Source organism: Pinus tabuliformis, chromosome J (genome assembly GCF_031772625.1).
Source record: "Pinus tabuliformis cultivar Carrire ecotype Pingquan chromosome J, CPIR1, whole genome shotgun sequence".
NCBI lineage: Eukaryota > Viridiplantae > Streptophyta > Pinopsida > Pinales > Pinaceae > Pinus > Pinus tabuliformis.
Window position 1 is genome coordinate 571,785,468 of NC_142295.1, and position 72,089 is coordinate 571,857,556.

Here is a 72,089-nt window from a genome sequence, read left to right on the forward strand (position 1 = left end):
GGATTCCCAATTCCAACAGTGAACCGGCAGATTTGGGAGACGAACCCATACTGGAACAGCCTTGGGGACATCTACTGCTGGGTCGAAATCCGGTGTCCATTTGTTCAAGTAGAGACCCTGAGGACCCATGAAGTACGGTCCATTTCTAAAGATCAGGTCCTTGTCTTCTCTGGAGGTGAATTCGAAAAGGAAGAAACCTCTCCCTAGGAAGTAAGAGGTAACGCTTTGGCTGATCAATGGTGCCCAGTTCCGGTTTACCCATTGTTCTGTAGATTTCGGGGATGGCCACAGTCCTGTGAATTGGCCAATGAGACCCCGCTCCGCCAGTGATATAGCGACCTGCATGGGGGTCTCCGGGGGCAAAGAGATCTTTGTGATCTCATCTATTTTCTTGACGAATCTGGAGGCTTAGGTTCTTTTCTTCGGAGGCAAACCTGCCAGAAGATGGTTAAAAGCCTCAGCTGCAGGTCCTGGGGGAGGATCATGGTCCAGAGACTCCATCAAACCTAAAGCCGGCCGCCTCAAGGGCAGCGCAGCAAGGAACGCCCTCTAGCCAGAGGGACGGCTGACAGTCAAGATCCGATCTGAATCGATCTGACAGGAGCCGATCCGATCTAGGGCCGAGAAGCCAACAGAGAATTCGCAGGGGAAATGGCCCGCAGGGGGCAGATCCAGAAGCCAGGATCGAAGCGGGGGGCAAAGCACGCTCTCCTCAGCGCAGAGAAGGGCCGCTCAGAAGAGGACCGATCCGACTTGAGGTCGAGGAGCCAAGAGGAAGGGAGGATCGCAGGGGGCAGGGCCCGCAGGGGCAGGTCAAGGAGCCGAGGCTCGAAGCAGGAGCCTGGGCGCTCTCTCAGAGCAGATCCATTATCATTCACAATCCAGATTATTTATATATATTACTGTATAGATATTATATTAATATTATAATAATTATATGAACTCCTAATATATATTAATTAATAATAAGAATAGCTCATAATAATATTAGAGAGGAATAGAAGAATACAGAGGAATGAGATGGATCATTGAATCCATTTGAAGAACCAAGTAATGTGATGAAAAGAGATTTTGGGGGTTAGTCAAAATCCCCTTTCTTTAGAAATATTCGATCCTTGACCTGTGGGTTATGGGCCCACAAGTCTATCGGAAGCTTTTAAATATGTGGTTAAGCCTTTACATCGGAACCACTTAACTATCGGGAGCATTAATCTTTCGCTTTTCCTTTAGAAAAACCCCGGGACAATAAAATATCGAAATACATAGGAATCAACGGGAAAACCCCGCCGGAACACATAGCCAGATCTCAAAAACATTATACCCGCGACTATAATTATCGTCGGGTCCGGCTCTCCCTTCAAAGCCTTATCGTTGCGCTCCTCCAATCTCTGCCCTCTCCAATCTCCGATCGGCTTCATCGGTGGTCGGCGTATCAGCCATCGCAACATCACAGTATTGCTATTTCGGCCCATGATTGGTTCTGATAATACCAAGGCTTCCTGTTGATGCAATAAAGCGATGCAATCACAATCGCAAGTCCTTAAAGCCCGAGACTCGCCCCTTTGTAAAACAATCCGCCGATGCGATATTGCCTTACGAACCCGATAAGGGTATAGGTTCCCGTCGATAAAGTTTCAAGTCCGGATTTCGGATCCGACTGTGTTTTGCGCTAAATCTTAGTGTAACTTGGATTTACGCTCGCGGAACCAAACTATGCAAACAAACTTCGCCGATGCGATATTTCGCTTTGCTCCTTAGTGACATCATCTAGACCGTTGATCCATGTGATCAAACGGCTCCTGCGCATTCTCGTCCGGTTCTCCCTTAACTTAATATCGCTTGGTTTTTGATGGATTTCTGTGTTAAACACAGTTCTCTGCCACACCTGCGTTCACACTATTATCATCCCATACACAGTTAACTCGATTATCTTTGGATCGCCATCGACCCCACAGTGATCGATGGTCGATCAACATACTTACAAACGGGATTCAAGACATCAATACATATATTCACAGTATAACTGGAAAAGGCGTAAAATACATAGATACATACAACTCGCATATTTCTATTAAGTATTGAAGATTTAACTCCTTAGAGAGTTAAAAAATTCCTGGGGATAATAGAATTTGTGCATGATCTGTGTACACTGTGTGTATTCGCCTGTTTCCTGCGTCAAATAACTATATAAATATTATCAAACACATTTAAGATTATTAATAACTATATAAATAACTATATAGGATTATTAATAACTATATAAACCTAAATGAATAATAAAACTAAGGGAGTAATACTAAAACCCCAAGGGAATATGAACCCAAGGGAACAATATTAAGCCCAAGGGACTAATATTATAAACCCAATATTCGTAAACCCAAATATAAATATTACAAACACTAAAATAAACATGTTTTATTTTCATGGTGAGATAATCTTTGTCAAAATGTGACATTCAAGCATGGGACTAATATTATAAACCCAACATTGGTAAACCCAAATATAAATACTACAAACACTAAAATAAACATGGTTTATTTTGATGGTGAGACAATTCTTGTCACAATGTGACATTCAACCATGATTGACCATGTTTGGCTATGATTGACAATGGTTTACAATGATTGATATTATAAACCAAAGGGAATAATAAACCCAAGGGATTGATATTATAAACCCAAATGAACAATAAACCCAAGGGATTAATACTAAAACCCCAATGAACAATAAACCTAAGGGATTAATACTAAAACCCTAAGGGATTATGAACCCAATGGAATAATATTAAACCCAAGGGCCTAATACTATAGACCCAACAATCATAAACCCAAGTGTAAATATTACAAAGACCAAAATAAACATAACTTATTTTCATGGTGAGACAATATTTGTCAAAATGGGACATTTAACAATAGATCTATAATTTTTCATTTGGTGACCTAGCCGCCGACTCAACACTGCGATCCTGGTCGCAGGCCAGCCTCGGCCCTCTACGCTGTATCGGAGGACTTCTCAGGCGACGGTGCTCCGAGGAATTTGTCAAAAGATCTGCCAGCTTGAGAGAGCGGAGAGTTTGGGCTTCCGGGTGCATGCCTGCGCGGCCCCGCGGATGTAGAGTTTCACTAGCAGAGACTCTCCCATGGAATCCAGTGGGGGCTCTGCCCCTCCACTCAACCCGCCTCCGAGGATTTCTGCATTCAAAGCATTGATTGCCGCAAGTTCGAAGCGCCTTCCCATGGCTAGTCAGCAGAAGTTTGTCAAGAAACTAGATTCGATCCCTACGGTTGCCCTTCCTGAAGAAGAAACATGCAAAGCTGCTCTGAATCTCGCTAAGAGAGGGTTAATAGGCCAGTTTACGGGCCTCTGGCCATCCCCAAAGTCGGTAGAGGACTGGACTCAAAGAAACTGGTCTCCCTTGATTAAAGAGGGGGTCAAGAGCTATTTTGTGGGCAAAGGATTCTTCATATTCGTCTTCGAAAACCCGGATGATAGAAGCCTCATCTTTAGAAATGGCCCTTATTTCATGGGACCACAAGGCCTGTACCTAAACAAATGGTCTCCCGACTTTGATCCCTCCCAGGACGTCCCCTCCGCTGTCCCGGTATGGGTGCGACTTCCCCATTTGCCCCTCCACTGCTGGAACCAAAAAACCTTCCAGATCATTGGTAACGCTCTCGGAAAATACATAGATCAAGCAGCAAGAAAAGATCAGTACTCATGTGCCCGAATCTGTGTAGAAGTTGACCTAGAAGAGGGTTTCCTGAAGCAATTAAGCTCACTGTTGCTGGGTGGACACACGTCCAGGAACTGGATTACAAACATTGCCCTTTCATATGCAGACACTGCCACGGTCATGGTCATTTTGCAAAGCACTGCAAGAAAAAGGCAGAGGAGCAAGCAGACAAAATAAACGAGGAACAATGGACAGTAGTCCAAAAAACTGCCCATCAAAAAAAGGGAAATGGCAAAGGGCACACCTCTGGAGCTCCAGGCAGTTCCAAGAACAATCAAGAAAAGGATGCAACCCCGAATGACTCAGAAAAAACTCAGATCAACCCAGTAGGCACGATTCAGGAAAATAAGGAACATATAGAAGTCCCTCCATCCAACAAAGAAGGGGAAGAAGCTATACAGGTTGAGGCCTCACAAGGTAGCCCCTCCAACCCATCTTATGCTGAAGTAACAAGGAAAAAACCAGTAGATAGTTCAGGTTCTTCAGAGGATGAAGCCTTCGAGCGTCCCTCCAGAAGAGCAGGTAGGAAATCCCACAAAGAATTAAGGGAAGAGGAGGCTGAGAGACTCAAAGTCCAAGGAAGCCAGTCCACCATAGAAATGTCCATTGGAAGAAACACCAGACCAAGGCCTTCAAAGGGAGGCCCTATTCCCCCCCTCAAGTAAATTATGAAGCTCGCCTCTTGGAACTGCAGAGGATTGGGGAACGCCTCCAAAGCTGAAGCAGTCATGGATCTCCTGAAAATAGAACCCTCAAACATCCTCATGCTCCAAGAGACGAAGATAGAAGGCCGAGCGCTTCTAGACATCAGCAAGTCAAAGTGGAAGAAAAGCGCAGGCAAAGTAGTAAGTTCAAGGGGCTCTTCTGGAGGGCTGGCAACTCTTTGGACAGAAGATTTATTTTTGCTAAAAAAATCTCATGAAACCCAGCACTGGATCTTCACGGAGCTGACACATTGTGCAAGTAAGCTGACTATCTCTCTATTTAATCTTTATGTCCCTGTCACTTACTCTGAAAAACGAGAATGCTGGACCTCCCTCTCAGCATTTTTAGAACAGCATAATCCAAGTAATATTATCATAGCAGGTGATCTTAATATAGTCCTGAAATCAAAAGAGAAAAGGGGCGGCTCCAACAGCAGAGATCCTATGCTGGCCTTTGTGGAAGAACTCTCTCAGCAATGGGATCTATTAGACTTCATTCCCATACGCGGCCTTTACACTTGGTCCAATAACAGATCTGGGTCAGATCATATCTCTGCACGCCTGGATCGATTTCTGGTCCAAGGCTCCCTTATGATGGATAAAAAGATAATCAAAACCAAAATTCTACCTAAGCTGACCTCTGACCACAAGCCGATCCAGCTTCTCCTTGAAGACAAAGAAGATCTAGGCCCTCTACCATTCCGCTTCAGCCCCTTATGGATTGAGAGAGAAGGCTTTATCGACACTGTAAAAGAAGCCTGGGCCAAATCATTCTCAGGGTCCTCAAGTTTTGTGTGGGAGAAAAAATTGAAGGCCACAAAACAAGCTCTGAAGGAGTGGATAAGGAAACCAGCCCCTACTCCAACCAGCATAAGGAAAGAAGCAGTGTATACTTTGGAGACCCTACAAACTGAAATGGAAAGCAAAGAGATTACAGCAGATCTTTTGGAACAAGAAATAAAGGCCCAATGCTCTACATATCGATCCTTCCGAAAAGAAGAAGAATATTGGAGAATCAAATCCAGGAGTCTGTGGCTAAAAGCAGGGGATCGGAACACCTCCTTCTTCCACAGACAATATAGAGCTCGGCTGTCCAGGAACCACATCTCAGAAATAAAGACAACAGAGGGCCATGTCAGCAAAGGCTTCACCCAAGTCAAAGCTGCTACAGACAGCCACTTCAGAAATCTTTTTAGTGAGGGAACTCAGGCCTCCGAGGGGGAAATAGCAGAATTCCTCTCGAACATTCCTCATCTAATCAGACCTGAAGACAATGCTGCTCTCACCAGCGAGGTAACAGAGGAGGAAATCATCAAAGTTATCTGGTCCATGGAATCAGATAAGGCTCCGGGCCCAGACGGATTCACGATTCATTTCTATAAAGTCTGCTGGAACATCATCAAAATAGATCTCCAAAAAATGATAAAGGGGTTCATGAGAAAAGCTAAGATCGGTGGAGGAACCAACTCCACTTACCTAGCATTAATCCCCAAAGATTCCAATCTAGAAACATTTGCCAGATTCAGACCCATATCACTTTGTAATGCATCTTATAAAATACTGGCCAAACTGTTAGCAAACAGGATCAAGCCTCTGCTCAAGAGGCTGATCTCCAGTCCCCAAGGTGGCTTCGTGGAAGGCAGGCACAAACTCGACAATGTCATTCAAGTCCAGGAGACAATCCACTCCAGCAAAAAGCGAAAAGAGAAAGGTATGTTGATTAAATTAGACATGGCGAACGCGTTTGATAGAGTTAATCGTTCTTTTCTCATCAAGGTTCTCCTCTCCTTCGGCTTCTCTCCCCATTTTGTCCAGCTTATAAATGCCTGCATCGATAACCCTTAGATTGCCCCCTTGTCAATGGCCGTCCCTCTAATTTTTTCCAAGCTCGGAGAGGCATCAGGCAGGGATGCCCTCTCTCTCCTTTCCTATATATCTTAATGGCAGATACCCTCAGTAGAAAACTCACAGCTGAAAGAATTGCTGGCTCTCTCCCTGGTCTCAAATCCTCCCCAGATGTCGTTCCTCTGAATCATGCACTCTTTGCAGATGACTCACTTCTCCTCGGAGGTGCGTCCCCCAGAAATGCCAAAGTCTTTGATTCAGTCCTAAAAAGCTATTGCAGAGTTTGAGGTGCTCTTATCAATGAGAGAAAGAGTGAAATTTACAGCTGGAACACAGGTCAACAAGAGCTCATTAACATCTCGAACATTCTGGGGTTCAGAGGTCATGCTAGTTGGGAGCGGATTAAATATCTCGGCCTCCCTATCACAAATGGAGTCAATAGAAGGTCGCTCTAGTCAGATATCATTTGTAAAATCAAAACAAAAATAGCAGCATTGGGTGGCTACTGGTTAACCAAAGGAGGAAAAGTCATTTTAATCAAGTCTCAGTTGTTCGCGCTCCCAATCTACCAAGCCGCATTCTTATTGGCCCCCAGAAACGTCATGGAGCAGATATCTAAACTATTAAGGGACTTTTTATGGCAAGGAGGGAAAGGTAATGAAAGCAAGTTGCATTTAGCAAATTGGGACCTGGTTAGACGGCCGATCGCAGAGGGGGGTCTCCAAATTCGAGATCCCTCCCTTGTTAATCTGGCGTTGGGAGGAAAACTCCTCTAGAAAATGGCTCACGAGCCCAACCACCCGACCAACAACACATTGCTGTCTAAATACGCCCGCAATTCGTCCTACAGAAACCTGCAATTTGATTCCTCTGTCAACAGTACGCATGTCTGGAAACTTTGTTGCAAAAGCAGCATTTTTTTTAATAAATCCCTGTACAGAGTGCCGGGCAATGGCAAGCGTATTAATTTGTGGCAGGACAGAATAATGGGGAGCGATCCATTGGAGGGGAACAAGGATATTGCCGACATCAGAGAATGGCTGATACGCGCAGGCAAAAACAGTCTATACGACCTCTCGATTTGGGACTGCTGGGGAGAATGGGCCGGTTGGGATTTCAATGGCGTCCCAGATTGGTTAACGCCCCAAAAAAATCTTCTTGTCGAACTGTTGGAAGGCTCCACTCCTGAAAACCGCCATATGAGAGACAGCTGGGCTTGGGGACTGTCAGGCACCTATACCGCAGCAGCAGGATACAAAGCTCTTCAGGACCCAAAGAACAACAGTCACTCTCCTGCCTTCTGGAAGCTAGTCTGGGACAATCTAGCTCTCCCTAAAGTGAATTTCTTTTTCTGGACACTGGTGCATAACAAACTTCTTACAGGAGACAATCTAGAGAAAAGGAATATTGCAGGGCCCCATAGGTGCGAGCTATGCAGAAGCAACCTTGAAACAGCCCAACACTTATTTCTGGAGTGCAATTTCGCTAAGGAAGTATGGGGGCTCACTCTTTTGGACCTGCAGATTCCAACCTTCCCTCATAGCACTGTCACTGAACTGTTCGCCTCTTGGAGCAATATCTATCCTCATAGCATCCCCACCAAATCCTTCTGGCGTAAAATTTGGACAACAATCCCCAAATTTGTTTGCTGGCAGCTATGGTTGGCTCGTAATGACCAAATCTTTAATGGAAATAGACACTCCCCTCTTTAGGTTGTAGTTAAAGCTAAAGCATTCCTCTTGGAAGTAGCCCAACAGTAGTTCTTCAAAGAAGATCCACTGCTCCTTCCTGAAGAAAGGAGATGGCTTTGCCCCCTTGAGCCTTCTCCTCGTAAGCTCCTCCTCACTCCTCAAACAACAAATCCGGAATGGAGAATAAGAGATCCCGAGGAATTTTTCATAAACTGGTGGAGATCCAAAAAACTCACCACAATCTTCTTTGACGGGGCCTCCAAAGGAAATCCCGGGAACGCTGGTGCTGGAGGGGTCATTTACTCTTCGGATGGGATTTCAAGAGACTGCTTCTACTGGGGTCTAGGCCAGAAAACCAACAACCAGGCAGAGATTTTTGGTCTCCTCAAAGCTTGTCTAATAGCAAGAGAAAAGGGGGTTAAAGACCTCCAAGTCTTTGGAGATTCAGAGATACTAATAAAAAAATTAAACACGGAGGACCTCTTCAACAATGCTAGTCTCAATAAAATTCTAGGCAGATTGAAAAGAGTCCTTCAAGATTTCACCTCCTACAAGTTCTATCACATTCTTAGAAATCTGAATGGCGAAGCGGACCAGATGGCGAACAAAGGATGCTCACTCATGAAAGGGCAGCTAATTATCAACGACGATAACTTCTTTCAAATTCCTTGAAAATGCTTTAACTCAAAAGCTGAATTTGCTGGCTATTTTCTTTGTAATTGGGGCTGCCTCGGCAAAGACCCCCCCTATCTTTTTCAAATAAATAAAATTCATAAATGTTACAGTTAAAAAAAAAATGGGACATTTAACCACAGGACTAATGTGGTAAACCCAAATATAAATATTACAAACACTAAAATAAACATGGTTTATTTTCATGGTCAGACAATCTATGTCAAAATGCGACATTCAACCATTATAAACCCAAATTTGGTAAACCCAAATATAAATACTACAAACACTAAAATAAACATGATTTATTGACGGTGACACAATCCTTGTCACAATGCGAGAATCAACCATGGTTGACCATGATTGATATTATAAACCTAAGGGAATAATAAACCCAAGGGATTGATATTATAAACCCAAAGGAATAATAAAACTAAGGGATTAATACTAAAACCCCAAGGGATTATCAATCGAAGGGAATAATATTAAACCCATGGGACTAATATTATAAACCCAATATTGATAAACCCAAATATAAAGACTACGAACACTAAAATAAACATGGTTTATTTTGATGGTGACACAATCCTTGTCATAATGCAACATTCAAACATGGTTGACCATGGCTGGCTATGATTGACAATGGTTGACCATGATTGATATTATAAACCTAAGGGAATAGTAAACCCAACTTATTTACATTATAAACCCAAATGAATAATAAACCCAAGGGATTAATACTAAAACCCCAAGGGATTATGAACCCAAGGGAATAATATTAAGCCCAAGGGATTAATACTAAAACCCCAAGGGATTATGAACCCAAGGGATTAATATTAAGCCCAAGGGACTAATATTATAAACCCAACATTTGTAAACACAAATATAAATATTACAAAGACTAAAATAAACATGATTTATTCATGGTGAGACAATCCTTGTGACAATGTGACATTCAACCATGGTTGACCATGATTGATATTATAAACATGAGGTAATAATAAACCCAAGGGATTGATATTATAAACCCAAATGAATAATAAACCCAAGGGATTAATACTAAAACCCCAAGGGATTATGTATCAAAGGGAATAATATTAAACCTAAGGGACTAATATTATAAACCCATCATTCGTAAACCCAAATATAAATATTACAAACACTAAAATAAACATCATTTATTTTCATGGTTAGAAAATCCTTGTGACAATGTGACATTCAAGCATGGTTGACCATGGTTGGCTATGATTGACAATGGTTTACCATGATCGATATTATAAACCTAAGGAAATAATAAACCCAAGGGATTAATATGAGAAACCAAAAGGAATAATAAAACGAAGGGATTAGTACTAAAACCCCAAGGGGTTATGAACCCAAGGGAATAATATTATAAACCCAACGTATATAAACCCCAAGACAAATATTATAAACATTAAAATAAACATGATCAACCATCATTGATTTTCATATTATAAACCTAAGGGAATAGTAAACCCAACTTATTTACATTAATACTAAAACCCCAAGGGATTATGAACCCAAGGGAATAATATTAAGCCCAAGGGATTAATACTAAAACCCCAAGGGATTATGAACCCAAGGGAATAATATTAAGCCCAAGGGACTAATATTATAAACCCAATATTGATAAACCCAAATATAAATACTACAAACACAAAAATAAACATGGTTTATTTTGATCGTGAGACAATCCTTGTCACAATGCAACATTCAAACATGGTTGACCATGGTTGGCTATGATTGACAATGGTTGACCATGATTGATATTATAAACCTAAGGGAATAGTAAACCCAAGGGATTAATACTAAAACCCCAAGGGATTATGAACCCAAGGGAATAATATTAAACCCAAGGGACTAATATTATAAACCCAACGTATATAAACCCTAAGACAAATATTATAAACATTGAAATAAACATGATCGACCATCATTGATGTTCATATTGAGACAATCCTTATCACAATTCCATGTTGGACCATGGTCAACATCATAATAAGCCATGTTTAACTCAAGAATAATAAACCCAAGAGATTGCTATTATAAACCCAAGGGATTAATACTAAAACCCCAAGGGATTATGAACCAAAGGGAATACTATTAAACAAAAGGGACTAATAATATAAACCCAAGGGATTGATATAATAAACCCAAAGGAACAATAAACCCAAGGGATTATTATTTATTTTCATGGTGAGACAATCCTTGTCACAATGTGACATTCAAGCATGGTTGGCTATGATTGACAATGGTTTACCATGATCGATATTATAAACCTAAGGGAATAATAAACCCAAGGGATTAATATGAGAAACCAAAAGGAATAATAAAACGAAGGGATTAATACTAAGACCCCAAGGGATTATGAACCCAAGGGAATAATATTAAATCCAAGGGACTAATATTATAAACCCAATGTATATAAACCCTAAGAAAAATATTATAAACATTAAAATAAACATGATCGACCATCATTGATTTACATATTGAGACAATTCCTATCACAATTCCATGTTGGACCATGGTCGACATTATAATAAACCATGTTTGACTCGGGAATAATAAACCCAAGCAATTGATATTATAAACCCAAGGGATTAATACTAAAACCCCAAGGGATTATGAACCTAAGGCAATATTATTAAACAAAAGGGACTAATAATATAAACCCAAGGGAATAATGAACCCAAGGGATTGATATAATAAACCCAAAGGAATAATAAACCCAAGGGATTATGAACCCAAGGAATTATTAATATTAAAAAGTTGAAGAACGAAGAAAACCAATAATTTGATATTATAAACCATTGGGAATTAATAAACCCAAGGGAAAAATATTAGAAACCAAAGGGATAAAAAATGGCAAGGGATTAATAGGAATTAATTTTTTAAACCCAACGGATTGATCAACCCACGTGACTATGAATATTATAAACCTAATGGATCAATAAACCCTAGGGATTGTTAATATTATGATTTTCATATTGACACAATCTTTGTCAATGCGATGTTGGACCATGATTGAACATGATTGATTTTCATATTGAGAAAATATTTGTCGCAACGTGATGTTGGACCATGGATGACCATGGTTGATTTTCATATTGAGACAATCTTTGTCCCAATGTGACGTTGTACCATGTTTGACCATGGTTTTTTTTTTTTTTTTTAACAAAGTCGTCTACTTGTGTATTATAAAACAGCAGTTCAGAAATCTAGTACAAAGAAGGGAAGGTTTCGAGAGCTGAGGTTCAAAATTGGGTGCGCAGACCCATAGTCCTCAAAGCTTCTCTTGATTAAACATAAAACTAAAAGCCAACGGCTATATTGCCTGACGAACGAGCCTCCTAGCCAACTAAATTTGCAATGCATAGGTGTTATGGAGAGTGCCGTGTGACCGAGTCATCCGGGAGGTGTTCCTTCCTGCTTACTCTAGTTGAGGCTTCAGCCTGCTGGCTTTCGGTGAGGGAACGAAGATGGTCTATGGCAGCTTCCATATGAATGCAGCGATCCTTTAAATCTTCGATCTCTTTCTTCCTTTTCTCCAGCTTTTTGCGTTTGGAGTTTCTGTCGGCGTGGTAATCCTCAGTCAGCTCCTTCACTTGCTTGTTCAGGGCATTGATCATGACAACATGTGCTTTGCACATGTGACACTCCCTGTTGTTGAAGATATTGCTCATGGGGTTTCTAGGCTGGGGCTGATTGTGCTGCTCAGCCATCTTGTTTGGAACAGATTCGACAGTGCCTCGAGAAGTATCAGGATTTATGGAAGGCGAAAGGCTGTTGCTGCCGGGCTGCTTGATTGGATCAATATGAGACTGAAGGCTCCGATGCTGTGTGTGGGCGCAGCTGAGGACATAAACCAGATTATTAGAAGTAGTAATATCACAGAAATAAGGAGAGTTGGTTACCCTGAACAGAAGAATGTCGACTGAATCCCAGAACAGATAGGGCGTCTTCGAACGATGCTTGATGTTAGAGAGAGCAGTGCCGACCCAGAGGAGCTCGGTGGATCCTTTAACCCCGATACTGGTTTTGCAGTCTTGAAAGAGGCCTTTTAACCGCTGACCCCGCCTCCAGAGAGCTTTTCGCCTCTGTCTCAGGTTGCAATGTTTTGTGGAAGCGCTGAGAGGCTTGCTGTGATTTATAGGAGCGAAGCGGGCTTGCTCACGTTTGTAATGGGGGGTGGTGAATCTGATCTTGGCTATCATGAGATCCTTTGGGTTGATTTTTGCCCGTCCTTGAGGTCTGAAGCCAGCATGGGCGTGATCACGTCCTCTGATTTTATCTGAGTTGTACAATGATGTCTTCCTGCCTTTTCCTACATTCCTCGATTCCGGAGGCCGATACATTGTCCTATTTCCCCTAATTCGGCAGTCGAGAAGGATATGTATTGTAGAGGATCGAGTTTGAGCAGGCCAGCAGTATTGAAGCGGATGCCTGAGGTGACTAGTAATCTGGTGCAAGAGGATAGCATGTTGACTAAGGAATGTCTTTGTCATAGAACTCATTGTTTTCTTTAACCTTACCCGTGGGTCTTCCCGTGGCCTTGTTGGCCAGCCCGTCCGCTGCCGAATTGAAGCTTCTTAGGACGTGTTTGTAGGTCACTTTGCTAATGCCCCTGGTTTGATCCATTATTCTTTCTTTGATTCTGTTTAATGCAATTTGGTTGAAGTCTTTCCCAGTATTCATGGCTGCTATGAGAATTGCAGAGTCCCCTAACACTAAGAGATCATGAATGCTCAGCTTCAGGGCAATGGAGGTCCCCAATAGAAGGCTGTATGCTTCAGCCTTATTGTTCGACATGGTACCCAAACTCCACTCATAGGTGACGATTGTTTTCCCCTGAGGATCTCTTATTATTCCCCCTGCTCCAGCTTTGCCTGGGTTGTTTTTTGAGGCCCCGTCAAAGTGGAGCATGAACCTCTTTTGCTTTTGAATCCAACTATTGACTTCCTCCTTTGTCCCTCTGAGTTTCCAATCCTTCTGCCCAGTTCCTTTTATTGGTTTGCTTTTCGTTTTTAGCTTGTAGTTGAATCTTCGGACCCATTCCTTCGCCCTCTCATCTGTGTAGTCCAGGTCAGCATGATGGATCCCATTAGATTCAATGGTCTCTGTTATGAGCGCAGTTGTTTTAGCCAGAATGCTTGTGACACTAGGTTTTTTGTCTTTGAAAATACTTTCGTTCCTGGCTAACCATAATTGCCAGCAGAGGTTTGAAGGGATGCTGGTCCATAATCTCTTGGCGAGGGTCATGTTCTTGCTTGCATAAGGGAAGAGTTTCCCCCATCCTTTCTGAAGTAGTGAGACCTGATTGGGTAGATCTCCTATATCTAGAGGGCTAGTTATGAGTTTCCAGCAGGACGATGCTACTGAACACTCAATGAAGAGATGATTGATGTTTTCTTCCGCCTTCCTGCACATAAAACAAATTGAAGGACCCTGAATACCCTTTTTCCTAAGATTTTCTACTGTTAGGATTTTGCCATGTAGCAAGGTCCAATTAAAAAGTTTGATCTTCGGAAGACTTTCAATTTTCTAGGCTGCCTTGTAGGATTGCCAATTGTTGGGTGCTGTTAGGTTTTGTAGCGCCTTGTAACCTTCCTTGACTGTGTAATTGCCTCCAGTTGGATCCCAAGCATAACTGTCATCTCTCATTCTGCTTGAAGGGGCTGCCCCTGCAAGAGATAGCTTAAGATCGGTCCATAGGTCGTCTAATTCTTCAGGAAGGTGCATATTTTTCCAACCTTTCCAGCTGTTATGATCCCAAATTGAGATGTCGAAGAGGGTTTTAAGGTTGGCTTCAAACATCCACAGCTGCAGCGGCCTCAGATTAATGGACTTTTCCTTGGCTTCCGAACCCATTATTCTATCCCTCCATATACTGATATGTTTCCCATTACCTGGGACTTTAGAGATATGGGACTTGAGGAGAGGCAAGGTTTTTTTGATCAATTTCCAAACAGGGGTACATTGCCTTTCTGTGATTACATCAGAGAGGATGTTGCTATTGCTCCCACTCAGATATTTCTTTTTGAGAACCTCTGCCCACCAGGATCCCTTCTCTTTTAAGATTCTCCAGGTTAGTTTAAAGCCCATTGCCAAATTTGCCAGCCTGGGAACTCTAATTCCTAGTCCACCATTTTCTATGGGGAGGATGACCTTTTCCCATTTTACTAAACTGAATTTTTTCGTATCTTGCTTTCCTCCCTTCCAGAGGAAGCTTCTTAGGATCAGCTCCATATGCTTGTGAATGCTTGATGGGGCGAGGGTAATGGCAAATTGGTAGATAGGGAGGGCTGAAAGGATTGCTTTGATAAGGATTGTTCTGCCCGCCAGATTAAGCCAATGCATCCCCCAACCCTGAAGTTTCCCTCTCAGCTTCTCAATTAGCTTGACCCAAACTTCGCTTTTGATTGTCTCTTTGGCCAGAGGCAGTCCTAAATACATAAAGTGGGACCAGCTTGATTGAGCTGGGATTTCCATAATTATAGAGATCCTTTGGGTTATGTATCTAGGAACATTCCAGGTATATATCATGCATTTGTTGTTGTTTAATTTGCCCCCCGAGGCTTGGAGGAAGAGGTCCAGAATGGCTTTGAATCTCCTGGCCATGAGGCTTGAAGCACCGCCTATTAGAAGGGTGTCATCTGCAAATAAGGAGTGATTGATCCCTTTGGCTCCTCGAATGATGTCCACTCCTGTTATTTCTTTTAACCTTCGCTTGTTTTCCAAGTGCAAACTTAATGTCTCTGCCATGATGATATAGAGGAAAGGGGAAAGAGGACAGCCTTGCCTCAAGCCTCTTGTGCTCTTGAAGGCTCTGCATGGCCTACCATTGATTAAAGGAGCTGTCCAATTTTGGGAAACACATTCCATAACCCTGCTGATGAAATGCTCTGATACCCCGAAGTTTGAAAGCACAGTCCTCAGAAATGTGTGGTTTACCCTGTCAAAGGCGTTCGCCATATCCAGCTTAATTATCATACCCTTCTCATTTCTAGCAACACTGCTGTGTATCGCCTCCTGAACCAGAATTACATTATCTGTTATGTGTCTCTTGGGGAGAAATCCTCCTTGGTTGTCCGAGATGAGTGAGGGAAGGATTTTTTTCAGCCTATGTGCCAGAATCTTTGAGATGATTTTGTATGAGACATTGCATAATGAAATAGGTCTGAACCTGTCAAAGGATTGAGGGTTGGGCTCTTTTGGAATTAGAGCAAGATGCGAAGATTTGATACTGCTGCCCATTTTACTTTTTGAGTGGAAATTTCTCACCATTCTAATGAAGTCTTTCTTGATGATATCCCAGTGTGTTTTGTAGAAGCTCACCGTGAAGCCATTCGGCCCGGGTGCTTTATCAAGAGGCATGCTATTGATTGACCACTCAAACTCCTCTATTGAGATTTCTTTGTCCAGTTCACAGTTTTGGGCTTCTGTGACCTTCCTCTCAATGATGTTGGCGAAATCTGTGTTTTCCTGATAGAGGGGATCAGCTGTGAGCAAAGATTGAAAGTGATTTGAGGCAGCTTCCTTGATTTCCTCTTTATCCGTTAGCTCTTTCCCTTCAAACATTATCCTTTCAATGTTATTTCCAGCTCTCCTTACTTTGAGACAATTATGGAAGAACGAGGTGTTTTTATCCCCAGAATTGAGCCAGAGACATCTTGACTTTTGTCTTAGCTCTTCCTCTTCTTTACGATGTTGATTGTACAGTGCTTTATACATCTCCCCTTCTTTCCTTTGGTCTTCTTCCGTTTCTTGGACTGCCTCTTTTTCCTGATTCCATTTCTCCAGTTTCATTTGCAGTTCGTTTTTTGCCTTCCTTTCCTCCTTCACATGATTCTTCGCCCAATTTTTTATGGCTACCCTTAGCAATTTGATCTTCGTTTCCCAAACGAAGTGCGGGGAGCCTGTTATCTCTGTCCTCCAGATTTCTTTTATCATGGCTTTGAAGTCCTCGCTGGCGTCCCAGGCTTTGTTGTATTTGAATGGCAGCGGACCCAAATCTTCGTCTTTGTCTAGATACAGCGCCACGGGTTTGTGATCAGAAATAAGTCCCTGGATGATTGTGCTGCGAATCCTCGGAAAGTTGGCAGCTGCTCGCTCCTGAACGAGGATTCTATCAAGTCTTTCTTTGATATTGTTCCTGCCTGTCCTTTTATTTGACCATGTATAACGGCCATTTTGGGGAGGAATGTCTATGAACTTGTGAGTTTGTATGATATCCTCCAGTTTTTCTCTATATGGGTCAATGTAAAACTTCCCTCCTAGCTTCTCCTCTGCATTCCTTATTAAATTCAGGTCTCCTCCTAGGAAGATATTCCTCCCTTGGGTAGTCTCAATATCTGCTGTCAAAGATTCCCAACAGGTAGCTTTGTCTCTGAAGTGTGGTGGAGCATACACGTTATAGATTGTGTATTCCTCCTTCAGATCTGTGCTCTGCATATCAATTCTAATCCACCATCTGTTTTGTTTGTTGTTTATGAGGTTCCAGTTACTTTTATTCCATATTACTCCTATACCTCCTGAGGCTCCTATTGCGCTCGTGGCTATTCCTTCATACTTTCTATTTCTTATCAAGCTGTTTTGGAATTCTTGGTCACTGATTTTGGTCTCCTGGAGTAGGAGGAAGTCTGGTTGTTCTGCTTTAATAAGGTCTCGGACTGCATTTGCTTTCAGGGAGGAGCCCATCCCCCTACAGTTCCAAGAGACCAAAATCATCATTTACCTGGTTTATTGTGGATCCCACTTTTCTCCTTCATCTTCTCGCCACTTCCCTTGTTCCTGTCCAGGTATGTGTCTATTGGTTGCTGAGTCCCTGTAGTCATTTCTTTAGCTGCATTCTCATCTCTTATTTCCTTATTTGATTTTCTTCCTACTTTTCTTGGTGGATCCGTGGCTGTTATGATTTCCTTTGTTTTATTTCTCGTTAGGATCCTTTCAACTGTTTGAGGTGGGGAGGCCTGGAGGGGAGAAGAGGGGGAGGTTCTGGGGCCCTTGGGGGATGGAGGGGGGGATGTGGGTTCCTCTGGAGCTAGGGATTCAAAGGGATTGGAGGATGTGGGGATAGGGTGGCCCGGGCTTGAAGGATGAGTGGAGAGGGTTGGAGTTTCAGAGGAGGGCACTGCTGATTCAGGGGGAGGGTTTGACTTCTTCTTTTTCCTGACTATTTCCCATGCTTCCTCAGGGGTTTCATTATTGCTATTATCATTTGATCTAGATTTAGTGCACCTATTAGCAAAATGACCGTACTCGTGACATACCTTACATTTGAAGGGGAGCTGCTCATAGTCCACCTGCTGAATGTGCATCCACTGATCCACTTTGAGTTTGATTGCCTCTGGTAAGCCTTTGCCCAAGTCTACTTCTACACAAATCCTTGCGCATGCATGCATATTCTCCTTTGGCTCCGATCTGTCCACGTATTTCCCTATTGCGTTTCCGATGGCCCGGACGGATTCATCAGCCCAACAGTGAAGCGGAAGATGCGGGAGGCGAACCCAGACAGGGACTGCATTTGGAACGTCCATTTCTGGGTCGAAGTCAGGGGTCCAGCGGTTGAGATAAAGGCCTCTGGTGTCCATGAAATATGGTCCATTCCTGAAGATGAGGTTACGATCCTCCACCGTTTCAAAAAGGAAGGTAAAGAAGCCCCTTCCACAAAACCTTATTGCAATTTTCCCCTGTACCATAGCATTCCAGTTTCTTTCAACCTAGCGCTGAACCGTTCGAGGGGAAGGCCATAACCCCGTGAACTGGCCAACCAGGCCGCGTTCCGCCAGGGCCACAGCAGATCTCCTTGGAAGAGCTGGGGGAAGAGGGACTTCCGGGATTTCATCAAGCTTCTTGACAAACTTTGAGGCTGAAGGCCGAATCCTTTCCGAGTTATTCTCTGGGATAAGAGATGCAAAAGCTTTCTCCAGTTCAGCCTGTTCTAGAGAGGGAGGATCCATCGAGCCACACAGGGGCACTCGACGACAGGCGAGAAAAAAGGAGGAGGAGAGGGCAGGAGGCCCTGAGAAAAGGTAAGCAGCAGGAGGCTGCCAACAGCTGCAGAGCTGCCAAGCGCGATCGGGAGGACAGGGCAGGAGGCCCGAAAGGGAGGGGGGCAGGAGGGCTCAGGCGGAGGGGGCCCGCAGCAGGCTGCTGCAGCCCGGTAGCAGAGCTGCCAAGCTCGGGCAAGGGAGGGAGTCAGGGCCGCGTCCTGGAGCGGGAGATCGCCATCGATCGCCTCGTTATTGAGTGAAGCTGAACTCCTTGACCATGATAATGTGACATTGGACCAAGATACCATCTTCGGCACAATGTGACCATGATTAAGAATGGTTTATTTTCAGATTGAGACATCTTTGTGACAATGGGACGTTGGACCATGGTTGATTTTCATATTGAAATGGTTGACCACGATTGATTTTCATTTGAGACAATATTTGTCACAATGCGACATTTGACCATGGTAGACCATGATTAAAGATGGTTGACATGGTTGATTTTCATATTGAGACAATAATTCTTATAATGTGATGTTGGACCATGTTTGACCATGAATGGCCATGGTTGACGATGATTGACCATTGTTGATTATCATATTGAGACAATCTTTATCACAATGTGACGTTGGACAAAGAGACAATCTTCGTCACAATGTGAACATGATTATTGACCATGGTTGACCATAGTTGACAATGGTTGATTTTCACATTGAGACAATCTTCGTCAAAATGCGACGTTGAAACATGGTTGACCATGGTCGACAATGGTTGACCATGGTTGATTTTCATGTTGAGACAGTTCTTTCACAATGTGATGTTGGACCATGGCTGACCATGATTGACAATGGTTGATTTTCATATTGACCATGGTTGAGCGTAATTTTAATATTGTTAATTAAATGTTATGAATATTAATAATTAGTAATTATAAATATTAATAATATTAAAAGTAATATTAATGTTGGTATTCATATTAATCAATATTAATATTAATATATAAGTGTGTTGTTAAGCATCGATGGTGAATTATGAGTGAGTAGTGTATTCTGCATATCATAGATGCAGGCGGAGTGCGCAGTAATTAGCCGAAGGACCAGAACCTGAAGAAACCCCAAAACCACAGATACGCTGAAGAAATAGCGTAAAACATAAGTAAACAGAGTAGCGGAGGAGTAAAGTATCGTTGAACAACAACCGTTAGATCTCACAGATCAACGACCGGAATCAAATCGCAGAAAGTGGAACATCGGGATCGCATCACAATCTTTGAAAAAGGAGGAAGCGATTGCGACATGCGATATGTAGCGGAACCGAAAACTTATCAAATGAACCCTAGAACCCCATCGGGTCCGTAATACATGTTAGAGTGGTTTTTAAACAGTGTAAGCGGATTATCGGGCGGAGGAAGAATGGTAAGTGGTATCGGAGGGCGAGCACCTGATTCCACTTAGTGTTTGACACGTAGCAGCGAGCGGAGTGGGGAAACCACTTTATTGGACGATTAAACCCCATGCGTGTTGGCAACCCGAAACCAATGTAAAGCGTTGGATCTGCGGGAGGAGATCAACAACAGAGGATAATGCAAAGGCCAATGAGTGGACCCGACTATATTTATAATTGCGAATGTATAAATTTTGAGATCCGCTTATATGGTTCGAAGCGGAAATTTAATGTATTTCCTTTGTATTTCTATAAAGTGTTGTGCCAAGGGATTTTATGCAAAAGTGTTATTCAAACGTTCCGATAGTTGCATATCGTTGTCGGAGGGTGATAAAGGTATGTATGTGGTATGACCACGGTAACTGGCGATGAGCAACTACGATAAAGGTGATTCTCGGGAATTGTGTAAAGACTGAGGATTGATAGAAAAAGGTATGATGTATGTGGTTTTATGTGTTATCAATTATAAAGGGTTTATAATGGATTGAAGCACGATAGAAGGGTTTTAAGGTTAAGCACAATTATAACCCAAAGTTAAAAGAGGGTTTTGTATATGGTGTGGAATAAGGATTTAATAATGGCTTAGAGGGGTTGTATGAGTCCCAATATTAAAGGGAATGAAGGTTAAGGGGTGATTAAAGTCCCGATAATGAGGGTTTAGACTTTGGGTTAGTCTATTAATATGTTTCCACATGAGAGATAATGGAAAGGGCCTTAACCATTACTATTAATGAAGTTTTGACCTGGTAGGTCATATCTATTCCTAGGAAAATGGTTTATGCATAGGTCTACATGCATACTGTGGGTAAAGCAGGGGTAACCCTGCGTCAGATGTTGGACCATGGTAGACCATTAATAAAACCGCATATACAACCATTGTTAAATGTGGTTTAAAATGGTTGACCATGGTTGATTTTCATATTGAGACAATATTTCTCAAATCTTGTGATGTTGGACCACGGATATGAATTGCCATGGTTGATGATGGTTGAAAATTGTTTATTTTCATATTGATACAATCTTTGTCACAATGCAACGTTGGACAAAGAGACCTATCTGATTAATAAACCCGAGCGATTAATATGAAAAACCCAAGGGAATAACATTAAACCTTATGATTAATATTAAATCCTAGGAACATAAACCCTAATATTAATAAACCTAAGGGATTAATATTATAAACGAAGGGGATTATAAACTAAAGAGATTAATATTAAACCATAAGATTAATGTTATAAACCATAGGTTTAATATTAAACCCTAGGAATACAAACCCTATGATTAATATTAAAACCCTAGGATCAATATTATAAACCAAAGCGATTACTAAAAGCATTGGACTAATATTAAAAACCTGAGGGATTATAAACTGAAGGGAATAACATTAGACCCAATGATTAATATTAAACCCTAGGAATATAAACCCTAAGATTAATATTATAAACCTTAGGATTAATATTATAAAACCTTAGGATTAATATTATAAACCTAAGGGACTAATAAATACAATGGATTAATACTAAAAACCCAAGGGATTATAACCCAAGGGAATAATATTAAACCCAAGGGTTTAATATTATAAACCCAAGGTATATAAACCCTAAGATAAATATTAAAAACCCTAAAATAAACATGGTCGACTATTGTGACAATGGTTGATTTTCATATTGACACAATCTTTGTCAATGCGATGTTGGACCCTGATTAAACATGATTGATTTTCATATTGAGAAAATATTTGTCGCAGTGTGATGTTGGACCATGGATGACCATGGTTGATTTTCATATTGAGACAATCTTTGTCCCAATGTGACGTTGTACCATGTTTGACCATGGATGACCATGGTTTTCATAATGTGACATTGGACCAAGAGACCATCTTCGTCACAATGTGACCATGATTATTGACCATGGTTGACCATGATTAAGAATGGTTGATTTTCACATTGAGACATCTTTGTGACAATGGGATGTTGGACCATGGTTGATTTTCATATTGACCATGGTTGACCACAATTGACCATGATTGATTTTCATTTGAGACAATATTTGTCACAATGCAACATTTGACCATGGTATACCATGATTGAAGATGGTTGACATGGTTGATTTTCATATTGAGACAATAATTCTTATAATGTGATGTTGGACCATGTTTGACCATGAATGGCCATGGTTGACGATGATTGACCATGGTTGATTATCATATTGAGACAATCTTTATCACAATTTGACGTTGGACAAAGAGACAATCTTCGTTACAATGTGAACATGATTATTGACTATGGTTGACCATAGTTGACAATGATTGACCATAGTTGACAATGATTGACCATGGTTGATTTTCACATTGAGACAATCTTCGTCAAAATGCGACATTGAAACATGGTTGACCATGGTCGACAATGGTCGACCATGGTCGACAATGGTTGACAATGGTCGACCATGGTCGACAATGGTCGACCATGGTTGATTTTCATGTTGAGACAGTTCTTTCACAATGTGATGTTGGACCATGGCTGACCATGATTGACGATGGTTGATTTTCATATTGACCATGGTTGACCATGATTGACCATGGTTGAGCGTAATTGACCATGATTGATTTTTATAAACGATCTATGTGAATGCAACGTTTGAATAAATATTATAAACCCTAAAATAAACATGGTTGTCCATCGTTGACCATGGTTGATTTTCATATTCCCATAATCTTTGTCACAATGCGACATTGGACCATGGTTGGCCATGATTGATTTTCATATTGAGACAATATTTGTCACAATGCGACGTAGGACCATGGTTGATTTTCATATAGAGACAATCTTTGTCACAATGCAACATTGGACCATGGTTGACCATGAATGATATAGATTTGTATGCATTAATTATTAATGTGACAAATCCATATAAGTTTTTTGAAAATAAGTATTGATAAAATATCATTGAAATAATAAGCTTTATACCAATTGCAACGATAGTTATATATGAAGACATTCATGCGTTAAGTAATGAAACCATATATAATTAAAATGAAAATCTTATGGAAAAAATGTAAATATTATTGTTAACTTTTGCGAAAATTAATAAGTGTGAAAATTTTAATATGTCATTTTTTCTTTTAAAAAATTTATTATCAACAAATATAAATTGAATCTAAATTAATTTTAAACATGGTATATGTTATTAAATTTTTTTGTAGCTAGGTCATATATATATATATATGGTTAATTTATATCTTTGATTTTTTTTACATGAATACAACATCATGAGTATTAGTAATAGGGAAACTAATAATAACAATTTTGAAGAAATGAGAAGTGTACAGAGAGGGTTAAAAAATAAAGATTAAATCAGCTTAGATCCATCTAACTTCGGATTTATCATACACTGAGAGGGATCAAATCCCTCCATGTGCAAACATTTCCTCAAGTTCTACACACCAAAAAAGAGGTTTGCACATGGAGGGATTTGATCCCTCTCAGTGGTTTACACATTAAGAGATTTGATACTTCTCGGTGCATGATAGATCCTCAGTTAGATAGATCCATTGAAGGTTATTTATACAAAAGCACAGAATTATTTATACAAAAGTACATAGTAAAGTGTGCAAGGAATAGGACATGAAAGATTGTGTACACAACCATAACCATCCATAAGGAAAAGAACATGACTTATGTGGAGAAAGGTTTTATGCAAAGTACAAGAAAAGAGTTTTGAAAAAAGAATCTTTGCATAGCATAAGGGATCTCATCTAAATTATTAAAAAGACTAAGTATTGTGTCAAACATGGAATTTTTTTAACATATAATGAAACTATAAACATACAATGTATTATGAAATGAAAAGGGAAAGTGGAGTTGGGAGATTTACATACATCTGGTTAAAATTAGAAACCAAAGGTCATACATAAATGGATTAATACATGTATATATTGGTTATTTGTGTTCTTCACAATCTTGGAAATGATTCTACTAATCAAACTATATTTTTTAATGTGGAGACGAATATTTTTATCACTACAAAATTATAGTGTTTTCTTGGCATTCATGTTTGATTAGCAAATTTTATTAATTTAGCTTCTACATAAAGTTTAGGTCTTGTTGTATAGAGTATTAGAATCAAACTATATTTTTTAATGTGGAGACGAATATTTTTATCACTACAAAATTATAGTGTTTTCTTGGCATTCATGTTTGATTAGCAACTTTTATTAATTTAGCGTCTACATAAAGTTTAGGTCTTGTTGTATAGAGTATTTACAAGACTATGAATGCATGGTGGTGAGATATGCTATACCATAGACTTTCGATGACAAAAATCTCTAGCTTGCAAGTGATTTTACTATATTTTTTTTCTTAACACATATTTGTGGGCACTTATTTCATGAATTTCATATTTATGAGATTAGATATTACTTTTTTAGGCTTTTAATTCTATTTTATGTCATGTTTATTTGAGTTGTGGGGCTTTTATATGCTTAATGAAATTCTATCTAGAGATTTTATGAAAGTATGTGAGCATTTTATATTTATAAGATTATATGTTGGATTTTTGGGCTTTTTATTCTACTTATGTCATAAATATATGTTGGTTTTTTGGGCCTTTTATTCTATTTATGTCATATTTATTTGAGTTGGGGGGATTTTATATGCTTAATGAAACTCTATTTAAGGATTTTATGAAAGTATGTGAGATTGTTGCATTGAAATAAGTTGTTAGTGAGCAACTTAATGATTCTTATGATTGTTACCAGCAATTAGTTGAATACCTCCAGTGAGATTTGGAATTGAATGAATATCCTGCACGCATGAATATAGCAGCTACAATTATATAGTTACACGTATGATCATAGATCAGTGAAGACATGGTATGCTCTGGAGTCAATAACCATGAACCGGAACGCTACCACAGTTGCTATCACGGATAACAAGGCGAAAAAACATACATTCGCCCAATGCCACATCTTCCCTAATGAACTCAAATCCTTTCCCTTCACTTTAATATACATATGATTTTCCAACACAAATGTTAATGGTATCATTCTCACTGTGCCAATAATATTCATAAAATCACCCACAAATGGAAGCAGAGCCCCAACAAGTGTGGGCGCTGTCAGATATGTCCCTCAAGCCAACACCCTCACTATCCAATTGCGAACAGAATACACACCTTTGTTTCTCCTTCTGAATTTTGTATCCAGAAACTCGTACATGGGGCTTCCACATATCTACAACCATTCCATTAGGGTTTATAACCTGGAATGGTATTTTGGGTGGCAAAGCAGTATTGAGAGTTTTGGCTCTGATTCCACAAATCGGAGGACATGTAGCAGCGAAGGAGTGTGGGGAAACCGCTTTATCGAGCGGTTAACCCCTGTGTGTCTTGTCAACCCGAAATCTATCGTGAACCGTTGGATCTTTCGGGAGAAGATCAACGGCAGAGAAGTAATAAATTTTGGGAGAGCATTTAAAAAAAAGACCAGAACCTTCTTTTTTCTACGCGCTAGTCATATCATTAAACGAAACTTTTCTATACCTATATTTCTGGAAGAATGCCTGAATTAAATGCAAAAATGAGATTTGCTGCAACACTAATTGTTCCAAACATTCTTCTTTTACTTGAACCTGAACTTGAAATCTCATAATCTCTAGCTGGGCTATTGAGACCTACATATCCAAAGTAAGCAGAAAATTAAGATTTTGCTCCAAGCAATTGTTTTAATACCCAACTTGACAAGGACCATGAACCAGAAGATATGTAAGCATCACAAGTAAGATGTATCCTGGTTAAAAGAAAAGAGAGATACCATCGCGTATAGACAATCCAATAGTAGCAATGATATAGATGCAACTTAAGAATGTTGAAACACCGAGCCACAACCTCAGAGACGATAAGTGGGGAATGCCAAATGCAAAAATGCTACAAATGATTCCTGTAATTGCGATGCAGTAAGGTAGCTTTAGCATGGTAGCTTCATTGTTGTGTAAAGTATATATTGCCTACACAACAGTCAATCAGAAGAGATGAAAAATAGATAATTAATAAGGAATTGTTGCATGTCAAAGTAGGGGAGCATGGCTTGGGGATAGGAGGTAATTAAGTATAAGAGTAGGGAGCTACCTTCAAAGCTTGTCCAGCCAAAATGATAAATCCAGTGGTGATCATGAATAGATTGATATATTGTAGAGTCCATGTCAAGTAATACATTTTCCTACCTGGGAAAATTCACAATCACAATCGATATGAAAGGAAGAAGTGATTATGTGCAAGTATGAAGATGTTGATTTGATGAAAGTAACAAGAAAGTATTATATTGAATGGGATGGGTGAGTGTAAAAGAAATTTACCATAAATGTGACCAGCTAGGTCTCTGTATCGACTATGTCAGATGCCTCCAGTTTCGTGGAGACGCGCTAGGAGGGTGTTTGCATAGAGTGATATGAAGGCTACTGCTATCAATCCCAAGGTGCCCCCTACCCATCCCAAGGGAACCATGACGATCCCTGAATACCCCAATGCATACGCACTGTTGAGTGATGTTATCAGAACGAGGCCAACTTGGTACCATGGATCTGCAATAATCTCAATATTATTATTTATCGAAGTTGGTATAGACATATACAGCGTACAGTGTAAAAATATTGAATGATATGACTTACCATGACTTGAGACTTGAGGTGTTTCAATCTCGCAGGCTGCTCCTTCGTGTCCATGCCATCCCTCTGCCAAATTTTCTCCTCCAAAAGAATAGTTCCCGACATACACTATCTTACATTTTCGGCACATACACTATGTTACATCCCTCGAGCAAAGCTTCATCTAATGTGTCGCTCCATCTAATGTGTGGTTATCTGCATGGAGGAGGCCAATTGAAATGGTAAGTGATGGCTATATGAAATTGAAACTATTAGTGATTGCCATGCTAAATCAATGTCTTACATCCCTCTAGCCACGTTTCGTATAGGAGAATTGAAACGGTGAGTGATGTCTAGGCGGAATTGAAACTGTTGGTGTTCCTAACGTAATTGAAATGGATGGTGATGGCGATTCGTACGTTTTACAACCATTTTTAATATTTCCACTTCGTCTTAATCATAATAGGTGGCGATTAACAAATGGTATGGTAAATTTTTAATCATGCTTTGTAAAAAATTAATTTAAGTATGCTTTAAACATGTGATTTAGACATGCAAGTAAGTTAGTGGTGTGAATTCTATCCATTGATATAGTGGCAACCACGAGAATATATTGGCATCTTTCAATTTAGGCCATCCGATCAAAAAGATTAATTAAGAAAATGATTAAAGTGGCCAACTCCAATAGGAGGGATGCCTATCGACGTAAAAATTTAGATTAAAAAAATATTAATGGGCAAACATATCATAGGAGGAGGATGAGAGAATCTATATTTCCACAATCATTCATATTGAGAGAAATTTTTGGCATGAAATTGTGTGGAGTATTTTTATATACTCCAAATTGGTGTATGAGACCCCCTTCTATACATAGTCTACCCCTCTCCAATTTTGTACCTGTGACCTTTTATGAGGAAACACATGCTCTTAACCATTAGGCCCACTCAAGGAGGTTGAGATTTATCTCAAAGGTATGTATGTCCTTTTCACTTTTCAATTTAAATTATATATATATATATATATATTCAGAAGAAGAAAAAAACCGAAACTGGATTTTATTAAGAGAACTAAAAAACAGTTACATATTATGTCTGTCATTAATACAATATTGTTCTTGATCATCCAGCAAAAGCCATCATATCTCGGAATACGATGATCACAATATCAGTCTAGAGACATTTCGAATCAACATCTACCAAATATACTATTAAAAACAAGATCATCTAAAAAGTTCAAGATGATATACAAAAAAAAAATGTTGAAAACCCTGCATATGAACTGAAAAGTAATCATCTAGTATTCCAGACATGGCTGTCGCTATGGGAGAGCAGCGCGCCCTTCCTTCTGAACTACACCATCTGATACAAAGGTAAAAGATATGTTTCCTTCAACATCATTTAAACCCATTTTGCATAGATAGTCGGCTATCCCATTTGATTCCCTGTAGATATGATGCATGTCAAAACTCAGAAAAGTTTGAGTGAGTGCACTGATTCGGTCCTACCATCCTTTAAGATCTAGAGGATCAAAAGCTATGTTACCCATAATCCCATCAATGATAGGCTTCGAATCACTGTAGACATGGGTGTCCTAGATTTTTTTTCCTTTGCAAACTAGTTAAATCTCTACACGGCCACCATCTCCCCCTTGGAATTTGTGCCCATCCCCCCAAACTAGTGTAACTTATAAGAAGAATTACCACTAATGCAGAGCCATGCTCCACAACCACATCACCCCAGTTGTGGTGCACCATAAAAAAACATTGCCAACAAGATAATATGAGGGTGTAAATATCTCCTAGACTTGTCCTTGGAAGTCATCATATGGGGTTCCATATTCTCCAACCAAGCAATAAATTTTGAGCAAATCTTGTAAACACTAACTTGAAGCCCTCGGAAAATGAGATGATTTCGGGCCTTCCAAGTTTCCTAGATTATAAACAACAGGATGTATCTGTGTATACCATACCTAGTCAAGCCCCACCACAAACACTGCTCCATAGATGTGAATTGTTTAAACGAGATCTTAAAAAAAGAAAGAGTCATAGACCAAATATGGAGAGTTATGCTACAACAAAGAAAAAGATGTAAAAAATATTCATAATCATCACCGCACAAGGGACACCATCCTCCACCTTGAAAAACATGTTTACAAAGATTGTCCCAAATTAAATTTTTTTTTTTCCACACCAACCAAATGAAAAGAATGATCTTCAGAGGGACACTTGATCTCCATATAGATTTAAACCATGGCGTCGACATAGAATCCTATGCAAGGTTCATGATATGTTTATAATTATCTTCAACCACCACTGTACCTTTTTCTGAGAGTCCCAGCTCATGAAAGTGAATCACCTCTCGTGTTCTTGCATAGACCAACTCTTTTAAGTGTTATGATGTAATTGTTCCATTCCAAAGCCATTTGCCTAGACGGTCCAATTTGCACAACCTCTTTCCACGTCGGAAGGATTCCATTCCAAATGTTGATTACTTGATCCAATAGGAATATACCTCTTTGATGAAGAGCCACGATTGTGCCTTCAGAAAGCCGTGTGGAGTCTTGAACACCAATAATCATGCCCCGACCAATAATCAACGTGTTTCCCCTCTTGAAAGACCATTTTAACCACTGCAGTAACCATTTCTTTATCTTCTGAAAACTCGACCAGATGTACGATCCCCTCCTTTTCCCAATCTCACCCATTCTGATCCAGTCGATGATGGGCCTTCTCATATGATAATTTTTTGAAATGATTTTCTTCCATATGCCATCACCGAATAGTGCCCACGAGAGGGATTTCATTAACAGCGACCAACCGAAAACCTAGGTGTTCAAAATCCCACAACCACAAAGTTCTTTAGGTCTAGAAATAGAGCTCCACGATGTTAAATGAAATTTGTGTTCCTATCAGCCCTGAACCATAAGAAACGTGCCAATATAGAGTGAATCTTGGATATAATATAAGCAGGAAGAGAAAATAGATGCATCCAGTAAGTGCCTAAATGTTGTAGTACTGATTGTATCAAGGTGAATCTCCCATCCAATAATAGTCAACGATGTGTCCAACCCCTGAGTTTGTTATCTAATTTAGAGAGCAACCATGACCAGTCCTCCAAACAGTAGTTTGTTGGCTTCAGTATAAATTCTAAATATGTAAAACCATCCTATAGACGCTTGGTACCCACCCAAAAAACACCAGCAATATAATTTATATCTTCCTCATTCCCGGATGAGAAAATAAGAATGGAATTATGACCATTTGCATTAAGTCCCGAAGCCTCTCCAAATAGGTGGAAAATATAGTGTAATGTCTCCCACTGTGCCCTGTAAATCATCCCAAATGTAAGAATATCATCAACAAAGAAAAGATGAATTATACTAACCTCTTAATCCATTTTCAAACCCATCCATAACAAGAATGAAGAGGAGGTGTGATAAGAAGGAGCCCTGCCTTAGTCCTCTGCTCGCTCGAAAAAATTTAGTGGGGTATCCATTTATAAGCACAGCGAGCTAAGCCTTTGTCACACATGCCATAGTTCAATCAACATTTGTATCTCAAGCCCGATCTTTAGAAGTATAACCTTGAGAAAAGCCCAGTCGACGCAATTGTATGCCCTCTGCAAGTCGATCTTCATTACCATTGCTTCCAGGTTTTTAGTCTGAATGGCATGGATGCACTTTTGAGAAATAGAAATTGCATCATGGATAGACCTGTTGTGAAGAAATCCAAATTGTTCCTTGGATATATGAGCTGAGAGAGTCCCCTTTATCTGCTCCACAATGACATTCGAGATGAGCTTGTATATAATATTGCATAGGGAGATCGGCCTTAAATTTAAAAAAAAAGAGACAGTTGCCATGACTTTCGAAATAAGGGCAATGAAAGTAGACTTTATAGATCCTGAAATGAACCACCTGTTAAGGGGTTCCTCAACCATATCGAGAAAATCCTAACCCATGAGCTCAAAAAAGTGCAAAAAAAATTCAACTGTCCTGTCATCAAGGCCAGGGTACTTGTCCTTGGCAAATGATTTCAATATCGAGAGAATTTCCTCTTTGGAGACCTGTCTAAAAAGTGCAGCATTATATTCGTAATCAAACATCTGAGGGTATTCCTTAGCGCCTCAGAGTTGGTTTTCAATGAGCAGCTCATCTCTGGCCTTAAAAAGGTTCTAGAAATAATGTACTACTTCTTTCTAAACCCAACAATGGAATAAATATAATTACCATTTGCCCCCTTTATGCTCCATATTGTGTTGATATTCTTCCTGTGACAGGCATAATGATGGAAGAACTTTGTGTTGCGATCCCCCTCACGAATCCAAATGGCCCTGCTTTTTAATCTCCAAATACCTTCCTGTATCAATAGTATGCACTTTTTTCTTTCTTCTAAAGTCTTAAACCTTTGTAATGTATGTGCAGAGGGTGGCACAACTGGCAGATTCTCTCCAATCTCTCGGATTTCATCAACCAAAGCCTTTAGTTCCTTATATCGACTAGCCTTCTTCTTTCGCTCCTAAATGTGAACCTAGCTCTTTAGGAAATTTAATTTCAAAGTAATATAATCCATGGATGACTATCTCGACTGTTTATCAAAAGATTTCCATACACTTGAGACCAGTTTGTTGAAATCTTCGTCTTCCGGCCATATCATATTGAACTTGAAGGGAATACCCCTCCTGTCCGATTCCGCTCACCATTGAAGGACAATTGGATAGTGGTCAGAGATATAAATATTCTCGACCCTAGATCTTAAATTTCTAAAAACTTCAAACAAATTTTGATGTACCATGAATTGATGTAGTTGTTTCCCAATATATTCACTGCCACTTCTATCATTGTTCCAAGTGGGTTTGATAGGGATATGCCATATGTCCACCAAATGGTTGTCATCAAAGAGTGTGTTGAGTCGGTCCAAGAGAGGATTGCCATGACACTTCAATCCCCAACACTCGCCCCTGGATAAAACATCATTGTAATCTCCAACAATGATCGATGATCCAATATAACAACCCTAGTGAAAATTTCATGTAATAAAAGTTAATAAAGGCAAAATAAGACCACAGGTAAGGGACACGTATTCCAAGTTGAATGTTGGGCAGGACATTTTGGTGTGGGTGTTCATTAAGTTTATTATGGCTAAGGAAATTGGAAAAGGAAAAGTAATTAAAGGCAAAAAGGCATTTTTGGCAAATTTATTAATCAAAATAAAGGAAAATAGGAGAAAAGGAAGGTTAAAGGTTAGAGGTTGCATGTGAGGAGGAAATTGAAGGAAAATAATGGAAAATAAAGAAAATAAAGGCCTAATTGATAAAAAGGCTTTTGAGGATCAGTTTGTAACCTTTTGTCAGTTCAGTTTTGGAGCTCTCTCATTATTCTCTCTCTCTCTTTCTCACTCTTGGACACTTGGAGTTTTCTTTGAGCACTTTAGCTTTGGAGCAAGGAAGGAAAAGCAAGCAAAAGGAAATGAAGGAAATGCAAGCAAAAGGAAAGCAAGTAAAGAAAGGATCAAGCAAGGAAGAGAAGGATCAAGAAGCTTCAGCAGGAATACTTGCAGGTAACATATTGCATGTGTGATTTCCTAGTTGGTTTTGACATGCATGGATTTGCATGTTGGTGTATGGTTCTCTTGCTGTCGGTGGCATGGTTTTGTCGGGTTATGACAATGGTTTTCAACCTAGCCTTGCCTTTTTCTGGATTCCATGGTGTGTTGGGATGTTGATATTGGTTTTGAGCTTTGGAATTGCCAGATGGATTTCAGAATCCTTGGCAGAGGTGGTCTCAAGGTTCATTCCCAAGGTCCTAGGAAACACTTGATTGATTTTTGTAGGATTCACGATAAGGCTTGGGGGAGGTGCCTCGATTTAGGGCCTAGTGATCCGGGATTGGATTGCGGTAAAGCATGAGAGACAAGGAGATGGAAAATTCCTCAAGGATAGTGATGGATTCCAGATGGAATTCCAAGTTCATTTGGTTTTGTGATCGCAACACTGGTTTTGGTGTGATCACGGTTTGGTGAGGGTGGAGTGCTTTAACCTTTAGATTCCCTTGGTTGTTTTTGGATTGGTTTATCCATGATATCCCACATTCATGCTTAGATTATGGCACGGGGGTGACTAGCTGAAAGAAATATTTGATTCAACCATGTCTACGGTTGGGTGGTATGTGGAAGTCTTGAACCTGGTCAGATTTGCCTATGTTTAATAAAAGCTAAGTTCTCTTGCTTTTGTACTTGTTTATATTTGTATTTAATGGCTGATATCTCACTGTTATTTTCATGGTTTGATGCTAGTTATAAACATGGTTAAATGAATGGTTCATGTCATGGTTATTTCATGTATTTACTTGTAATTGTTAAAATGATGGATGCAAGACCTAATTGATGTCATAACAGTTCAAGAGAGAAGGTGGTGATCCTTCTTGTCATTTCTCATAAGAGTTTTCAGTCATTCATGCTATGTATTGTATCTTAAACCTGTAGATTTTGTTGATTCCAAATGTTTGAAAGAATGTCAGTCTTAGTTGGGGATGGTCAGGCCTAGTCCTAGAGTTAGTTTTTGGTTTATCAGCCATGTCATCATGTGTTTAATGGATTTCGGAAGTTACAACAAGTTTTGGGTAGTGGCCGGAATTCTGGGCTTGAAAAGTGCCTTAAATCCTGCGGACGCTGGCACAGGTGTACTGGAAATTGTCCCTAGACGCAGGCATGCAGGCTTGTGGGAGCATCCAATTCTCTCTGGACACTGGCATGCCCATAGCATGGGAGCGTCCAGAGGTTTAATTGGTTAAAAACTCAGTGGGACCCAGGGGCATGATACTTGTGTGGTTGGGATAGCTCCTGGGAGTGTTGTTACTAATGTGGAAGGTGTGTTTGATGGGTTTTCATCAATTCCACTTCCTTAAGGGTACCTAGGAGGTTGAATCACATCATAGTAGCCTCTCGTCACATTTTTACCGCAGTTGGTCGGTTACTTGGAGATATGGGAGGGGGGTCATTACAAGGTGGTATCAGAGCATGGTTCAACCCTCAGATGGGATGGGTTGTGTATTGGTCATGCATTCATGTCGGTTGCACATGTGTTAATCATCCTTGTGGTCTATGTGCTTGTTGCATATGCATGGTGTCGGTCATGGTTATAGTGATGTCGCCATGTGAATGAGGATGTTGTTGTGTGAAGTTTGTCATCATGAGTGTATGATTGGTTACATGTTGACTATTCTTGCATACTGTCAGTGTACAGTGCCATGGTTGTTGTTGTCATGCATGTGGTCATGATATGTGTAGTCGATATGGTCATGCATTGATGACTGGACTCTAGCGAGAATGATGGATATATGTTTACATGCTTATGTATTACATTTCGATATGCTGTCATGATTATATTGTACATGTATCATGTTGATCTTGCATACAAGGTATCCTCCCTGAAGTATACTAAGGTACATTGATTTATTGTGATTTGGTTTAACTGACATTGTATGCATCGTAGGAAAAAGACCAAAATGGCTAGCAAGATGGTAGACTACAAAGACTCTCTGTAACAGCCTAGTGAAAAGTTCATTAAATAAAATTAAATAAAGGGAAAATAAGACCACGATTAAGGCACACTTATTCCAAGCTGAATGTTGGGCAAAGATATCCTAGTGGGCATCACTAGATGTGTGTTTTGGCTACGAAAAATTGGCAAAGGCTATGACAAAGGCATTAAAAGGAAAAAATGCATTTTTGGCACATTTATTAATTAAAATAAAGGAAAATAGGAGAAAAGGAAGGTAAAAGGTCATAGGTTGCATGTGAGGAGGAAATTGAAGGAAAATAATGGAAAATGAAGAAAATAGAGGCCTCATTAATAAAAAGGCTTCTGAGGATCAGTGGGAAAGATTTTTGCTAACCTTTTGTCAGTTCAAGTTTGGATCTCTCTCATTATTTTCTCTCTCTCTCTCTCACTCTTGGTCACTTAGAGTTTTCTTGGAGCACTCTAGATTTGGATCAAGGAAGGAAAAGCAAGCAAAGGGAAAGGAAGGAAAGTAAGGATCAAGGAAGAAGAGAAGGATCAGGCAACTTCAGCAGGAATACTTGCAGGTAACCTTTTGCATGTGTGATTTCCTAGTTGGTTTGGACATGCATGGCTTTGCATGTTGGTGTATGGTTCTCTTGTTGTCGGTGGCATGGTTTTGTCGGGTTATAATGGTGGTTTAGTCTTACCTTTTTTCGAATGCCATGGTGTTGGGATGTTTATTTTGGTTTTGAGCTTTGGTTTGTTAGATGGATTTCAGAATCCAGGGCGGAGGTGGTCTCAAGGTTCATTCACAAAGGCCTAGGAATCTTTTGATCGGTTTTGGTAGGATACATGGTAAAGCTTGAGGGATAAGTATCGATTTAGGGCCTAGTGATCTGGGTTTGGATTGCGGTAAATCCTAAGAGTCTGGTCTTGGTTTAGGGCCTAGTGATTCGAGATTGGATTGCGGTAAAGACTAAGAGACAAGGAGACATTTCAGGGATAGTAATGAATTTCAGATGGCATTTTAAGTTCGGTTCGGTTGTGATGGGAGCACCAGTTTTGGTGTGATCATGGTTTGGTGAGGGTGGAGGTGGTTTAACCTCTAGATTCCCTTGGTTGTTCTTGGATTGGTTGTTCTATGTGATCCCACATTCATGCGTGGAATATGGCACGAGGGTGACTGGATGAAAGAGAGATTTGGTTCAGCCATGTCTATGGTCGGGTGGTACGTGGAAGTCCTGAACCTGGTCGGATTTGCCTATGATTAATAAAAGCTAAGTTCTCTTACTTTTTACTTGTTTATATGTGGATTTAATGGTTGTCATATATCTGATATTTACATGGTTTAATGTTGGTTATAAGCATGGTTATGTGACCAATTCATGTCATGGTTATTTCATGTATTTATTTGTAATTGTTAGATGGATGGATGCAATACCTAATTGATGATATAATAGTCCAATGGAGAAGGAGGTGATCCTTCTGGTTATGTTTCATAAGTTCTTTCAGTCATTTATGCTCTATCTTGTATCCTAAACCTGTAGGTTGCATTGATGCCAAGTGTTTGACAAAATATCAGTCTCGGTTGGGGATGCTCAGGCCTAGTCCTGAGGTTGATTTTTGATTTATCAGCATTGTTATCATGTTTTTGATGGATTCTGAAGGTTGTAGCAAGTTTTGGACAGAGTCCGGGATTCTGGACTAGAAAAGTGGCTCAAAGCTCGAGGTCACTAACATGGGTCTACTGAAAAAGTCCATAGTCGCTGGCACAAAGGCCTACGAGAGTGACTTTGAGTTGTTGGTCATTGTCTTGCCTATATCATCAGAGCAACTTTGGATTAAGAGGCTTAAAACATCAGTCGGACCAAGGGACAAGATGTCTGAGTGGCTGACATGTCTCCTGGGGGTGGAATTGCCGATGTGGATGGGTTTGTTTGATGAGTTGGACATTGATTCCATTTCTTTAAGGTCACCAAGGAGATTGAATCCCTTATAGTAACCTTTGTCAGCACATGTTTCCCTGACTAGTTGGCTGCTTGGGTGGACCTGGGAGGAGGGGTTGTTACAGACAGCACATGTTTGCTCGACTAGTTGGCTACTTGGGTGGACTTGGGAGGAGGGGTTGTTACAGGTTGGTATCAGAGCGTGCACTCTCCTTGGTTGAAGGTGCTTGGTCATGCATGCATGTCAATTACATGTGTGTCTCTTACACTTTCATTCCGAGTGCTTGTTGCATTGCATCATTTTGATCGTGATTGTACTAAGGTTGTCATGAGGAACTTGATGTGATTTTGTGGGATGCATGTCAGAAGTTTATGATTAGTTACATAGGGTTATGTGTCGCTTACATGTTGATTATATGTTTCTTGACTACATCCTTGTAGGTCAGGTGCATTCTTAAATGTTTTGATTACATGTAATGGTCTTGTAGGTTGATTACAAGAATTAATCACTTATGCTCGACTACATGCGTTCATACATATGTGTAGTTGATTAGGCATTGCTTATGGATGTTGATAGTTGCATGTGGAAATATGTGCAATGGAGTAATGGTTGTTGTCATGCATGAGGTCACACCATGCATTGTTGATATGGCCTTGCATTGATGACTGGACCCTAGCTAGAAGGACGTTTATGCGTTGGCACACTTATTTGATATATGTCTATATGATGTTATGATTATGTTATACATGTATCATATTGATTTGATGATCTTGCAGACAAGGTATCCTCCCCGAATTATGCTAACATACGTTGGTTTATTTTGATTTGGTTTATCTGACATAATATGCCTTGCAGGAAAGAGATCAGATGGCTAGCAATGTGGTAGACTACATAGAATCTCCCTATGCATCAGATGGGCAACGTGGTGTGGGGCACTCTTCTGACCTGGCAGACACATTGAGAAGCCTGAAGGAAGAAATAAGGAGTTGCAAAGCATACAATGACAAAATCATGCAGGTAAAAGAGAAACAAGCAGAGGTGAATGCGATGCTACTTCAATGTTTCTCAGTTTTGCAGTGACAGGGACCACTTTGGATCAGCCATGGACATGAGGACATAACTAATGGGGCATATGGCAGTAGGTCTCCTAGTAGACACAGGTCAGATAGATCTGACACGATCAAAGATGGCAGACTGTTGGACACTCCGGATAGGAGAGGCAATCGAGATAGGTAGTATTCCAGTTATGGTTCTGATAGACATCATGATCGTCATCTTCATCATCCTTATAGGAGGAGTGATAGGGAATACAACCCTGGTGAAAATTTCATGTAATAAAAGTTAATAAAGGCGAAATAAGACCAAGGTTAAGGGACACTTATTCCAAGCTGAATGTTGGGCAAAGATATCCTAGTGGGCATCACTAGATGTGTGTTTTGGCTAAGGAAAATTGACAAAGGTTAAGGCAAAGGCATTAAAAGGAAAAAAGACATTTTTGGCACATTTATTAATGAAAATAAAGGAAAATAGGAGAAAAGGAAGGTAAAAGGTCATAGGTTGCATGTGAGGAGGAGATAGAGGCCTCATCAATAAAAAGGCTTTTGAGGATCAGTGGGCAAGCTTTTTCTAACTTTTGCCAGTTCAAGTTTGGAGCTCTCTCATTATTCTCTCTCTCCCACACTTGGTCACTTAGAGTTTTCTTGGAGAAATCTAGCTTTGGATCAAAGAAGGAAAAGCAAGAAAAGGGAAAGGAAGGAAAGGAAGGATTAAGGAAAGGAAAGCAGGATCAACCAGCTTCAACAAGAATACTTGCAGGTAACCTTTTGCATGTGTGATTTCCTAGCTGGTCTGAACATGCATGTATGTTGGTGTATGGTTCTCTTGTTTTCGGTGGCATGGTTTTGTCGGGTTATGACAATGGTTTTCAGCCTAGCCATGCCTTTTTCTGGATGTCATGGTGTTGGGATGTTTATTTCAGTTTTTGAGCTTTGCTTTGTTGGAAGGATTTTGGAATTCAGGGCAGAGGTGGTCTCAAGGTTCATTCCCAAAGGCCTAGGAATCCCTTAACTGGTTTTGACAGGATACATGGTAAAGCCTGAGGGAGAAGTCTTGGTTTAGGGCCTAGTGGTCCGAGATTGGATTGTGGTAAAGCCTGAGAGATAAGGAGATGGAAAACTTCTCAAGGATAGTGATGGATTCCATATGGCATTCCAAGTTCAATTCAATTGTGATCGAAGCACCGGTTTTGGTTTGATCACGATTTGGTGAGGGTGGAAGTGGTTTAACCTTTGGATTCCCTTGGTTGTTCTTGGGTTGGTTGTTCTATGAGATCCCACATTCATGTTTGGAATATGGCACGGGGGTGATTGACTGAAAGAGAGATTTGGTTCAGCCATGTCTATGGTAGGGTGGTATGCAGAAGTCCTGAACCTGGTCGGATTTGCCTATGATTAATACAAGCTAAGTTCTCTTACTTTTGTACTTGTTTATATGTCAATTTAATGGCTGTCATATCTCTGATATTTATATGGTTTATACTAGTTATGAGCATGGTTAAATGACTGGTTCACGTCATGGTTGTTTCATGTATTTACTTGTAATTGTTAAATGGGTGGATGCAAGACCTAATTGATGATATAATAGTCCAATGGAGAAGGAGGTGACTCTTTTGGTTATGTTTCATAAGTTCTTTTAGTCATTTATACTCCGTCTTGTATCCTAGACCTGTAGGTTGCATTGATTCCAAGTGTTTGACAGAATGTCAGTCCCGGTTGGGGATGATCATGCCTATTCAGGAGGTTGATTTTTGATTAATCAACATTTTTATCATGTCTTTGATGGATTCTGAAGGTTGTAGCAAGTTTTGGGCAGAGGCTGGGATTTTGGGCTAGAAAAGTGGCTCAAATCTTAGGGTCACTGGCACATGTCTGCTGAGAAAAGTCCACAATCGCTTGAACAGAGGCCTATGAGAGTGACTTTGTGTTAAGAGGCTTAAAACATCAGTGGGACCCAGAGATAGGATGTCTGAGTGGCTGACATGTCTCCTGGGGGGTGTAATCGTTGATGTGGATGGGTTTGTTTGATAAGTTTCATCGATTCTGTTTTGTTAAGGTCACTAAGGAGATTGAATTCCTCATAGTAACCTCTCTCATCACATGTTTGCCCAGCTGGTTGGCTGCTTGGGTGGACCTGTGAGGAGGGGGTGTTACAGATTGGTATCAGAGCGTGGTTGCGCTCTCCTTGGGTGAAGATGATTAGTCACACCTGCATGTCAGTTGCATGTGTGTCTCTTACACTTGCATTCCATGTGCTTGTTGCATTGCATCATGTTGATCATGATTGTAGTAAGGTTGTCATGAGGAGCTTAATGTGATTTTGTGGGATACATAGTCAGAATTTTATGACTAGTTGCATATGGTTATATGTCACTTACATGTTGATTGTATGTCGCTTGACTACAACTTTGTATGTTAGGTGCATTCTTAAATGTTTTGATTACATGAATCAGTCTTGTAGGTTGATTACAAGAATTGATCGCTTATGCTCAACTACATGCGTTCATACGTATGTGTAGTTGATTAGGCATTGCTTATGCATGTTGATAGTTGCATGTGGCAATTTGTGCAATGAAGTACTAGTTGTTGTCATGCATGAGGTCACAACATGCATTGCTGATATGGCCTTGCATTGATGACTGGACCCTAGCTAGAATGATGTTTATGCATTGATACACTTATTTGATATATTTCTATATGATGTTATGATTATGTTATACATGTGTCACGTTGATTTGACAATCTTGCAGACAATGTATCCTCCTCGAATTATGCTAAGGTACGTTGGTTTATTGTGATTTGGTTTAGTTGACATAGTATGCCTTGCAGGAAAGAGATCATATGGCTAGTAAGGTGGTAGACTACATAGAATCTCCTTATGCATCAGATGAGAAGCGTGGTGTGGGGCACTTTTCTGATGTGGAAGACACATTGAGAAGCCTAAAGGAAGAAATAAGGAGTTGCAAAGTAGACAATGACAAAATCATGCAGGCACAAGAGAAACAAGTAGAGGTGAAAGCAATACTACTTTAGAGTTTTTTAGATTTGTAGCGACAGGGATCACTTCGGATCAGCCATGGACACGAGGACAAAACTAATGGGTCATATGGTAGTAGGTCTCTTAGTAGACATAGGTCAGATAGATCTGGCATGATTAGAGATGGCAGGTTGTTGGACACTCTGGATAGGAGAGGTGATCAACACAGGTACTATTCCAATTTTGGTTTTGATAGACATCATGATCGTCATCATCCTTACAAGAGGAGTGATAGGGGATACTTTTCAGATGAGTTTAAGAAGGAAAAGCCACATACCTTTGATGGAGAGATGAAGAAATCATAGGAAGTAGAACAATGGTTGCTTGGTATGAAGAAATTCTTCTGATTGCATGATTATTCACTTTTAGTCTCAAAGGTAAAGTAGATATTTGGTGGTAAGATGTGAAGAATGTCAAAGGTATACATGAGGAGGAATTGACTTGGCATGCATTTGGAAGGCTCTTCAAGAAGAATTACTTGTTGGAGAGGTACTATGATGACAAAGCTAAGGAGTTTTATGAGTTGATGATGGGTTCTATGATAGATGATGAGTATACTAGAAGATTTTTGGAGCTGTTGAGATATGTGCCTTACCTTAGGGAGGAGAAGGCCAAGGTTTAGAGATTCATCAGTGGATTTCCAGTTTCATACAAAGGTCGGATTGACTTCGAAGAGCCTAGATCGTTGGAGGAGGCCATCCAAAAGTTGAAGCATTGTTATGAGCAGTCGAAGTGCAAAGTTTTATGAGCAGTCGAAGTGCAAAGTTGAGCCCAAGCATGACTCAAAAGGAAATGAGAAAGCTAAAGGAAAATGACCACCAAAGAGAGGAAGACCTCAATATGCAAGTGAGAAAGAAATTGTAGTTCCTTACAAGAGATTCAATACAACTGAGAAGTGTTACACAACATTTTGTCACTGTCCCTGTACTCCCCATTCCTTGATCCTGGAGGACCTCTACAGTGGACCCTACATTCTTTCCCTTCATGAAGAAGCTCCCATTATGTCCCTCTTCATGAGCAGAACAATTCCCTTTTGCACCATTTCCCCAAAATCTTCTGTTTTTCCCAGTTTACAAGGTCGGTGCTAATGGCATTTGTCCTCCTTGTGATGATATGCATGGATTAACACTGTCCCTAGTGCCGACCAGAGCAACTGACCTTTGTTCCACTCGCACTGGTCCTCTTATGGAAAGTTTTTTAAATAAAGAGCTGAAGCTTCTAACTCTAGAAGATTCATAACGGAAGTCTGGTAAATGGTTTGGCCAGATGGGGTTGAGGATGTCAGTTTGGGCTCCTTTACCCTATAATGATGGAACTACCTCAAGAGATAAGACCTTCTCCCATGAGAAGATGATCCATATCCCATCCATTCATCCTATATAAACCTCCCTTTTTCCCAAGCACAAGCTAGTGTTGCAGTGTTAAGGTTGGTGTGCTAATGCTAATTAGGTTTGGAGTAAACAACAAGCTATTCATATTTGTAGCTCTCTAGTTGTGTGAGGGAGAAGTGTGAATTTGGTTTAGTGTCAAGCCTAAAGGGAAGGGCCTTAAAACTATTATTGTTGAGGCCATCATGGAATGCTAGAAGAAGTGTGTGGGAACCTGGTCTTGTCAGAGGAGAATGACAACGTCAAGACAATGGTTGTAATCTCTTCTTGATTCAATATATATGCAACTATCGATTGATTTCCTACATGATTTGTCATCTTACATGTTCATCTCTTAATGTTTCTTGACTTGTTAAGTAGGTTGAATTACAATTTATCTATTATCATTGTTGTTGTTTGCTGTTGTTTACTTTGGAACCATATTATAAAAGCAAGATAGGAAGGGCCATAACTTTTAATCAACATAATACATTTAAACAATGCGAAACCATATTATAATGGATGTTGGGATGTCCCACATGCCACATCATCAATTTACTCCCGTACATCGGGAGCACATGGATATTAGGGATTTTTAGGTTGTGTACATGCCAAAGGTTCGATAAAGTGGCAAATGCGATTTAATAATTAAATTGTTAACTTAGATCAAGTCGGGTCTGCATATTGGAAGTTGGAGCAAATCGAAGATCAAAGATCAGGTAGGAGATCAGAGATCGTGTTGCAGATCTGAAATCATAAATCAGAGATCGGAATTAGAGATCAGAGTTGTGACACACAATAAAAGCACAGATATAGCTGGAACGAGCAAGCAAGGACATCATCAAACGAGATAAGTGTACTAAGAGGTAGGCCCTCTTAATTGTTTATAACCTAAGGAAATCTTCCATAGAATGTATCAGTTGTGGCTAGACCGATTATCGAGCTAGAGGAATTTGTTTGTGTCCGCACTTATAATTTTACTTCACCACAAATTGGCGACCATATTGGGGAACCAATTCTTTTGTTTATCTTAGATTTCATGATTTCGTGTGAACTTTTCTAGTTCCACTTTTTCCCTTTGGTTCTGTTTATTTTTTCCTGCTTACTGGTCTGAGTTTGAAATTCATAGTGACAGATGTAGTCCCTGTTTCAATTTTTTTTTCTTGGCTCCCTTGCTTAGCGCGCTTAATCTGCTGACAATCGCGCTGATCAACACGATATGCTGAGGAACAGTCGCATCGACCAGCCTCTAGTGCTTATTGTAAGTTAGGTAATCGCGCTGATGCCTGTAAGTGAAGATTAGGGTTTGTCCCCAATCTTGGCTAGTGTGTTTTGCTCTCATGATTTCGACCCTGTAAGCCTTTTAGACCATTTTCTCCCTAACTAGAAAGCTGCTTTTCATTTGGTTTTGTTTTCTTGTTGGCTTATCATCTTTCTACTTGATTTCTTGAGTCATTGGATGGTTAGTGACACTAGGGCATCTAGATCGTCATCCATTCAGCTGATTGTGAACTCAGTAAGTCGAGTTGTAGGTGTACTTACTCCTTGCATTTCGTTTGCGGTCCTTTTACGACTTTGACCTCCATTACACAAGTTTGAAAAGTTTTCGTTTGCTTGTCTAAACGTTTCTTTTTCGGCATGGATTACATTGCTTGTCTTGTTGTTGGTAAAGTCAATGCTTCATTAGTCTGAACGAGTCTCTCTTTTCAGGTTTTCATTTGCTTGAAGAGATGATTGTGTCGAAAATGTTTCATTGAAATGTTGTAAGTGAAAATTTCATTTCGTTGTCTCATTAGAAACTAGGATTGCATTGGCATTTGAAAAGGAAAAGAACTTGTTTGCTTTTGAAAGGATTGTTAGAAATGTGTTTGTCAGGAAATTAGGAGTTGGAATGCATTTTTCATTAGTTTATTTTTTCGAAAAGTGAAGTGTAGTGAAAGATCATTTTTCTTTCAGTGCTTGGTTGCTTGCATTTGATTGTGTAGTTTCTACCCTCTCTAGTGTAGGCAATTCATGGAATTGAAAGGGTCTTGTCTCATTTAGTTGCATTTAAGGTTTTTTCGAGTCACATCACTAAGGCTTGAAAACTGAAACATAACTCGAGATAAACTTTAAAATGAACTCAATTAACCTAAGGCGCATTTGACATTTAACGATCATATCTATAAGGTCTAGGCTAGAGACGTGTTTCAGCGTCTTTAAACCTAGCAACTGTCATTAGCTTCGGCATTAGACATTTATAATACGGATTTTTTCTCCCTGTACCGTCGAGTATATAACGGGAGACCCCTCTAGGTTGCAATCCTTTATCCTTAGGAAGCCGAGTCGGCCGCCTTGCAAATGTGATACACCGAACACAACATTCGGGGAGATTGCCTGCTCGTACTTCTCGATTCACCAGGAGGTATTCTGTAGTTCACGGTTGCCCAGTAATCCTGTTTACCTAGATCATCCAGAGCAGTAATTTGATCTTTTTGACTCATTAAACTTAAAAGATCCTTCGAGCACTTGTCCTTTCGAGCTTGTTTCCAATCGAAAGCAATAGAGTCATCTTTGTTTCTTTCTCGACTCTTAAAAAATGAAAGGGCACTAGTATTTTATGCGTCTTAATAATTGATTGCCCAAGATCCGATAACATCCTATTAGTCTTTTCTCAGACCAAATCATGAGTTTACATTAAAGAACATTTTAAAGCCTTGAAGTATATTTGTTTCTTTTCTATCAACTAAGACAAGGTCATCGTGGCTGAACCATTTGGTTCACCTAGTTCCTCTTCCTCTTCTCCATCTGAAAGATTGCTAGAGGAGCCGTTTCTTGAGTTACCAGAGTCACTCGAGGACCAAGGTGTTGAACTTGGAATTGTTCTGAGCATTCAACCTTTGTCATCTCGTCCTCCACCTACTTTAGATACTAGGTCGTCTGCTGATCTTGGCCCATAATCTCGGAAAATCTCGTTCAAACTCCTGAGAATTCACTAACCACTGACGATCAGCTTGCATTGGTTATCTATCCTCTGAATCCTCTATTTGACCTTGTTGTGATATCACTGCAGCATCCTTACAGTCTGTACGATCAACCGGGTGTTTCTTTGGAATAATCCCTCGTACTTCTTCGGACGTTCGTCGTTGTTTGTTCTCGGATATGGAACTCGAAGGTGATGCTCCAGTCACTTCTCCGGAAGAGTTAGAAATTTCTACTCCACACACTGTTGAGGAGGAATAACATCCTTTCCCTCCTAAAGGTTTCCCCTATATAGGGGGAATTCCCGTAGACTGCTGCCCAACTATGTGTCTTTGGCACAGTTGGTTTCAGGTACACCTAGTGCCTCATCACTTTACCATAACCTCGTTGGGGTGTCAGGCACCATGCCTACTTCAAGTCTGTTCATTGCGAACATGACCTCCCACCAAGCTGTTACCTCAGTCCCAATGCAACCCACTGTTCTGAACCCCCTTGTATCGTAAGTCCCAGTCACCCGTCCAATTCAACCGGTGGTCTCAAGGAATGTCTCTGTCAATTCCTCCATCCCTCTAGTTAGTGGCCAAGCTATGCCACCACCTAGGGGGGAAAACCTGAATGTTTCTATGGTGTCAGGCCACCAATGTGAGTGGCTCACAAGCTCACATGCTTAGTATGAACCAACCTTTTTTTGGCGTTATTCACAACCCTGCTGATCCTACTAGATCAAGCAATGTCCAGTACCAACAGGTTCAAAATCCTGTTGGTCCGTCTGGGTCGAGCAATATCCAGTATTATCAGCCCTACGAGGCTTAGGTCCAATACCAAACTCCTCACATTCCATATGGTTCTCAAGGAATGGTTAATCAACATACACCCTTCAGTCTGGGCAGTACATTTTACCCTGGATCATCCACTTTCCAGGATGGCTATGGCTAGATTCAGTTTATAAATTTTCCGGGCACTGTTCAAGTACCCTTGCAACAACAAGGACAACCTCTACAACAACACGGGCAACCTTTGTTGCAAAAAGGGCTATCTGCACAACAACAAGGGCAAATGATCCCGCAGCAAGGTCAACTGCAACAACTGCAAGGCCAACCCTTGCAACAGTTGTAGCAAGTCGTGCAACAACCGATGCAATATGCTCCGCAAACCTCCCAGTCCATGTCTTCGCAAGGCCAACCTCTATATCCCCAGGGACAAATTTTGTAGCCACAAGGTCAACCCTTACAACATCAAAACCAACCCGGGTAGTAGCAACCCTTGTATACATCTCAACAGGGTCAACCCTTGCAAGGGAAAGTCCAGGGTTAAGTCCTGCAACAGCAGGCCCAAAATCCTAATGTCCTAGGTCAACAGGTTCAGAATCCTTCTGGCCAAGGGCAGTAGGTGCAAAACCCTAACGTCCTAGGTCAACAGGTACAAAATCCTTTTGGTCAAGGGCAGAAGGTACATAATCCCTATGTATAAGGGCAACAAGTGTATCAACCTTATGCCCAAGGAAACTAGGTCCAAAATCCTCTTGTTAAGGGACAACAAGTTCACCACCCGTATGTTCAAGAATAATAGGTCCAATATCCTTATGTCCAAGGTCAACAGGATCAACAACCTTTTAACTCGTACGTTGCTTATCAGCAACTTATGGCCGGAAAATTCCGAGGTATTCAAGGTCAAAATCTTCCCTATGGTCAAGGTAACCCGCAATGGGGGTAGCATCAGACACCATATGGCCAACATCCCCCACTCTGGGTCCAAAATCCTTACCGGCAGGGATGGGCTCCTTTGTTCGGACCCTCTTGTCGACCTCCTATGCCTTCTATTACTCAATTTCCATTCTTGGCCACACTCGAGTTGTCATATGTATCTCGCCTTACGAATGATCCAATCCTTCATTCGCCATACTAGCCTCCGGTGCCGTCCAAGATACCAAGCGATTGTCCAAAGTTTGATGGGAAAGAAAAAGAAGATCCTCAAGCCCACGTGATGACATATCACCTCTGGTGCTCTTCAAACTCTTACGTTGATGATTCCATTCATCTCCGTCTTTTCCAACGAACCCTCACAGGTGCTGCAGCCAAGTGGTACATCGAGCTTCCTCGAAGTACTTACCATGAATTTAACTCTTTAGCCATGGCTTTCCTCACGCATTTTCAACTATCGGTTCGCTATGAAACTGGCACCTATTTTCTCACATCGCTTAAGCAAGATACTGCAACACACATCTCCGATCACATCCATGAATGGAGACGTAGATGTCGCCTGATAAAATTTGAGATTGCTGATCAGTTGCTCATTGAATGGTTCACTAAATCATTCATGGCCTCAATTTCTCGTGATATATCTACGGGTGGATGCGTTACTAAAGGGCAAGCCATTGCTCATGCCCAATACTTAGATCTAGTTTACTCTCCATCTGGCACTTTGTATGAGTTATTACCCGATACTTTGCGGCCATCATCTGATACCACAACATCAAAGTCACAAGCTGTACCTCCTGTCGATGGAGTTATTGGTTCAGTATCCCAGACCCCTGCTAAAACTTCTTCCAAACAAAAGTCTTGAATATTGTTCCTAGTAGTTCTTCCCAGAATCCTCGTGGCCCTGGTAAAACCTCAGAGGTCCACGTTGTCTAGTTTATCACAACGGACAAATCCTCGAAAGGTAAGAAGAAAGGCAAAGGCAAGGGTAAAGTCGATGCCCAAAAATAGGGTCCTCCCAAATCGTCTATTGGCGAATCTTCACAACGGAAACCTAAGTATCCCTACCTCATTTGCGAGGAACATCACTGCACTAAGGATTATCCCCGACGATCCACAGTTAGTCATCTGCTCAAAGGAACCCCTACTGTCCTCAAAGATCCATTTCCGTCTCAGCAGACCCAAATGGTAGACCAACCTCAATCATCTACTTCCTCAGGATCTCAAGTGTTCATGATGAGTACGCCTATTAATGCGGCTACTAGATCGAAATATTACCAAACTCCTACCTCGATAGTTCGGAAAGAGAAAGAAGCCACCCCTTCTTCTTTTGCCCTGAGTTCTGGCCCTCTTCATATCGAGCGCCCTAACCCTGATTCCGCTATACGACCACCCTCTCAGGGTGTGCAATAGAAATCCTTGTACAATCCTAATGCCCGAGCCGCTCAACACTATAATATTGTGGAGGATTTGGCTCAGGCACCATCAACTATGTCGGCTCTCAAGGTGCTCCAAAGCTGCCCATCGCAGTGGAAATCTTTGTTGTCAGCTATCGGGGGTATCAATCAGACTGATTCCAATTTGATATGTTTTTATCTAGAGAACCATGTTCCGCACCTCCCTCATCATATTGCCTTTCTCATTCAGGTAATCATCAATGAGAAGACCATCCATAAGACTGTCATCGATGAAGGTGCTTCCACCTGCATCATGTCAATCGCATGCTGGAAAGCCATTGGTTCTCCTGCTTTGAACCAATATCCAAACACTTTGGAAGCTATCGATGGGCACGACTTGTGACCCTTCGATGTCTTACGTAATCTTGCCATTACGCTGGAAGGCAAGACAGTGAAAGTCGAGGTAGAGATTGTTGATGCCAATCTCAATTACAATCTACTACTTGGATGGAGCTGGACCCGTGCTATGCATGCTGTAGCCTCCTCCCTGTTCCACATGATTCGTTTTCCACATCAAGGGAAGATCGTCATTGTCGACCAACTATCTTTCTTTGCCTCTTCCTCTTCGGATGGCAATATTCCATACGTCAAGCACACCGGTGCTCCCTATGAGAGTGTGCGGGGAGGTCTTTTCAAAGATTCTGCCTTAATGGGATTTTTTCCACTCCCACCTCCTCATGTTTCCTCTGTCAACATGGTCTCAGTTAAATATGATCCTTGGGTCACCCCTTCACCAGATATTGTTGATACCTGGGGCGAGGTTGTGTCGCTTAGTCCTGCCGAAATCAATTACATGGAAATTGTTTCGTCTTCGAGTTCTGCATCCTCTGATTCTTATGTTTCGAAGACCTCTCTCGATACGTATTCTCAATCCCCGTGGCTTAGCACTTTGGAATCACTTTCTTCCTTAGCCAAGACGTTCCTTGTTGATGAAGTTATCATGGAAGTCATGTCTCTTGAGGAACCACCTTGGACCGATACTCATCATCGTTCCTTGTTCCTGCCTAGCCTAACAGTCATGTCTATGTGTCTTGAGAATTTTTCTTCTCAGCCACCTATTGACCTGTCAGTTTATCTTGACGTGGTCAAGATATTTCAACTAAGGGCACCTTTATCCCTTCATGGATTCAATATCTTTCACCCTCCCCGAGTTTGTACTGATTTCCCATCCTTGCAATGGGGTTGCCATCTGACTCGTAACCCTCCCTCGCCTAGGGGGCATGGGGGAAATGCCTTATATGAGTTCTAGTCTATTATTTGGCCGATTTGATGCTTACTTGTCATGAAAATGGTAAAAGTTCGGTGTTCATCTGTGTTGATTAATTACCTGAGTCCCAACATGGACTCTCTCAAGAAGTACTATGCTTAGGTAATCTTGCATGGTTACTTGTCTACATTAGTGTGTCATTCATTTTTGTGTAGTGTGGTTTGGTGTGTTAGTTTTCAAACAGCTTTCTTGTTTACTATGTTTTCCTTGCTCTACGGATGCTCGTGACTCCTCACATCGGTTTCGCTGATGGTGCTTGTCGTAGTACCCAGAACCTATCATCTGCGACATGGGCCATTTATGACCCTAACTATGAGTTGATTGACCTTCAAGGTATCTGTTTAGGTCATACAACTAACAACATTGCTAAATACAATGCGGTTATCGAACTGTTTTCAGAAGGCATTGTTCTTGACATTCGAGAGTTGGTTGTCAACCTGGATTCACAGCTTGTTGTCCTTCAACACAAAGGGCAATATTCTGTCAGAAACCCTCAAATATTGAGAATGTATCTCCGTATTCGTCTACTGGAAAGACAGTTTGATTACATTACATATCATCATATTCCTAGGCATATGAATACATTGACAGATGCATTAGCTAATTATGTGTTGGATAGACATTTATGAAACATGTGAAAAGATAAAACAAACCATTTGTACCATAGTAAGTGAGAAAATACCACACACACACACACATATATATATATGGTGATAATGTTTGATACATCAAAACCCCAAAAAATAATATGTGTGTCCAAAATAACATCGGCGGCTCAAAGGCCTCATATATCCGTGGCACGTAGGCCAAAAAAATAATAATGTAAATGCTGGACCTAGGAACTAATTAGCATGATGATCATGGTAGCATGATGCAGCTCGTGCAACACGAGTTAGTAATCAGCGGATTCGATCTAAGACTCCCACCATGTGTCTCTGGTACTTGTGAGGAATGTCTCCCACCCGAGCATACTCTAGGATACCACGAGTCAACCCCTCAAGGTTCCTCGCGATCTCCTCCTCGTTGTCACTCCCCTCCCGATAAGGAGTGACAACATCAATCGGGCAGGCAACACGCTTGGCTATTGGGGACATCCTAACAGGCTACTCTGGTCCAATGTCTGCATTAACAAAAGAAATGTTATAAGCACATATATACCAAAAACAACTAAAAATCTCAAAATTCAAAAAATGATTTTTTTACCTTCATCGTCAAAATCCTCTCCATATGGTAGCGGCATGTCCAGATCTCCACAAAAGTTGGTGCCACTGTATGGCCAGTTCTCCACAATGATCTTCTGTCGTCGTAGCCATGAAAAGAATGCAGGTCTATACGACATGTGCTGGCCCCCAGTGATCCTGGGCATCAAACGACTCCAGCGGGCCATCTGCGGGTCGCGTGGCATGGGAGGATCTATCTCAGTCAACTTGTATTGGAACAGTGGCACCCGTTCCAAGGAACAGGTCACTAGTACATATCTGAAGCAAAATTGATTTAGGCTCCCCGCCTTCGCTTTGGTCAGTTGGCACTTTATGTTGATCTTCATGGCCTCCGCCCAGTTGAAGATCGTAGGTGCTGTGCAGTCGATAGCGTACAGGAATTTCGAATTGTTGGTTTCATGTACTACTTGGGACCCTACCACTCTGTTGATAGTCAACAGTAGCACTCTTAGTGTTAGATCTTGAACAGTGGAAATCTAAATCTTCCCACTCTTGGATTTTAGGGCCTCAGGCAATGTTCAGCAAGCAATGAGGATATTCTTGCCCCAATCGGTTGTGGCTGTACAAGTTGACTGGTTCCCCTCTTCGGGAAAGTCCTGTAATGAAGTATATATCTGAAGTTTCTAACTCCAGCTCTTGGTTACCAATGACAAATATTTCCTGATTTATGTCCCAAAGAATAATCACGTACCGAAGCAACTCATGTTGGGCCCGCATCCCTGGTGTGAGAAAGAATTTGAGGAGCCCACAAGCCCTCAAATCTTCTAGGCAGTTTGGATCATTTAGTGCCTGGGTGTCCACATCTTCATGTTCCTGTTCTTTCCAGTCTACCATTTTCAACGATTTTTTCCTGCAAAAGCCATTGATTTGAGTCAACAATCATGCTTGGCCCATAAAATTGAATTTTTAATGGTGGTTTTGTGAGGAAATAGAGTTTTTCCCTATTCACAGTGCCGACGGTGTGATAGGCCTTGTTAATCACCCCCGGTCGGCGTGATTCTGTGCCCGGAAGTTGCATTGATCAAGGGAAAACAACTTTTGTTAAAACCTCCCTCAAAAAACCTAAAAATGGTTAAAAACAAGAATAAAAGACATGAAAATGGAGCTTAGAGCCTTGGCTCTTACCCGTAACTCGTGGATCGGCGAATGACTTCTCGGATCTACCACAATCTGCTTCGGGACAATTAGGGTAAAAGTGAGTAAAAAGTCTTCACAACAAGGTAAAATGGTAAATGGTAAAAATATATTTACTTTTCTCCTTTTTATTCAGTTTTTCATGAACATATTAGGTTTTGTAAATATTTTAACCTATTTTTCCTCAAGAACTGGATAATGCACTTTACCTTTTTGCGCAGCGACAGGTGATGGATGTTCGACGATGATGACGAGTCAAGTTTCAACTCTTTTCTCGACTTGTTAAACTCATATGAAAAGATTGTCGAGTATTTTTCCCTTTTGACTCGTAAGAGAGTATAAAATAGGGGGTCCGCTTTCAAGCTCTTTTCCGACCCTTTAAAAGCGAAAAGATCGTCGAGCCCTTGTCATTTCGAACTCGTTAATGGATGCGAAATGTCATGTGCCCAATATAAGTTTACCCCTTTTTTCAGCTGGGATGCACCATTTACGAAAAAGGTACTCCTTGGCTGAATGGTCAAGCGGTTCTCTCAAGTATCGTTTTCTACCTTTTGCAGGCTCGAGAGACACAAACATACGAAAAGGAACCATGTGGAGTTTTCTTTTACATGTCTTTTTCAGACTCTCTAAACATGAAAAAGATATTGAGTTACACCTTTGTCGGACTTGTTAAAATATTAAACGACATCGGATTAGTCACCATGACGAACATGAGCTTCTCCTTCCTAGGGCTCGTTAAACTTACTAAGTTGGATTCATCCGAAGGATGAACTTACAGTGTAAGCATATGCTATCCCCTTCAATCTTGCGATTAAAAAATAATTGGAGTTCCTGCCAGAAATGGTGGCGGAAAATCTGGAAATCTAATTAGTTGTTTCGGTAGCTCACTCTTGAACATGACACTTTTTGCTTCGTGTCGGGTTGGGACATCCTCCTTTATATTGTTGACCTTCTTGGGTTGGGTCGTTCATTTTTTCCTTCCATTTGATCTCTGCCACGTCGTCATGACCACCGATCCTATGGATCCAAAATCTGCCAAAATTCCAGTTGTGTCACCGATATGTTCAAGAGTTGTCCTTCTGTAGTTACACTTACCTCTAATTCTTTGATCATCCAAAATCATTTTGCATCCCTTTGTCTCGTGTCGATGATGTAGGATACATTATGGCCCTCCTTCGACACGGTCGCTTCTTGTCGACTTCAACTCATTATTGGGAAGTTGACCGAGAGACTCCCTTCTAGTACCGTAGAGCTTGCATGCCCTAATGGCAAGTTCTTCGCACTCGACCACAAGTTCACATCATTGGCTTTTGATCGAGTGATTTCACGGGTGTTCGACTTCAGTTCCTCTATTCACATTCCATGGATTGTGATGATAGTACCTTGAGGAACATTGTCATTATTGGTCGTTTCTCTCGCGCTTGTTAACAATTTACATCATTGACTGGTAATCAAGTGACTTTATAGCATGTTCGATGTCAACACATCTATTCACATGTTGGAATTTTTACTTTGATTGGGTCGTGTTGGAGTGCAAGACCCTGGACTCAGATCACAAAAGTCTAGGTTACGAAGTGATGTGACATGGTTATGTTGATATGCATGTATGTTTTAGATGGATGGCTGCGACCATACCACGAGTTATCATATGTGATGGTTGCGCCCATACCTGGACCCATTTACATGATCATTCTCTGGGTGACTATGTCCATGCCATGATTCATGTATAGAGTTCTCAGTTATGTAAATGTATCTGTACTTGTTTGCAGGTTTTCTGACAGTAGACTACGGTTCCCTACACCGATTCATAAAGCATTATATCCCTCACTCTAGTCCGACCTTCACGCTATAGGGGGCATCTGTTACATAACATTTTGTCATTGTCCCTGTACTCCTCGTTCCTTGATCCCAGAGGACCTCTATAGTGGACCCTACATGCTTTCCCTTGATGAAGAAACTCCCATTATGTCCCTCTTCATGGGCAAAACAATTCCCTTTTGCACCATTTCCCCAAAATCTTCTGTTTTTCCCAGTTTACAAGGCCGAAGCTAATGTTCTTTGTCCTCCTCACGTCGATATGTAGGGATTAACATTGTCCCTAGTGCCGACCGGAGTGACTGACCTTTGTTCCAGTCACGCCGGTCCTCTTATGGAAAGTTTTAAATAACGAGCTGAAGCTTCCAGCTCTAGAAGCTTCATAACGGAAGTCCGGTAAATGGTTTGGTTGGATGGGGTCGAGGATGTCAGTTTGGGCTCATTTCCCCTATAATGATGGAACTAACTCAAGAGATAAGACTTTCTCCCATGAGAAGAGGATCCATCTCCCATCCATTCATCTTATATAAACCTCCCTTTTTCCAAAGCATAAGCTAGTGTTGTAGTGTTAAGGTTGGTGTGCTAGTGCTAATTAAGTTTGGAGTAAACAACAAGTTATTCATAGTTGTAGCTCTCTAGTTGTGTGAGGGAGAAGTGTGAATTTGGTTTGGTGTCATGCCTAAAGGGAAGGGCCTTAAAACTATTATTGTTGAGGCCATCATGGAATGCTAGCAGAAGTGCATAGGAACCTGGTCTTGTTAGAGGAGAACGACAACGTCAAGAAAATGGTTGTAATCTCTTCTTGATTCAATATATATGCAACTATCAATTGATTTCCTACATGATTTGTCATCTTACATGTTCATGGCTTAATGTTTCTTAACTTGTTAAGTAGGTTGAATTACAATTTGTCTATTATCACAGTTGTTGTTTACTTGTTTTAGGTGTTTGAAGAAGGAAGCGAGAGATAGCTGGAACGAGCAAGCAAGGACATCATCAAACGGGGTAAGCGTACTAAGAGGTAGGCCCTCTTAATTGGTTCTAACCTAAGGAAATCTTCCATAGAATGTATCAGTTGTGGTTAGACCCATTATCGGGCTAGAGGAATTTTTTTTTTGTGTGTCTGCACTTATAATCTTACTCCACCACAAGAAGGGACGTGGAGAGCAACCAACTAGAGGCAGTGGTAGGCAAGCATGGCAGTGTTGGATATGTGGTAAGGATCATCGTAAGAGGGATTGTCCACAGTATCAGAGTGGTGGTATACCCTAGATATACAGTGCTCAGGAGGTGCATACAGTTGGTGATGTTTGTGATAACATTCCTCGAATCTATGCAGTTGTGGGCAACAGGCAGCCATATCATCAGGCATCGATCATTGAGATGGACGGTAAGCTTTGTGATCAAGTTGTTTCTATTTTGATTGATCCTGGATCTAACTATAGTTATATTAATCTCGACCTAGTGGATAAGTGTGGTTTGAGAAAATAAGTGCATGTAGAATCTTGGTTGGTACAGTTGGTTACAGGTACGAAGAAGCGAGTTCACCATTGGGTGAGAGCTTGTGCATTTCAGTTAAATAGTATGCATATAACAACAAAATTGAATATACTGCCATTGGGTTTGTATAGTATGCTTTTTGGTATGGATTGGCTATACCTTCAAAAAACCAAAGTGAATTGCTTTGACAAGGCCATTGAGTGTGTTGATGATAGTGGGGAAAAGAGGACTTTGCAAGGGAAGAAGAAGCCTACATCAGTGAGGATGGTTACTGCTATGCAGGCTAAGCATAGTTGCAGAAAAGGTTGTGTGATGTTTGCATTACACATTTCTAGTGACAAAGGTAAGGAGGTTGAGGATGCAAATGTGTTAAGCAGATACCCAATTTTGCAGCAATTTTAGGATGTATTTCCTAAGGACATTACAGAGTTTCCACCTCATAGGGAGGTAGAATTTTCTATTGAGTTGGTGCCAGGGGCAACCCCATCATCAAAAGCACCTTACATGATGAGCACACCTAAATTGGTTGAGTTAAAGTTTCAACTGAAGGAAATGTTGGACAAGGGGAACATTAGGGCGAGTGTATCGCCTTCGGGTGCACCAGTGTTGTTCATGAAGAAGAAAGATGGTACTCTTAGATTGTGCATTGACTACATGTAGTTGAACAAAGTAACGATCAAGAACATGTACCCTTTGCCGAGGATTGATGATTTGTTTGATTAATTAAAGGGAGAAACAATGTTCTCTAAGATCGACTTGAGATCAGGATACCATCAGGTATGCATCAAGGAAGAGGATATCTTCAAGACTGCGTTTAGGACCAGGTATGGGCATTATGAGTTTGTTGTTGTTCCATTTGGTTTGACTAATGCTCCAACTACATTTATGTGTTTGATGAATAGTGTGTTTCATCCTTATCTGGACAAGTTTGTTATTGTATTCATTGATGACATATTGGTATATTCTAAGAATGAGGAAGAACATGCCGAGCATTTAGCAACAGTGTTGAGATTTCTAAGAGAGCATCAGTTGTATGCTAAACTTAGAAAGTGCAGATTCTTTCAGATTGAGGTACATTACTTGGGGCATGTTGTCTCCAAGGATGGAATAATAGTGGCTCCAGAAAATATAAGGGCCATCATGGAGTGGGAAGCTGCTAAAAATGTAGACAAGGTGAGATCATTTATGGGATTGGCAAGTTACTACAGGAGGCTCATCATGAACTTCTCACACATTGCATATCCTATCACATCATTACAACGGAAAGGTAAGAAGTTCGAATGGACAGAAGAATGTGAGGCTAGTTTTGAGAAACTTAAGCAGTTGTTGATACATGCACCAGTGCTAAAGATTGTGGATCCGGATAAGGAGTTTGTAGTGTGTACATATGCTTGCAAGAGAGGACTTGGTGGAGTTGTCATGCAAGAAGGGCAGGTAGTATGGTATGAGTCATGGAAAATGAATGAGCACGAGCAGAACTATCTAACACACGATCTTGAGCTAGCAACGATTATACATGCATTGAAGATGTGAAGGCACTATCTCCTTGGCAAGAGGTTTACATTGATGAACAATCACAATGGGTTGAGATATTTGTTTGATCAGTTGAATTTGAATGCTAGGAAATCTAGATGGTTGGCTACCCTTAGCGAGTTCGACTTTGAGATCAGATACATTAAAGGGAAGGAGAACCGGGTTGCGGATGCTCTTAGCAGAAAGATATAGGTATATCATATAGCAGCTATGAGCTCTTATGGGACATAGTTACAAGATAGGATCATGTAGGCAGGACAAAGGGATGACAAATACATGGAGATCATGCACATGTTACAATAAAGTACAAGAACAGGTACATGTTATCAGGATGTAGTCTATTGTCTCATGACAGATGGTTTGGTGAGATTTAGAGACAAGATGTATGTGTTGAAATGCAGTGAGCTCAAGAATCTTATCTTGAGGGAGTTTCATGCCAAGCCATACTCGGGTCATTCAGGATATCAGAAGACATTGGCGGTGGTGAAGAATTTCTGCAATTGGCCAAATCTGAAGAAGGAAGTGGCAGAGTTCATGGCTAGATGTTTAGATTGTCAGTAGGTCAAGGCAGAATGTAAGCATCCAGGTGGTTTACTACAGCCTATAGTGATTCCAGAATGGAAATGGGAGGTAATTTCCATGGATTTAATCATAGGTCTTCTGAGGATAGTAAAGCAGCATGACTCTATTATGGTCATGGTTGATAGATTGAGCAAGGTAGCTCACTTCATTCCAGTAAAGACTACATATTCAACCAGTGAGGTAGCACAGGTGTTCATTAGAGAGATGGTGACACTACAAGGTGTTCCAAAGAAGATTGTGTCAGAAAGGGATGCAAAGTTCACTTCCAAGTTTTGGAACGAGCTACTTGCAGGCTTGGGCATAGAGTTGGCCTTCAGCACAACTTATCATTCGTATACAGATGGATAGACAGAGAGGGTAAAAAATATTAGAGGATATGTTGGCGATGTACATGATGCACCAGCAGAAGAAATGGGAGGACTATCTTCCATTGGTTGAGTTCGCATACAACAATGGTTATCAAGAGTCATTGAGGATGAGTCCTTTTGAGGCATTGTATGGACAGAGTTGTAACACTCCCATCAGCTGGAGTGATCCAATGAACATGGTACTTATTGGACCAGACATGTTGGCAGACATGGAGCAGGAAATGCAGGTTATAAAGAAGAATCTAAAGGCGGCACAAGATAGATAGAAGATTTATGCAGATCAACACAGAGTGTTCAAGGAGTTTCAGGTTGGGGAGCATGTGTATTTTCACATCAAGCCCAAGAAAATCTATTTAAGGATTGGTTCATGTGCCAAGTTGGCACCACGGTATTGCAGGCGTTTTGAGATCCTTGAGAGGATTGGACTAGTGGAATATCAACTTGCACTACCTCTAACAGTGAAAGTCCATGATGTTTTCCATATTTTACTGCTTAAGAAGTATATAAAGGATGTTGATCATGTTAATGATTGGTCTGTATTGCAGGTGAAGCAAGAAGGAGAGTTCTTGCCCGAGCCTTAGTGCATATTGTAGAGAAAACATCTCATGCTCAGGAACAGAGCCATAGAGTAAGTTAAAGTGTAGTGGAAGCACTTTGGGCCTGAAGAAGCTACATGGGAAATGACAGATCAAATGTGGGCCCTGTATCCTTCAATTGTTTGCCGGTTGAGGCAAAGTAGTTTTGGTTTGATGTTTTGGTTATATGTTTAGCATATGTTTTTCTGATGTTATGGTATATGTATTTATATGTATACGGATGTAAATACTGTCATGACCTAATTTATAAGGCTCCAATAAGAAGTGTGGGTGTCATATTATTATGGTTGTTATATTGTCATGATGTTTTGCTTCTGAGCAGGTCTTTCATTGTAAATACTACAACAAGGTAAGTTATAAATCTCCATTGGAAGTAAGTTTAAGTTTTAGTGTTTTGTTGAGGTCTTGGTGTGGTTTAACATCGAGGAATGTGTTCCCCAGGGGGGAGGTTTCTGTAACAACCCTGGTGAAAATTTCATGTAATAAAAGTTAATAAAGGAAAAATAAGACCATGGTTAAGGGACACTTATTCCAAGCTGAATGTTGGGAAAAGATATACTAGTGGGCATCACTAGATGTGTGTCTTGGCTAAGGAAAATTGGCAAAGGCTAAGGCAAAGGCATTAAAAGGAATTTTTGGCACATTTATTAATGAAAATAAAGGAAAATAGGAGAAAAATAAGGTAAAAGGTCACAGGTTGCATGTGAGGAGGAAATTGAAGGAAAATAATGGAAAATGAAGAAAACAGAGGCCTCATTAATAAAAAGGCTTCTGAGGATCAGTGGGAAAGCTTTTGCTAACCTTTTGTTAGTTCAAGTTTGGAGCTCTCTCATTATTCTCTCTCTCTCACTCTTGGTCACTTAGAATTTTCTTGGAGCACTCTCGATTGGATCAAGGAAGCAAAAGCTATAGGTTTTAACCCCATACAGAAATTACCTGCATACGAATTCTAAAACACAAAAAATAAACAATACGCGAGCATAACACATAAAACACATATACACAGAGATTTTCCCCTGGATCCCAAAACCAGGACTACCAGCTTGATTTTTCATTATGTTCCTTTCAATGTTATAATACATATTTATACATGCCGAAGCATCCAATACCACGAACCGAAAACAATCGCATCCAATACCATGGACCGAAAACCATCGTGTCCAAAAACATGTGCGAAAATCATGCACAAAACCATAGGTGGGTCCGCCCATCCTAACATAGGGTCCAAAACCAAAATTTTTCGGGGCACTGCCTTAGACCCCATAAAGTGGGGTTACTGGTACACCTCCAACCCCCTGTGACCCGCGCCCCCCCCCCCACTACACAATCGTCGCAACGAAGGGGGGTTTCCACCCCCCCTCTAACCCCCCGGTTAACTACGTGGGCTAGTCGTGGAAAGAATATAACACAACCCAACATTCTCCCACTTGTTGTTTTCTTTCCACACGGGGCCACAAGAGAGATTAGTCATTTTTCCGGCCTTGAAACGCCCATTGTCTCTCTACACCAAGAGATCTTCTCAGAGCTCACAGATTTTGTTAATGCATCTGCAGTATTCTTCAAAGTGTCCACCTTTACCATCAACACCTTTTTGTCTTCTATCATATCCCTCACAAAGTGATACTGAACATCAATGTGCTTTATCTTTGAATGATATGCGGGGTTCTTTGCCAAGAAAATTGCACTTTGGCTGTCACAGTCTATCCTTATAGCTCCCTGTACTAACCCCATACTTGAACACAATCTCTGCAACCAAACTGCTTCTTTGCTTGCATGAGTGGCTGCCATGTATTTTGCCTCTGTAGTTGATAGTTCCACTACAGATTGTTTCTTACTCATCCAACTGACTGCACCTCCAAATAGGTTAAACACATACCCACTTGAAGATCATCTCTGATCCAGATCTCCAGCCTAGTCTTTATCAACAAAGCCACGAATATCCAACACTCTGTCCAATCCTGGTCTTCCTTGGTAGCACAAACCATAATCACTAGTGCCACGCAAATACTTGAAAACCCACTTCACTGCTGTCCAATGCTCCTTTCCTGGTTTTGACATAAACCTGCTCAATACTCCCACTGCATGTGCAATGTCTGGTCTAGTACAAACCATTGCATACATCAGGCTACTGACTGCACTTGTGTATGGAACACAGGACATGTCCTCTTCCTCTTCTTGTGTCTTGGGACACTGTTCAGCAGATAACTTCACACCTACAAGAATAGAAACCTTCACTGGTCTACTATCCTGCATATTAAACCTTTGCAGTATTGTCTCAACATACTTCCTCTGGTTTAACCAGAGCTTCCTCTTTGCCTGATCTCTTTTAATTTCCATGCCCAAAATATAGTTTGCAGCACCAAGATCTTTCATGTAAAATTTGGAGGGCAATTGGGTCTTCAAATCCTGGATAATTTGTTTGTCATTTCCAACCAGCAACATAGCATCCACATACAAGACTAGATAAATAACACGATCACCAATTAATTTAAAATACACATAGTGATCTGCTTTGCTTCTGGTGAAGCCAAGTCCCCGTATAAATGTATCAAATTTCTAATACCACATCCTTGGTGACTATTTTAACCCATACAGAGACTTATTTAACTTTCATACCAGTTCTTTCTTACCCTTCACCGCAAAGCCTTTAGGTTGCTTCATGTATAATTCCTCTTCCAAATCCCTGTGAAGAAATGTTGTCTTCACATCCATCTGTTCTACCTCAAAATAAAAAGTAGCACCAAAAGATAAAAGTAATATAATAGAAGTTACCTTGGCAACATGAGAAAAAATATCACCAAAACCAATTCCCGACACTTGGGAATAACCTTTTTCTACCAATCAAGCTTTGTATTTCTCCACCTTTCCTTCTACATTTGTCTTCTTCTTGAACACCCATTTGTTGCCAATGGATTTCCTTCCAGCCGACAACTCCACCAGATCCCAAGCCTCATTTTTGTGCAAAGATGCCATTTCATCAACCATGGCCTCTTTCTAGAGTTTTCCATCCTCTGAATCTACTACCTCCTTCACAGTTCTGGGATCATCATCAGTAACAGACAAAGAAAAATTTGAACAAAAAGCAGATGGACTATGCCTTTTTGGCTACCTTGTTTCTCGAACTGATCTTCTCACAGCCAGAGTTTGTGGCTCTTCATCTTCTAATTCCTCCTCTGCTGTAGAGTCTGATTCTTCCTCCTTTAGCTCAAACTCTATCTTCTCAGGTTCCTTTGGTTGGACTTCATGTTTAATAACATCTTTTACCTCTTTAAACACCACATCTCTACTATACACAACCTTCCTTGATACTGGGTTCCAAAGCTTATAACCCTTTAAACCATCCTTATACCCAATAAAGATGCACTTTTCAGATTTACTATCCAACTTGGTTCGTTTCTCCTTTGGAACATGTACATATGCATCACATCCAAATACCCTCAAATGTGAAAGAGAGGGTTTCTTACTAGTCCATACCTCTTATGGAGTCTTATCTTTCAACGCTGATGAAGGTGACCTGTTGATCAGGTAACATGCAGTATCCACCGCCTCTGCCTAGAATTCCTGTCCTAACCCGGAACCAGTGAGCATGCTTCTTGCCCTTTCCATCAACGTCTTGTTCATTCTTTCTGCAACTCCATTTTGCTGAGGTGTATATGAAGCAATATTCTGTTGTGCTATACCACACTTCTTATAGAGTTCTTCAAATTCCTTGCTGCAAAACTCTCCACCATTATCTATCCTCAACACCTTTATCTTCTTCTCTGTCTGATTTTCCACGAGAGCCTTAAATTCTTTAAACTTGTCAAAGACTTCAGATTTCTTCTTAAGGAAATATATCCATGTATTCCTTGAGAAGTCATCTATAAATGATACATAGTACACAGACTTACCCAGTGATGGAACCTTCACAGGTCCAAACACATCAGTGTGCACAAGTTCTAATATCTGTTTCGCCCTCTTACTACCAGAGGGGAAACTCACCCAATTCTGCTTCCCATATACACAATTTTCACAGAAATCAAAATCCAAAGAGCTATTACTCATACCTTCTACCATGCCTTTACCATGAAGTATTCGAAGGCCCTTCTCTCTAATATGTCCAAGCCTTTGATGCCACAACATGGTCTTCTCTCCAGAGACCACTAGATTTTCAGCTCCACTTTCAGGAACCACAGAATTGTTGCACCCATAAAAAACAGTGGTACCTTGTATCTTGTACAGAGCTCCAATCCAAACTCTCCGCATCAATACCAGTGCTCCCCGAACCATCTTGCAGGTATCTTTCTTGAACACTGTCTTTACACCTGCATCATCCAGCTTGCTTATAGAAATCAGATTTCTAGCCAATGCAAGAATATGTAGAACACCCGGAAGTGTTCTAACCCTTCCACCTTGCAACTTCAACTTTACTTTTCCGTGACCAACGATTCTAGCCTTCCTATCATCCCCCAAGAAGACCTCACCACCATCGTATTTCTCATACTCGCAGAACCACTCTCTATGGGGAGTGAAGTGAAAGGATGCACCTGAGTCAATTAACCATGCCTCATGATCTACATGTGTACTTGAGGAAGCCAAGTACACATCCCCACCTTCATCTGTGGTGGTTTTCTGCAGAAGGAGCATCATCAGATCCCTTTCCTTTATCAAGAGCTTTAGATTTACAATCCCTTTTGTAGTGCCCTTCCTTTTCACATTTCCAGCACACCACCTCTACAGGTTTTCCTGGAGATTTAGATCTCCCACTTGATGACTTATTTTTGTTTCTATTCTGGAACCGTCCTCGTACAGACAAGGCATCACCATTATGGCTCTCCATATTTTTCCGTCTCATCTCCTCCGTCAGCAAGGATGAGACTATTTCATCAAACTGCAAGGTAGTTGCATTGCTACCTATTGCAATAACCAAACTATCCCACGAATCTGGTAGAGAACACAACAAACTGATGCACTTATCTTCATCTGAAATTTTAATATCAACAGATGCTAACTGACTTACCACAGTATTAAATGCATTCAGATGCTCTGTCACCGAGTCTCCATCTTTCATCCTCAGGTTATACAGCTTTTTCCGTAGGAACAGTTTATTCACCAGAGACTTAGATTGGTGCAAAGTCCCTAACTTGTCCCACAAAGCCTTCACCGTAGCTTCCCCTGATACATTCAACAATACTGAATCTGAGACACACAATCGTATTGTGCTCTTTGCCTTCCGATCCAACTTCTTCCATTCTTCATCGGACACTCCCGTTGGTTTAGTACCTGGATCTACCGCGATCCACTGATCTTTATCCACCAACAGATCCTCCATCTTGAATTTCCACAACTCAAAACTCTGACCATTAAATTTCTTGATCTCTATCTTTCCACTGCTCGCCATCTTCTTTCACCACCAGAATCGATCTCACAGATCTCCCACTGAACAGGGTCTACCACAAGCCCGAGCAAAACCCCTCAGCAACAAAGGCATCCCCTTGAAGCCAAAACTGCTCCGATACCAAATGTAGGTTTTAACCCCGTACATAAATTACCTGCATACGAATTCTAAAACACAGAAAATAAACAATGCGAGAGCATAACACATAAAACACATATACATAGAGTTTTTCCCCTGGATCCCAAAACCGAGACTACCAGCTTGATTTTTCGTTATGTTCCTTTCAATGTTATAATACATATTTATACATGCCGAAGCATCCAATACCATGGACCGAAAACCATCGTGTCCAAAAACATGTGTGAAAATCATGCACAAAACCATAGGTGGGTCCGCCAATCCTAACATAGGGTCCAAAACCAAAATTTTCCGGGGCATTGCCTCGGACCCCATAAAGTGGGGTTACGGGTACGCCTCCAACCCCCTGTGACCCCCCCCGCTACACAATCATTGCAACGAAGGGGGGCTCTGCCCCCCCTTTAACCCCCTGGTTAACTACGTGGGCTAGTCGTGGAAAGAATATAACACAACCCAAAAAAAGCAAGCAAAGGGAAAGGAAGGAAAGCAAGGATTAAGGAAAGGAAAGTAGGATTAAGCAGCTTCAACAAGAATACTTGCAGGTAACCTTTTGCATGTGTGATTTCCTAGCTGGTTTGGACATGCATGGCTTTCATGTTGGCATATGGTTCTCTTGCTGTTGGTGGCATGGTTTTTCTAGGTTATGATAGTGGTTTTTAGCCTAGCCTTGCCTTTTTCTGGATGCCATGGTATTGAGATGTTTATTTCAGTTTTTGAGCTTTGATTTGCCAAGAAGGATTTCAAAATTCGGTGCAGAGGTGGTCTCAAGGTTCATTTCCAAAGGCCTAGGAATCCCTTGACCGTTTTGGTGGGATACATGGTAAATCCTGTCAGAGAAGTCTCGGTTTAGGTCCTAGTGATTCGAGTTTGGATTGCAGTAAAGCTTGAGATACTGGTCTCGGTTTAGCGCCTAGTGATCCGAGATTGGATTGCGGTAAATCCCGAGAGACAAGGAGACAAAAAATTCCTCAAAGATAGTATTGGATTCGGGATGGCATTCCAAGTTCATTTCCGTTGTGATCGAAGCATCGGTTTTGGTGTGATCACAGTTTGGTGAGGGTAGAGGTGATTTAACCTCTAGATTCCCTTGGTTTTTCTTGGATTGGTTGTTCTATGAGATCCCACATTCATGCTTGGAATATGGCACGGGGGTGACTAACTAAAAGAGAGATTTGGTTCAGCCATGTCTATGGTCGAGTGGTACACGGAAGTCCAAAACCTAGTTGGATTTTCCTATGATTAATAAAAGCTAAGTTATCTTACTTTTGCACTTATTTATATTTGGATTTAATGGCTATCATGTCTCTTATATTTATATGGTTTATGCTGGTTATAAGCATGGTTAAATGACTGGTTCATGTCATGGTTATTTCATGTATTTACTTGTAATTGTTAAATGGATGGATGCAAGACCTAATTGATGATATAATAGTCCAATGGAGAAGGAGATGATCCTTCTGGTTATGTTTCATAAGTTCTTTCAGTCATTTATGCTATGTCTTGTATCCTAGACCTATAGGTTTCATTGATGCAAAGTGTTTGATAGAATTTCAGTCTCGGTTGGGGATGCTCATGCCTAGTCTTGAGGTTGATTTTTTATTTATCAGCATTGTTATCATGTCTTTTATGGATTTTGAAGGTTGTAGAAAGTTATAGGAAGAGGGTGGGATTCTGGAGGTTGTAGCAAGATTTGGGAAGTGGGTGGTGTTATCACTGTAAAACTTCCTTAAAAAGTTTGGACAACTTACATGGTTTCTCAATTCTTGTATCAGTCATGGTCAAGTCATTTTTATGTTTTAGAGTCTAAGTCATAGGGTTAGAGTCTCATGTCCATCTTCAAATAAAGTTTGATAGCCTCATTCCATGTCCTAGAAGCCTCACCATGTGTTTAGAAGACATATCTCACATAATTTCGGAGAAATTTTGAAACTAGCTACGAATCCACGTTTTCGTAGCGCAGACAGTGTAAAAATCCTGTTTTGCGCTACGAAATCAGTGTTTTCGCAGCGCGCTGCGAAACCCCTGTAGCAGCCTGTTTCAGCAGAAAAACTGTTTTACTAGGTAACTTCTAGAAGCTTTCCAGAGCAGTTGAGAACTCAATTTTGCAAACTGAAAGAGGCTTTCTTTCTAACATGTTGAATTACAAAAACCTCTTTCAGTTTCTTCAATTCCATTCTGAGGTGGGAGAAATGTGTGGTTAAACTTGCGCTACGAAACTGCTGTAGCTGCCTATTTTGATGTAGTTAACCAATTTTGAGGGACAAAAGGGAAACCTTTTTTGAAAGGGAGTTTCTGAAGAATGATCATTTGCACAATGCAAGCATCCAGCAAGGGAAAAACGGGCAAAGGAAAAGCATATATGAACCATAAGCCATTTGTTATAAAAGTGATCACAGCTACTATTGTTCATCATACTTCAGGCAGCGTTGAAGAGGTTTTATTTTCACAGGGGTGCATGAACAAGGTCTACAGCACATGAAGAACATGGCACTTCAATACATTTTTTTGTAATCAAAGAAGATCCTTGTGGAGACCAAAAGCAAAAAAGGAGAGACATTTTTGAACTCCAAACTTTATCAGTCAACTTATCAGTCAAACTGTCTTCTTGTTTTTACCAGTCAACTTCTAGAAGAGTTTCTGAGCAGTTGAAAACTTATCTCTGAAAAGTGAAAGAGGTTTTCATTCCTAAGATACTAAAGTGCAAAAACCTCTTCCACTTTCTTCAAATTGATTATGAGCTGGGAGAAAAGGGTGACCAAAGTTGCGCTACGAAACTGCTGTAGGTGCAGTTTTTCATCTCCTGTTTGACAACTATTTTTCAAAGACTTATTCTGGGCAGATGGAGTAGTGTTTCAAAAAACCAAAAGAGGTTTTTTTTCAGCATGGATTGTTTCACAAAAACCTCCTTCATTTTTTCCAAATACATTTTTTACGAGAAGTTATGACCTCTGTCCCAAGACCTATTTTTCAGCCAGAACAGAGCAAGGGACAGTTTCCTGTTTGACACGTGTTTTTCAAGGACAGATTCTGAACAGCTGGAGGAATGTTTTAAAAAACCAGGAGATTTTTTTGTTCTAGACAACATGGGCTACAAAAACCTCCTTCAGTTTCGTAAAATGTGTCATGGATGAGGAGATAAAGGCTCTGTCCCACGTGCCATTTTCAGGGATTCTAAACCTAAAAACAAGGAAACATGTTCCCTAATTTCTAGGGTTTGTCTTCAGCAGTCAGATGACCACGTGGGAGGCTTCATCAAATTCGACTTCATGGAGTGTTAGGTGTCAAAGAATGCTTTAAATTTTTAGATAAGGTTGTTGTAATCATTATAAGGAGTTACACTCCTAGTTGTATTAGGTCACTAGCACTCCTAGTTAACAGCTAGTTCTAATTAATGGTTGGTTTTATGGTTAGAATAGGTGTCACTGATGGCAAATTCGAATTCTCTTGATGAGGGATGATGGAATCCTAATTGTAAATGCTTTATATAGAGCAAGAGGTCGAATTAGCAAAGGGTTGGAGACTTTTTGGCTCAGCTGCTGCTCTATGTGCAGACTGTGTATATTTTTAACCTAATGCAGATTTCTACTTAGACAACTCAATATTCATGAAGAGTTCTTGTATGTTCTTGTTATGATGGCATCTTCCAATACTTACATTGCAGTGGTGTTTACTTATGATACTCAGAATTCATCACTGATGCTCTGACTTCCTTCATAGATAAACTTACTATGTTTCACTGTTTTGTATTGTCATTTCTACACTTGAACTCTATAATGCCTTGACTTCCATGCTAGGTAGAATGCTTTGGCTTCACTACTCAGGATTCATGAAGGATTTATTATATTCAGAATGAGTGTTGTCCTTTCCTTAGTTTTGTTTACAATTGCATAGGCGTACAATCACTCAGAATTCACTGATTGTGCTCTGACTTCCTGTGTGCACTTATGAGCTGTGGTTCCATATGTGTGTTGTGTTCTGAATATTGAAATGCTGAATGCCCTGACTTCATGTTAAGCTGATCTTGTTGTGGTACTGAAACATACTTTGACTCCATAGCCCAATGGTAGCCAGCCTTCATCTTTCAACCTATAAACATATACAATTACAAACCATAGAGTTAGCCATCTATTCATATCTTTAATCTAAATCATTAACCCTTTGAGAGAGCCCTCTCAGGCTGAGGAGGCTAAGCCTTAGCTAAAAGATTGGTTTGAAATATTTATACCGAGATAGTCTGATCAGCAGCCTATCAGGGTCCTATTTTGGTGATAACAGGTGGGATTTTGGAGGTTGTAGCAAGTTTTGGGAAGAGGGTGGGATTCTGGGCTAGAAAAGTGGCTCAAATCTCGGGGTCTTTGGCAGAGGTCTGCTGAGAAAAGTCCACAGTCATTGGCATAGAGGCCTATGAGGGCGTCTTTGAGTTGTTGGTCATTGTCTTTCCTATAGCATGAGAGAGACTTAGGGTTAAGAGGCTTAAAACATTAGTGGGACCAAGGGATAGGATGTATGAGTGGTTGACATGTCTCGTGGGGGTGTAATTCCTGATGTGGATGGGTTTGTTTGATGAGTTCTATCGATTCCATTTCCTTAAAGTCGCAAAGGAGATTGAATCCCTCATAGTAACCTCTATCATCACATGTTTGCCCGACTGGTTGGCTGCTTGGGTGGACCTGGGAGGAGGGGGCATTACAAAAGCAACCTACCTTTAATGGAGAGATGAAGAAATCACAAGATGCAGAAGCATGGTTGCTTGGTATGAAGAAATTCTTCTGATTGCATGAATATTCAGAAAACATGAAAGAAAAGATGGCCACTTTCATTGTCAAAGGTAAAGAAGATATTTGGTGGGAAGATGTGAAGAATGTCAAAGGTATACATGAGGAGGATTTGATTTGGCATGTGTTTGAAAGGATCTTTAAGAAGAAGTACTTGTTGGAAAGGTAATATGATGACAGAGCTAAGGAGTTTTATGAGTTGCGGATGGGTTCTATGACAAATGATGAGTATACTAGCATATTTTTGGAGTTGTTGAAATATGTTCCTTACCTTAGAGAGGAGAAGGCTAGAGATTCATCAATGGATTTCCAGTTGCATACAAAGACCAGATTGAGTTCGATGAGCCTAGATCATTAGAGGAGGCCATCCGAAAGTTGAAGCATTGTTATGAGCAGTCGAAGTGCAAAGGTTAGCCCAAGCATGGCTTGAAAATAAATGAGAAAGCTAAAGGAAAATGGCCACCAAAGAGAGAAAGACCTCAAGATGCAAGTGAGAAAGAAAATGCAGACCCTTACAAGAGATTCAATACAACTGAGAAAGGACGTGGAGAGCAACAAGATAGAGACGGTGGTAGGGAACCATTGCAGTGTTGGATATGTGGTAAGGATCATCGTAAGAGGGATTGTTCGCAGTATCAGAGTGGTGGTAGAGCCCATATCTACAATGTTGAGGACACACATACAATTGGTGATGTTGGTCATAGCATTCCTCGGACCTATGAAGCTATGGACAATAGGCAGACAGATCATTAGGCATCGATCATTGAGAGGGACGATAAGCTTTGTGATCAAGTTGTTTCTATTTTGATTCATCCCGGATCTAACTATATTTATATTAATCCTTACCTGGTGGATAAGTGTGGTTTGAGAAAAGAAGTGCAAGAAAAATCTTGGTTGGTACAGTTGGCTATAGGTACAAAGAAGCGAGTTCACCATTGGGTAAGAGCTTGTGCATTTGAGTTAAATGGTATGCCTATAGCAGCACATTTGAAAGTATTTCCTTTGGGATCGTACAATATGCTTTTGGGTATGGATTGGATATACATTCACAAAACCAAAGTGGATTGCTTCGACAAGGCCATTGAGTGTGTGGATGATAGTGGGGAAAAGAGGACTTTGCAGGGGAAGAAGAAACCTACAACAGTGAGGATAGTTGCTGCTATGAAGGCTAAGCGTAGTTGCAGAAAATGTTGTGTGATGTTTGCAATACACATTTCTAGTGACAAGGGTAAGGAGGTTGAATATGCAGATGTGTTAAGTAGATACCTAGTTTTGCAATAGTTTCAGGATGTATTTGTTGAGGACATTACAGAGTGGCCACCTCATAGGGAGGTAAAATTTTCCATTAAGTTGGTGCCAGGGGCAGCCCCAACATCAAAAGCACCTTACAGTATGAGCACACATGAATTGGTTGAGTTAAAGTTGCAGCTGAAGGAAATGTTGGACAAGGGGTACATAAGGCTGAGTGTATTGCCATGGGGCACACCAGTGTTGTTCGTGAAGAAGAAAGATGGTACTCTTAGATTGTACATTTACTATAGGCAGCTGAACAAAGTAACAATCAAGAATAGGTACCCATTACCGAGGATCGTTGATTTGTTTGATCAATTGAAGGGAGTAGTAGTGTTCTCTAAGATCGACTTGAGATTGGGATACCATTAGGTACGCATCAAGGAAGAGGATATTTTCAAGACTACGTTTAGGACCAGGTATGGGCATTATGAGTTTGTTGTTTTTCCATTCAGTTTGACTAATGCTCCAACTACCTTTATGTGTTTGATGAATAATGTTTTGCGTCCTTGGCTCCTAAGAATGTGGATGAGGTGAGATCATTTATGGGATTGGAAAGTTACTACAGGAGGTTCGTCAGGAACTTCTCATGCATTGAATATCCCATCACATCAATACAACAGAAAGGTAAGAAGTTTGAATGGATAGATGAATGTGAGGCTATTTTTGAGTAGCTTAAGTAGTTATTGACACATGCACCAGTGCTAAATATTGCAGATCTAGATAAGGAGTTTGTAGTGTGTGCAGATGCTTGCAAGAGAGGACTTGGTGGAGTTATCATGCAAGAGGGGTAGGTAGTGTGCTACGAGTCACGGAAATTGAATGAGAATGAGTAGAACTATCTAACACATGATCTTGAGCTAGTAGCGATTATACATACATTGAATATGTGGAGACACTATCTTCTTGGCAGAGGGTTTACATTGATGAGCGATCATAGTGGGTTGAGGTATTTGTTTGACCATCCGAATATGAATGCCATACAATCTAGATGGTTGGCTACCCTTAGTGAGTTTGACTTCGAGATCAAATACATAAAAGGGAAGGAGAATCGGGTTGCAGATGCTCTTAGCAGGAAGGTACAAGTAAATCATATAGCAACTATGAGCTCTTATGGGACAGAGTTACAGGATAAGATCTTGCAGGAAGGATTGCGGGATGACAAATACTTGGAGATTATGCACAGGTTACAACAGAGCACAGGTACAAGTACAAGTGTAGGTACAAGTACATGTGATCAAGATACAGACTATCATCTCACGACAACTGGTTTGGTGAGATTTAGAGACAAGATCTATGTACCGAATTGCAGTGAGCTCAAGAAGCTTATCTTTAGGGAATTTCATGCCAAGCCATACTCAAGTCATCCAGGATATTAGAAGATGTTGACAACAATGAAGAAGTTCTACTACTGGCCGAATCTGAAGAAGGAAGTGGCAGAGTTCATGGCTAGATGTTTAGATTTTCAGCAAGTCAAGGTAGAATTTAAGAATCTGAGTGGTTTAATACAACCTATAGTGATTCTGGAATGGAAATGGGAGGTCATTTCCATGGATTTCATCATAGGTCTTCTGAGGACAATAAAGCAACATGATTCTATTATGGTTGTGGTTGACAGGTTGAGCAAGGTAGCTCACTTCATTCTAGTAAGGACTAGATATTCATCCAGTGAGGTAGCACTAGTGTTAATTAGAGAGATAGTGAGACTGCATAGTGTTCCAAAGAATATTGCGTCAGACAGAGATGCAAATTTCACTTCCAAGTTTTGGAAGGAGCTATTTGCAGGCTTGGGAACAGATGGATGGACATAGAGGGTCAACATGATCTTAGAGGATATGTTGAGAATGTATGTGATACATCAACATAAGAAATGGGAGGAGTATCTTCCATTGGTTGAGTGCACATACAACAATGGTTATCATGAGTCATTGAGGATGAGTCCTTTCGAGGCATTGTATGGACGGAGTTGTAACACTCCCAACAACTAGAGTGATCCAGCGAACATGGTACTTATTGGACCAGATATGTTGGTAGACATGGAGCAAGAAATGCAGGTTATAAAGAAGAATATAAAGGCATCACAAGATAGAAAGAAGAGTTATGCAGATCAACACAGGGTGTTTAAGGAGTTTCAGGTTGGGGAGCGTGTGTAATTGCACATCAAGCCCAAGAAAAGTTCTTTAAGGATTGGTTCATTTGCCAAATTGGCATCATAGTATTGCGAGCCTTTCGAGATCCTTGAGAGGATTCGACCAGTGGCATATCGACTTTCACTGCCTCCAACAATGAAAGTCCATGATGTTTTCCATATTTCATTGCTTAAGAAGTATATAAAGGATGTTGATCATGTTATTGATTGGTTTGTATTGTAGTGATTTGTTGTTGAATGTTAGTTTTGCTGTGCTAATTTCAACTTCAGAATTAAAAACAAATGCTTATCATTTGCTTCATGTGCATAGGTTTCCTTTATGGTGTTTGTGAATGAACAGGTAAATTTTGTCAAGTTTTATGTCAAATTCATGATCAAAATAGCATGAAAGTAAAGTGTTGAACATAAGCAAACAAATGTACAACAAACCATCAAAATGAACACTTAACATAGTGTTTTGATGAAGGAGTTTACCCCTCCCAAGCTACATCTCCTTGGTCCAGCTTCCATGGCTTGGGCCTCTGTATTAGCTCAAAATGGAAAGAAGTGTTGTTTACAATGCTCTACTACTCCTACAACCTGC

At 40.7% G+C, this 72,089-nt stretch overlaps 1 protein-coding gene and 1 pseudogene across 1 annotated transcript; both read right to left on the reverse strand.

Moving 5' to 3' along the window:
- Positions 1 to 13,151: 13,151 nt before the first annotated feature.
- On the reverse strand, positions 13,152 to 13,925 carry LOC149228278 (uncharacterized). Its single transcript, XM_089380724.1, has one exon. The coding sequence runs from the start codon at positions 13,923 to 13,925 to the stop codon at positions 13,152 to 13,154; it is 774 nt and encodes a 257-aa protein (XP_089236850.1).
- An 11,717-nt stretch (positions 13,926 to 25,642) lies between these two features.
- LOC149228279 (putative proline transporter 2) lies at positions 25,643 to 50,416 on the reverse strand (annotated as a pseudogene).
- Between the last annotated feature and the right edge of the window lie 21,673 nt (positions 50,417 to 72,089).

Coding starts and splice junctions, on each gene's coding strand:
- LOC149228278 (XM_089380724.1), bottom strand. CDS start 13,925: ATGACCCTCGCCAAGAGATTATGGACCAGCATCCCTTCAAACCTCTGC.